This window comes from Protopterus annectens, chromosome 1.part2 (assembly GCF_019279795.1).
Source record: "Protopterus annectens isolate FY-2018-M chromosome 1.part2, PAN1.0, whole genome shotgun sequence".
NCBI classification, from domain to species: Eukaryota; Metazoa; Chordata; order Ceratodontiformes; family Protopteridae; genus Protopterus; species Protopterus annectens.
The window spans coordinates 381,410,703-381,482,791 of NC_056727.1; positions in this window are offsets into that span (position 1 = coordinate 381,410,703).

Below are 72,089 nucleotides of genomic sequence, written 5' to 3' on the forward strand. Positions count from 1 at the left end.
CCCGCTCAACAGGCTGTACATGGTGAAGGTCACAGTGATATGCCTGTGGGGCACTATGGTCCACCACAAAACACATGCATACAGGTCAGTCAGAGGCATGGACACATATGACTCAATCATTTACCATGCCACTATGGATGACCTGAGACATACCTCCCTGGACTACATGATAGGGAACATAGAAGGGATCTCTCAGCATGTGGCACAGGCCAGTATGAGCCTGATCTTGGTTGCCATCATACCCTCACCAGGTATGCTACCACTATATGTAGGAAGGGTGTTCTATGTCTACATTATGCTCAATCTCCAATGTCATTCATAGGGTATCCACTGGCTGTCAACGTGTGCTTACATGCTAGGTAAGCCACAATGATTTGCGAGGGGCAGCTTGCACGTGACACCCATGGGCCATTGTATGTCGGCGAAGCCCCTTGATACACACATAGTGCCTTTTGCTGCAGGACACGGATTACATAGCCACCTCTGCGGGTATCACACAGGATAGGACACTAACAGTGATGCTACACAACACCAGCAGTGTACACCGCAAGATGCATGCAATGGACACTGTCCTCAACATGATGAACTGCAATGTCTGTGCAGTACCAGAGTCCTGATTCACTGCTCACAGGTGCAACCCATCACTGCCAGGTTATACCTCATACCATGCCTGTCGTCCCCTACACATGTAACACACATGGACAGGGGGTGGTATCCCAAGGCACCACAGATACACACACCTCCAGGTTGTTGGCACAGCACAAAGCATCAGGGCCTATTCATGAGCAGCTAACAGTGTGTTGGACTGCCTTCTGGTTCATAGCCTGGCACACACAACCCTCCCATACACAGAAAACCCACCTATCCTCCCTAACAACACTGGCAATATGACAGTCTCAAGAAATGTCTTTATTTGGCTGGACTGCATCCAGCCAAACATTGTACGTGAGCATTACTGTAGCTACAACACACTAGCTGAAAGGTTCCCAGCATGTGGTCACTGAATTGCAGTGGAATAACATGTTACCACTCCCACAACAGGTGGGAACATGCAGCACCTGTTCATCGACTACATGTAGACTATATGGCCCAGACCAGATGTGTATCCCCTGCTGTAGGTATTATACCATATACAACCCACACTGTATAGACACATACCGCGTGCGGCCCCTGCACAGTAAGACACAGTCATATTGTTATGCATTGCGAATACCATTTATCCACTCACGTGTCAGACATGGTAACTACTGCAGGTCACAGGTATTTATGTGTATGTGTCACACACATACATCATGTGTGCATTGCCATTGCTGGTTTAGGCAATGGCATGCATTGTTATGCACAAAAACCCACACAAGGTCATATTGTGTGACACAACCACACGTGGCAGTTGTGGGTTTCCAAAACATACCTATCTGTGCTCTGACAATGGTAATAGACCCAGTAGCGGAGCGCACTATTGGCATTAGTGGCCAAGTAACCCTGTTTGGCTGTACTGATAGTGTGGTGACATCCCCTGTGTTTACTGGGGGAATATGCAGCATTTGGTGTATTGTAGTATTTGCCAAAAGGATCTGTTCTCTCACACTTGCAATTACACACACCCTACTACCCCCCCCCCACACACTTGCCATTTGCAGGATTCATACTCCTACCTAACTATGTCACGACACGTGAGAGAGACGCATTAGCGAAGCGCACTATTCTGATTACTAGGAGGTTCCACTTCTCCGGCTGTACTTATAGGGTGCTGACATCATCAGTGTTTGGAAAGGGTAATGTGCATCATGTAGTGTGATCTCCTGATTGCCAAAAAGCACATGTTTTTCATACAGAATTGCACACACACAAACTCCCCACATCCAAACACACACACACACTTGCCATTTGCAGGTTTCAAACTCCTACCTAGCTATGTTATGACACTTGAGAGAGACACATTAGCAGAGTGCGCTATTCGGATTACTGGGAGGTGTTCCTTCTCCAGCTGTACATATAGGGTGCTGACATCATCAGTGCTTAGATAGGGGAATGTGCATCCTGTAGAGTGTTTTCCCAGTTGCCAAAAGGGACATCGCCCTCACACAGACTTGCACACACACTAACCCCCCTCTACACACACTCGGCAGTGGCAGGATTCAAACCCCTACCTAACTATGTTATGACACTCGTGACAGACGCATTAGCAGAGCACGCTATTCGTATTACTGGGAGGTTTCCCTTCTCCTGCTGTCCCTATAGGGTGCTGACATCATCAGTAGTTAGATAGGGGAATGTGCATCCTGTAGAGTGTTTTCCCAGTTGCCAAAAGGGACACTTCCCTCACACAGACTTGCACATACATCAACCCCGCTGACCCCCACACACACACACACACACACACACACACACACACACACACACACACACACACACACACACTGAGCATTTGCATGGTTCAAACTCCTACCTAGCTATATTATGACACTTGAGGGAGACGCATTAGCAGAGCACGCTATCTGAATTACTGGGCATTTGTTCTGCACCTGCAGTATTTATAGGGTGCTGACATCTTTATTTCTACAGAGGTATGTACATCTAGTACTACCTGTCAGATGGGGGATAGCATATATATGCATTTGCAGCCACCTACTTCAGGGTCAGATATGCACATCGCACTGGCAGGTTATGTTCTATACCATGCTTCGTGACCACAGGACCTGTAACACACAACACAACCAGTCCAGAACACCACTCCCACATCCAGGACACACACTTTGCTTCCCTGGGAACAGTGCCGGGATATGCAGGTGTTCACATACACCATTCCAGTTGTTAACATCAGGTGCAGGCATATTGTGTGTGGGAACTACTCAGGCCTCTACAACTTTACCCTACAGCCACTACAATTTGTGGGTCCATGTGCTATGGCAGAACCACTCACCACAGCCACATGGGGGAATACATATTGCACCTGTCCATCTGCAACATGGGTACTCATTGTTCCACACTAGAGGTAGACCACCATTGTTGATATCTGACCATACCCACCTTTCCCTGGACATCCATATCCCATCCCCACCCCCAGGCAAGGTTGTCACTGCAAACAAACTGTATTTAGCACAAGCAGACTCTACACTTGTGAAGACTGGGGTGGACGACTTCAAATGACCCATGCTGGGGGACTATACTGGCCACTCTGCATAATCCTTGACAATTGCATTCTATGAGCATGTGTAAGGTTTGCCTTGATCATGCTATCCCACATAAACCCATGACTGCCCCACAACAAGACACCTGTCAGGTGTACACAAGCCATATATGAGCCATCCAACAGACAGAGTGAGCTAATACATTGCAGAGCTGTAGCCCACAGAGGGAGGACATCTGTGAACAGTACCGGCACGACACTTCATTCCCACATAATCATCACAACACAGTGTTGACAGTGGAATTGTCCAGACAATGCAGATAGGGCTCCCCTCAGTCTGTTATTGACACCCACTTACTGTTAGAGGTCCTCAGCAACCCTCTTCCAGCACACACCAACAACATGGGTGTGGCTTAGCACATTCAAACCCTGGGATCTCCACTATGCCCCTGCTTGACAAAGGCACAGCTCACTAGCCTCACACATTGCCTTATGTGACCTACTTTACAGTGGCACAGTAGCCTACTGTACTGGGGATGCAGATGCCAAGTACACTCTGGCTAAGCTGTCATTCCCAAGGGCAACAAGCCTAGTATTGACCTCTACACCCATATGTTTAATTGTCAGATGCACAATATTTGTTGCTGTTAGACTGTTTGCAGGTCTTTATTGCCATAGCATTTCCTGTTCCTATGAACAACTTGTGTATCTGTGGAAGATGTTTGAATATGAGGGCGATCCACTATATCACTTATGTCTCTGTAGTCATTTACTGTGTGCACTGGGCAGATTGCTGTATTGTGGTTGGTTCCTGGAATGACACGTACAAATACCAGATATGTGTGGCCAACTGCTAAACGGAGATATGGCCTAAGTGTGTGAGCATGCCCAGTTCAGCCTTTCCATGGCATGTTGTCTGACATATGCCTCATTTATCTAAGTGTGCGAGCATGCCCAGTGTGAGCTTTCCATATGTTGAACTCTGCAGTCCACCACATATTTGGGTGTGTGTGAACTTCAACAATATCTCACGTTTATGGTTGTGTGTTGGGTGCCATGTTGTGTACTAAATGGCCAACTGCTTTGTGTCTGCCACAACAGGGATTATACTGTGCCTGCAGGGATTGCATGGGATACTTTGCATACAGTTGTCAACATCCTTTCATAATGACCTAACACTGTAGTACTGTATAGTGTACTGGTTCAGTACTTTCACTGTGGTGGACAGTATCCTGGGCTTTAGTCCTATCACTGCTTCAAATCTTCATAGTGAGCACAACAGACTGTGTAGGAGCCAGTTGTGCACATATGACCATGTTGCATTATGTTCAGATATGGACTACCTACACCAGGCTTGTCCAACATTGGTAGTGTATTCCACAGCACAGGTGGACATTGGCAAACACTAGTGATGTTCCCTAGGTCATTTCTGATGCTAATCACAGAGTGTGTTTGTCCTCTGACACACATTGTAACTGGAGTTTGCCATGACATATGTCATGGTTAGTATACTGTGCCTCCGTCTACCTCTGACATAACAGTGATACCCAGGGTTAACCTACCATCTCCCATCCACTCATCAGGATTCCTCTTGAGGGGTGTCAATAGGTGACTCTCTGGCTAACCTGCACTGGGAGTTTACTCAAGAGTGGGAGTGGCTTCTGTGTTATGGATCATTCTGTACAGCTTGTCCTATGTATGTCAGTGCTGGGGTTCAGGTCTCTCATGTGCATAGCTCACTGCCATATAGATTGTACAAGGTGCAGCATGTTCATTGATTCCAGCTTGGACATGGCTTCACACATCAGGCACAGCTTGCCTCTGGGTGGGCAGTATGGCAGTGTGTGGAGCTGCAGTTTGTTTAATCAGGCAACACATGGCATCTGTTCATGCACTTCGCTACTCCTGGTGGGGTACTGTTGTGGACTTTACAGTTGATGGAGGTGTCTGCTGAGGTATATCCCACAGGAGCTATTGTAGTCAATTTTGATGCTGATGAAGGATGACTGCAGAGCCACAGTGACCTCCCCTTATCTACATCTGAGAACCTTCATGATTGGGTGGGTATATGGTATGTTTCTGCAAACACTACAGCCACATGTTTGTCCAATGCAGGATGTCTATCACCTTGTGTCCCCAGGTCTCTCATTACATGTTAGGTACGTAATGGGTTAACACCTGTGTGGTAATTGGTGGGCACTTACTGTATATCCACGGTGGTTGTCTATACACAGTTCTGCAATTAGCTTGCTGACATGGCTATGGCTCCAGTTGTCTGTTTCTATGTGGCCCTTTTGTGGGTTGCTTGTGTCAGCTGGGGGTCGGATATGGTGGGCAGTTTATACTCCTCTGCATACATGTTCAGTCACAGTCATTGCATGTTGGCCTGTACCTATGGGACATATATACGGAATGGGGGAGGTCCCAGGACCAAGCCTTGTGGGATGCCACTCATATCTGCTTTGTAGTCTGACATGGATGCAGCATGTCTGACCATGTCAGTTCTGTCCTTGGTCTGGTTTGCAACCCCTCTACTGACATAGGGGTTTATATTTAAGCTGGTGAACATATCCATACTGAACTCGTAGGGTATTGTCTGGAAGCATATGCACAGTCCAGCTATGCTGTGTGGACCACATTGCCCTCATCAATGACCTTGATGACTGTTTCAAATGGGTCAAACATGTTTAGGGGCAGGATCTGCACTTACAACAGCCACACTGGGTAGGGTCCGGTGTCAGTAGGTCCACGATAGCTTTATGTCTGCGGTACATACTGATCCTTTCCATAGCTGTGCAGACCAAGCTTGGCAGGATCCTGGGGTGGTAGTTTGCAGTATCCATTCAGGCAACACCTTTGTTGTGAAGGACCACTGTTGTTGTACACTGCTCTTTGGCTACATATCCTGTGGTAAGGCTGACATTGGGCAGTAGTGTGATTTGGCATTCCATTATTCTTGGAGTCCATGTTGGCCTCAGCCCAGGACACCATCAGATACCTTTACTGCTGTGTGTTTTGCTTTGTAGATGATGACTGTTACCTCAGCATCTGCAATGTCAGGGGACCAGCAGTCTGCTGGGATAGATATTTTGCATTCTGGGTGGGGGGGGGGGGTTGCACTGAACCTGTCAGGTTGTACGTTGGCAATATGTGTGTGTGTTTGGTATGTTGTTTGTAATATCTGTGTGATTCGGAGCATATCTGTGAATTCCCAACATGGTTCCTACCATCAGTTGAGTAAGCCTTGTGATTATCCTTAGTGTCCTGTACAATTTGTATCTTCATAGGTTCATAGGTTCATACTAGGCGATCCACCCTAGGGCATTAGTAAGCCTAGCCAGAGTGTGTGTGTCTTTCACGCCCTTGCTATGTGACTATTATGGCCATTTATGATTTTCTTTACTGTGCCTCTGTCTGGATGTGACACAGTGAAGACCCCCAGTGTACATGTACGATCATCCATCCACTTGGCAATATTCCTGTTGAGGGGTGTCAGTGAGGGGCTCTGCCTAACATGGATTGGGATCCTGTTTCTGGGTGTGGGGAGCCTCTGGGTTATGTATCTGTCCCTCCAGCACATCCTATTTTATTATGTGTTGAGGCTGACATCTGTCACTCTCACAGCTCCAATGGCTTTGATTTCCTGGGGTGGAGCATGTCCATTACTCCTGTGTTGGACATGGCCTTGTACAACAGACATACAATGCCTCTGTGTAGGCAGTCTGTGACTGCATTCAGCTGGGGTGCCTACAGCCAGGCAGCATATGACATATATTTGACACCCTTTATCCTCTTGGTGAGGTACCTTTGAGGTCTTCCTAACCACTGCAGGTGTCAGGTATGGTACATCTCATATGAGTCATTGTACTAGATTATTGGTCTGATAAGGGAACAGTACAGGGGCACAGTGACCTCTGTTGATGTAGATGTGAATCCTTTCATGATACGGTGTCCAGTATAGACAGTCTTCCTAGCCACATTGGCATTGTGAGTGTCACATGACAGGTTACTGTCGACTTGTGTCCCTAGGTCCCTGATTACTCCTTGCATACATAATGGTTTACCACCTATGTGGTAATTTGTGAGTACCTTGTCTGGTATTTGGTGGGACATTCATACTGTCCAGTGTCTTCAGGATGTCTGTGTGGGGTTCCTGTGTGTGAGAGTGTGGCCTGTCGCATGCTACAGACTGTACAGCAGTTTTGACTACACTTAGGTGCACATGGGTGGTCTCCGCTGCTTCGTGCATTGTCAGTTACCTGGCCGTATGGGTGTCTGTGCTGCATATGGATACTCCCCCTCCTTTGATGTTTTGGTCCAGGTGTTGGGGCCATAACGCATGATATGTGGTATAACCTGGTAGTGCTGGTGTGCTGTCAGTAGGCTTGCAGCAGGCTTCTGTCACTGCACAGACATCGATGTTCTCCATACTGGGAAGTGCCTCAGGTGCATGCATATTGCAGTTTACACATCTGGCACTGGTCAGCATTATCCTTATGTTTCTTACCACTTATGTTTTCTAGGGTGGTGGGTTAGTCTTTTTGGCCTTGCCTACGTACGGCTCTATGGAGGTGGCAAAGGCCTTATCCAGTATCCAGACGCCCAGGGGTAACAGGTGCAAGCCATCCCTGGAACAGCAGCATGGCTTGTCATGCATGACATCTCAAGCAGACAGACATTAGACCCTCTTGGACTGACAGCTGTAACTGTGCCACCTGTTAAAGCTGATCATTCTATGTTTGTACTGTGGCATCATTCTTGGTGAGGGTTGGATGCTGCAAACGGCCAGTGTCATACCAGCCTGAAGTACATACTCAGAGAGCTCATCCATGTCTCTTTTCATGTAGTCCAGGGAGGTACATCTCAGGTCATTCACACCAGCATGGACAATGAGTGCATCATATTTCTGCTTGCTTTGGGGTGACCTGCGTACTTGTGTTTTGTGGCATATTGTGGCAGCCTACAGGCAGCTTACTGTACCCTTTCCCTTGCTCAGTCTGGTGAGTGGGACAGCAGTGTGTCTGCCTATACAGACACCTATTACAACTGTATCAGGCATGTTGTTTCTCCTTCTGGCCTGTAACTGTTTGGCACACCAGCTTTGTGTACTATGTGTTGCATGTGCTATGTTTGGAGGTTGTGGTTGCTTGGGGTCTGCTTTGAAGGCCTCTGTTGGTGTGGTGTGTTTGTAATTAGGGCCTCCGGGAATGTTTTTCTGTGTTTATGTGTTTGGTTTACAGTTGTGATAGGTCTATGTGGGACTGGGTTTGTGGTGTATGTGGTTACCTTCTCCTCCTGACTAGTTTTGACAGTACTGAGTTGGGGGAGCTCAGCCTCTGGTTTGGATAAATGGTTGCATCTCTCACATATATTTGTATTTATTGGGGGGAGTTGTGGGTTGTCTGTGTACTTGGGGCAGGTGTCACATTGCCTCTGGATTCACAGATTCTACTTGTTGTGGCTGGCCTTAGTGGATTGTATGTGTGGACATATTTTATTGCCATACTACTGATCAGTGATTACTTCCTTTTTATGTTTGCTCTATCATGTAGTAGCTTCCTCATTCTCTTGCATGGTTTGGTAATGGCTGGAGTCCAGCATGCCAGATGCCTGCGTGTATGGCATTGTGTCTTGTTGTTATTTGTGATTGCATAATCCAAGCATTCCTGGCTGTGTTCATGGAATGCCTGTATAACATGTTCTGCGGTGTGTCCCATATTCTGCACCTGCACAGGGCCTTTCGTGGATTCCACATCGGTTTGGAGGGGTGCAACCTATGCTTTACACATGTTTTTCACTGTGGTTTTCTGGCCAGGGACTGTAGTCAGGATGTGTTTATCCGGTGTGATTACTCTATGGTCTGGTCTTACCAGTGAGGGATACACTTCTCATCTTGCCATCCAGTACGCATGTTGCTGATTATCACATCCAGTATGCTTACCCCTCTTGTGGGAGTGGTACATTGTTCCTGGGCATTTTGGTTTATGGATTCTGGGAACTTTTCTCCTACTGTTTTGGTGCTAGTATAATGCTCCCAGTGTATGTCTGGGTATTTTCAGTCAAGCAATATAATGTGGTTTGGGGGGCTTGATATATTCATGTATTCCAACATAGGCCAGGTGCAGTTCCTGGTATTAGGACAGTAGTCTGCAGCAGGCTATATACTGGGAGGCAGTTTTAGCCATTGGTATTTGACCATGGCTAATCCATGCTGCTTCTTGTTGTGGTACCAACATGGGGGTGTGGTTATCCTTGACATTTATTGCTAGTCACCCTCCTTTTGTAGCTTGTTCCATGTTTTGCGGCTGTACAGCACAGTACGAGGTGTAACCTGGTAGTGTTAGGGTGCTGATGTGAGCCTTGACCCAGTTTTCTATTACAGGACTGATATCAACATTCTCCATACTGTGTGCGTTTACACTGCATGCATCTTGCTGTTTAGACTTCTGGCATTGGGTAGCATTACATCTAGGTTCCTATCCCTTGTGGTACCTATGAAGGTGGGTTTGTGTTTTGAGACTTACCTATTCAGGGCATGCTGTGGGTACTGACAGCCTTTGCCAGTATCCATGGGGCCTGGACTGATAGGTGCACGCCACCCCTAGCAGGTGGTGCATCATGTCATGCTCAGCATGTCTTTCCAGGCTGAAACACATTGGCTCCCCTTTGACTAACTGCATTACTTCAGCCAGTTATTGCAATTGATCATCCCATCGTCATTTTGTGGCTTCATGCTTGGTGAGGGTGGATGTTAGTCAGGGTCCTCAAGTGTGCATATAGTACATGGTGTTACATTATTTAACACATGGCATTCATGCCTCAGGTGGTGCTGCAGGGCTGCCTCTGTCGGATGCACATATTACACTCCCTGTACATGTTTGTGAGCAGGTCATGTCATTTTAGGCATCCCTGTTATTATTTGAGTGAGTCAGAGGGGTATCATTCCCAGGGTTCCTACTGAGCCAGTGTATGTGCTATGCATTGCCTCTTTGCCAAGGCCAGGGCATACTGGGCACGCCTCCTTCTGCCTACTGGGGCAGGCTCAGGTTGTTCCTCCTCCGTGTCACGCTCTGCCTGTGATGGCCTTGGCAATGGTGGGGGGCTGTTTGGCCCAGCCCTATGCTGGTCCTGCTGCAGCTGTTTTCGCAAGATCATATTATGTAGCATAGCACATACCATGACAATTTGGGTACATGTAGTTGGTGAGTACTGCAAGGCTCCACCAGATGTGTCCAGACACCGGAACCGTGACTTGAGCAGCCCAAATACACGCTCTATTACATTACGTGTTTGTGCATGTGCCTCATTATGGCATTCCTCTTCAGGTGTGTGTGCGTTTCTGATGGGTGTCATCAGCCACGGCTCCAGTGCATAACCTGCATCCCCCACTAGGTGTCCGTGTGGGATGTCCCCATTGGCAAATGTCTGGTACAGCTGCATCAAATGCCAGATGTGGGAATCATGGTAGCTCCCAGGGCAGCCAGCACACACATTCATTATTATGCCCTGGGCATCACACATGACCTGCAGTTGATGGAGGGGAAGCCCTTGCGGTTAATGTAGGCCCTACCCCGCTCACCGGCTGGTGCTTTGATGCGTATGTGCGTGCAGTCTATTGCACCCACTACCTCAGGGTATTCCGCTATTTGCTGGAAGAGATGCATATTGCTGGCCAATACCTCACAGGCATTGGGGAAATATACATGATCACCAACATGTGCTGACATGGCATCCAGGAACTGGTACAGTACCCTGGAGGCTGATGCCTGCGATATCCCCATCATATCACCAGTTGGTCTCTGGAAGGTACCTGTTGCTAGTATTCTTAGGCCACCACATACCTTGGTTTCCACTGGGATGGGTTCCCCTCTGTTGGTTCTGTGTGTGAGGCGTGGCCTGCACAGCTCGACTATTTGCTGCAGGAGCTCTCTGTCCACTCTATAGCGCTCTACTATCTCCAGCTCATGTAACCCGTGGTAGGTGACCCTGGGCCTGTACACTCTTCTCCGTCTCCTCACTGTGGGTTGTCTGGCACCATCTGCATTGTCACCACCCTCAGCAAGTCGCCTATGTCTCATTATGACAGCTATGGCAGCCCCTAGCATTTCTGCTCTGAGTTCAGCTTTTTCAGTTTTCACTTCTAATAGCTTACTCCTGTCTTGCAGTGACTCTTGAGAGAAACATCCTGCACTGCTGTTTGCAGAGTTTTAAGTGCTGGGCTGGGCTACTATTCTGCCTGTGTAATTGCCTGCTTCTAATTGTTTTCACCTGCTAGCTCCAGCAGTATTCCCTGCTAGCTTCCTACTAATTCTGTTGCTTCCTTTTCCCTTTCTGTTTCCTCAGGGGGGAGCAGCGTGCATACCAGCAGAATCGCACTCACAGTGGCTTACACGCGCACACACATGCTTACACGGTTCAGGATCTGCCTATTCAGGTTAAAACGCGTGCACACTAGCACAAACAGTGTTACAAATCTACCAACACACTCCCACATGCTCAGTCTGCCTTACACGCGCGCACACTGCCCTACTCGCGCTTCATGGTGTGCACAAGTGCGCATGCACGCCCAGCAAGAAATTTTAGTGTAAGTAACAGTGTACACCTTCCATTTCTTGACTTTCCCATGCTTATCTTGTGGCACTCCTCTTTCCCTGATCTGTGTCTGTCATCTGTCATGTTACACTGACCTCCAATGAACTGCATTTCTTTCTACCATTCCCCCCTGTGATGTCACCTATCTCCTACTCAATTCCTCCCCCTTATGTATCTCTTACACTACTCAGACTGTGCTCATTTGCTATGTGACTGTGGGATTCAGTATCCTAACCCTCATTTACATGAGATTGCCTACTAATGCTTAGTTACATGTCTTAGACTCAGCTTCCCCCCTTAGCAACCACTACACGGTGGCCATGTTGTTTTGGTCTGCTGGTCCCTGCATTGTCATTCCATGTATTGCATAAAACCCACATTTGTGGGTTTATAACCTTCATTTTTATGTTTTATACAGCGCACCCCGTTTGCGCGGGGCTGCGCTACGTTTTAAACAATTATATTTTTTTTTATATTTGCATCAGGTTACCTTGCCAATGGCCACATATTTGGCCATTGGCATGCTGCCTGACACATATGCACCCTTTATTTGGAGCTGACATGGCTCCATTGTGATTTTTGCAGAAACGTACTCAGTTGTCAACTGAGTACATTTCTGCAGCTAAAACGTCTCTTACACAGGCTGGTTTCTGCTTCGTGGATCACTAATATACCTCATTTGCATACCTTTCAGCTGCAAGTGAGGTATTTAGCATATCCACGCCCAGTCCGTGTAAGAGATGTTTTAGCTGGTCTCTTACACGGAGTTTTGGGCTGTTCCTGGATCGTGAGGCTTGCATGGAGTGTTACACGTCTCTTACACTCTGTGCAAGCCTTCGTGAATCCTGCCCTATATCTCCCTTTGTAATATTTGGATGAATAACTATCAGAAAAGAAACTGAAATTTAAATACATGTTGAGTCCCATTTTGAGAAATATGCTTAACAAGAGAAATATTAATGCTGTCTTTGGTTTTGTCATGCCTATGTTGTGCTATTAATTTTTTAAGTCTTCTGATAGTTTTGCCTGTATAAAATGGCAGAATTTTGTACATAGCATAGTAAAGACTCTTCATGGTATTATAGTTGGCAAGTAGGTTTAAATAGCATACTTCTTTAGTGATTGGCTGCTCTGTACAAATCATAGTGCAGATGACTTTACAGAAATTCCATTCCAAACATAGGTATGTATCTTGCTTTTTATAATAATAATAAGCATAACATAAATGATGTTTAAGAATTAATTAATTCTTAAAAACAAACTTAGTAAACATATAAGATATAAATGTTCCCTGGGATTCAATAAAGCTTACATGGAGAGTAAAAATAGTGCAGCCTTTCCTGCACGGAATATGGTCGGTGAGCGATCCAGTAAACAAGCCTGAAGAAGTGCATGAGCTTGGTAGCACTATTCCTGCACTGACACCACTGAATAATGATAATTACCTCATTTGCTGATGAAAACCATGCAAATGAGGTGAATTAGGCATTCAGTAAGCAGGTAGGCATCCATGCAGGAATAGTGTTACCTGCAGAAATGTATTTGGCTGCTAGCCGAATACATTTCTGCAAAAAATCAAAACGGAAGCACAACAGTTCAAATAAAAGCATGTGTTATAATCTTTAGGCATGCCAATGGCCAAGTATATGACCATTGGCATGGAATATAACAATAAAAGGGTTTTTCTTTGGCCAATCTCAGTCGTTTAAGCATAGGGCAGTGGCACGCAAATGGGATTGTGCCGAAAATAAAAAAAAAAGTTGAAAAGGAAATTTTAAGTGAAATCTGCATTTTGCCATTATAGTCTATGGCATGCAGAATCAAAACAATACCAGGGAACAGTGGTTGCTAAGGGGAAAGGCTCTGGTGTAGTGCAGTAACTAGGGATTAAGGCAGTGGGGTATGCTAATGAGGGAAATTTACTGAATCACAAAAAGATTCTAAGTGCCAAACTGCACCTAACCATGTAGGTGCTATAAGGCAGTGGTGTAAGCAGGAGGAGCAGCAGACATGAAAAAGGGGTGTATCATGCTTGGTGTAAGCACATTGGAGCTCCACGGCTCCCAGATAAGCTTAGCTAAGCACAACTAAGCAAGGCGATGTGTCTGAGGCTGTTTTGACTTATTCCATGAAATAAGAGTGTTCACATCCAGGAAGAACCATTTCTCAGTGTTTACAATAGCTAAATGGGTTTGCGCAGCATGCACCGAGTCTAAACCCCCCCCCAAAAAAATGGAAATAGCAGGACTGTTTACATTTGGGTACCGGGTTTGCGTGGCACTCCTCGGTGTTTAAAAGGGGCAGAAATGGGAAGGTTGAAAAAGAAATAAAAAGGAAAACAGCAGAAAAAATGCAATCAAGTAAAAATAACATAGATGGCAGGTGGAATGTATCATACATAGTCAGCCAATCATACAGGCAGCAGCTGCAGCACAACAGTTTACAGGAGCAGCCTTAGGTCAACTGGTGCCCTAGGCAAAAGGGCTCCACGGCACCCTCCACCACACCACCTGGTGCCCCCATCCTGGTCTACCTACACCAAATAAATACTGGAAAAGTGCCCCTACTAGAGCTGTGCCCTAGGTGGCTGCCTAGTTGGCCTATGCCTAAGGCCGGCTATGACAATATAAACTATGGAAACACCTTAGAGTCTGTTTTTTCCCACACACTCTGCACCATTGGTGTACACATGCGGGGGAATTTTAACCGAAAAAAAGATTGCTTTGATCCATCAGTATGTGCTAGAGGCTGAGGGCAGTGAGGAGGACAATGCTGACAACTGCCACAGACCGAGGAGGAGGAGAAGTGTTCAGACCCAGAGTAACTTACCAGTGGCTACATGATCTGAAAATAGTAGAGTTCTACAGGGTGGACAGAGACATACTTCAGCAAATCATCGAGCTGAGCCGGACTCAACAAAGACCCAGAGCCAACACAGGGGAACCCATCTCAGTGGATACTAAGGTATGTGTAGCCTTAAGGATGCTACCTACAGGTACTTTCCAAAGACCTACTGGGGACATTATGGGGGTCTCACAGGCATCCGCATCCAGGGTACTCCAGCAGTTCCTGGATGTCATCCTACCACATGATGGTGAGCACATTTACTTCCCCAACAACCGTGAGGAGAGGACCAGCAATATGCATCATTTCCACCATGTAGCAGAATACCCGGAGGTACTGAGTGAGATAGACTGCACGCATATCCACATCAAAGCACCACCTGGTGAACAGGGTAGGGTTTACATACACCGCAAGGGCTTCCCCTTCATCAGCTGCCAGGTCATGTGCAATACCCAGGGCATTATCATGAATGTGTGTGCTGGCAGCTGGAAACTACCATATCTCCCACATCTGGCATTCTTCACAACTGTAACAGGCCTTTGCCAGTGGGGACATCCTGTATGGACATCTGATGGGGGATGCTGGCTTTGCAATGGAGCCATGGATGATGACACCCATCAGAAATGTACACACACGCAGTCAAAAACACCATAATGAGGCACACGCACAAACCAGGATTATTGGAGAGATGTGTTTGGGATGATCAAGTAATGGTTCCGCTGCCTTGACATATCTGGTGGAGCCTTCCAGTACTCTCCAGCCACATGTGCACATATGTTCATAGTATGTGCCATGCTACACAATATGATCCTGTGGAAACAGTTGCAGCAGGAACAGCACGAAGAAGGGACACACAGCTCCCCACCATTGCCAAGGTCCCCACAAGCACAGAGGGACTCAGAGGAGGAGGACATCCTTGAGCCTGCTACCGTAGGCAGACAGAGGCATGTCCAATATGCCCAGGCCTTGGCAAAGAGACAATGCATAGCACACACACTGACACTGTAGGGACCCAGGGACTGACACCTCTCTCTGATTTGCACACACAGTAAAATGGATAACACACGCATCACATTACCTGTAACTTACCATGTATAGGCAGTGTACTGTGTGCATCCAGCATAGGCGGCCCTCAAGCACCATCCTCACAACTGCTGCAGGCACAAGGTAAGTCAGTCTTCTTAATAAATTAATGGATTAGTATGTTTTGATAGCATATCTATGGTAATGCTGCATGCATGCAAGGGAATGGGGTGGCCTACTGGGATAGCAGCAGACAACTGACAGCTACGTGGGACACCAGGAAATGTCTACACAATACTGGCTTCCCCACTTATGCAGAATAATTTACGGTGAAAAATCCCATTGCAGTGTATGTGAGGGCCAACTAAGGGGAAGGTCATAGGTCACATGCACGGATGTTACTGTGGAGACCCCATACTCACTCCCAGACTCACACAGCAAGTCAGCCATAGAAAACCATAAAAGAATGTCTGGCAAAGGCACACAAATGGTGACAATGATGGAATACCCCCTACAGACGTACAGAGTGATATCACAGCAGCCCTTGCAGTTGCAGTAAGACTCTCGGAAGGGTAAGAAGTCTGAAACTCAATTGTATGGCATTACAATCTAACCTGTGGTCTCTAGTGATATGTCTCTATTCTCCAAAACAGGGTACAATTCTATGCTAAATGGAACCAAAAGGTAAAGCCAAATATCAGCACAGTCCATGCAAATGTGTACTGTTGACAGTTGTGCCCTCCTACACCCATATCCCTATAGAAATGCAGTAACATGTAAGTTTGAAAGGTAATAGCAGCAGAGCACACATTGCCAGGAGCTTCCCAATCAACATGATAACTTGTTGCATGTCCACAATATGCAGGGGTCAATGAGCTATGCATATCTGTGAGGAATACTTGTCAGGATGTGGCCAGCAACTTATCATGGCTGTTGTGTCCTACTGGCCTAGGTACAGTACTATGGTAGGCAAGGCCATGTTCCATGAAAGGCAGTGCCAACTATTTTGCATGTCAGCTACACATACGGTGGAAGTTGTACACACTGTCCAGATGTCAATATCCCTTACTACCAGGAGGCTGGATAGTTCATGTACAGGGGGCCAGAAATATGAACAGTACACAGGTTGGAGTAACCTACATAGTGCCTACCATACATCACAGCTGTACAGATCTTTTGTGGAATGTACACAAGTTTGCATCATATATGTGGTATCTTTATTCTGAAATAGTGGTTGTCTGGCAAATCATTGGCAAACCACAAAAGTCTAAAGTCAGAAAATATTTATGTTTTGCAGTGTCTTCGATTTGATACCCTGTAGAAAAATGCATGCTAATGTAAAATCTATTATTGTGTCTCCCTTCAAGGTTTGTAAGGCCAATAGTTACAATGGTCTGTATATTTAGGCCATTGTCACCCAATGACTCATGGCTTTGTCCAGATGTCTGGCTCACATATGTAGAGAGGTATGGTGCCTAGTAGCACAGCAGTGCATTCTGTCACTTACCATTGTCAACCCAGGGGGGTGCACTGCCTGGCAGACTGGGAACATATGAGTGACAGAACGCACTGCCTTACCACAGATGGCCTGCAGCAGTCTCATATGGCCTAAAGGCCTCTGGCAAAGGCCCATGCCTCACCTATAATGCCTTTGTAGGGAATGTCATGGGGTCCATACTACCAATATAACACAGTCAACAAAAAGTAAATGTAAGGCCATGCTCCCGAGGTCTATGTCATATAATTGAACTTCCAAAAATTTGAACACCATATGTTCGAACCTGGAAGTTTGAAATATGACAACATCGAAACCTCAGAACAGCAAATTTTTTTCCCAGGGAAAAAAATTGCTGTTCCGAAAAACACACACACAACACAGGCACACCAAAAACCTAATAAACCTACACTACACCTTACATACACAACTATCTATGCACTTACCTTAACCCAAGCCCTAAGTCTAAGGTCCGTCACTATTACACACTTATCTTGCCCGCACCCTAACCCTGAAGTCCATCACTATCGCACACTTACCTTATCTGCACCCTACCCCTAAAGTCTGTCACTATCGCACACTTAGCTTACCTGTGCCCTAACCCTAAAGTCCGTCACTATCGCACATTTACCTTACCCGCGCTCTAACCCTAATTTCCGTCACTATCGCACACTTACCTTACCTGCACCCTAACTCTAAAGTCCGTCACTATCACACACTTACCGTACCTGCGCCCTAACCCTAAAGTCCGTCACTATCACACACTTACCTTACTCACACCCTAACCCTACAGTCCGTCACTTTCAAACACTTACCTTACCCGCACCCTAACCCCAACGTCAATCATACTCACACACTTATCTTAACCCGGTCTGTACCTTTCGCACCACACTACAGAAAATGTCGAAGCTGGGGAAACAGCCAACTGAATTCTTTCCCTGGGAAAGAATTTGAATTTCTGCGGCTTTAACATTTCTATTTTTTAGAACTTCCCCGTTTGAACTTCCAGCATTCGATATTTAAGACGGTTGATTAAATAACAGGTACCTATGCTGCTGAATACTAGTAGCATACCACTCAACCTCATAGAGGAAGAAATCTGGACAAAGTCATACATAATGGTGGGATAAAGGCCCAACTACAGGGACAGATTTGAAATATTGCTCTCATAATGTTAGACAGTTGATAGAATAACAAAGAGGGTGTGTAGTAGCATGGATGTCATCAAGGGTGGAAAACCACAATGTTAAGAGAAACCAGCCAGATGTATGAGGCATGCATCTGGATAATCTGTGAAAATCTGTACGGTTGACAGGTATGGCCACACCAGGATATGATCTGTCAGGTAAGAAGAATACCGCACTACTAGGAGATCCCCAGCCAGCATATCTCCAAGGTGCTGGACCTTTTACACAGCTTCATCAGTCAATTGGCTGCAGCAACACCTCCTAACTAGTCGGATTGTGCAAGAATGTCTAGTCTATACCTCATAATATAGGTCTGTGCATCATCCATCTAGTATTTCTCTGGTAAATAACTGTGATGATTCGATTATATCTGTCAGTAGGTAATGACATAATACAGTACAGTGTCAGACATTACATATGTCAGACAATTTCTGCTAAAACAAATCCTGTCACTCAAGCAAGTCATACATTGATAACAGCAACAGTTACAGTACTACCCCCCCCATGTTTGTCCCATTGTTTCCCTATACTGACAGCCTATCTCCAGATATCTTACACAAACAAGTTGCAAGGTATGGCAGTAGCACACAACACCCCAGACTGGAGAAAACTAACCCTGGAATGGATTCCCACACTTACTATAGGTGGTCATACTGAGCATGCTCCTACACTTAGTGAAGTGAAGCCCATGTCTGAAACCACATTGGACTATATATCTCTGTATTGTGCAAATGTCTTTGCATACACACAGCTATGTAAACCTGTCTCCACACACACATCAGACAGGATCACCCACAGCCAGCTGTAGGTAGCACATATGTGGCATATTTGCATCTGTTGTGTGTGATAAACACACATATATATGGACAACATATTACAATAAGTCAAGCATACACACACATAGACATGGGGAAGAGAGAGACAGACAGTGATAGGGTGAGACATACAGGGAGACACACAGACAGTGAGTCATACACAGGGATACCCTGAATGGTATAGAGTGATGTCCTGCTGCAGACAGTTCCATACCAGTTTTAAACACTGGCATTTACCAGCATGAAGATGAGATTCTTTGATGGTACTGAGGTGGGGGTTGGAATATCACATCACCTGCCTTTGTGTGTGTGTGTGTGTGTGTGTGTGTGTGTGTGTGTGTGTGTGTGTGTGTGTGTGTGTGTGTGTGTGTGTGTGCATGTGTGCGTGCATGTGTGTGTGTCTGTAGGTCCAAGGATTATGATGCATTACCCACCCAGTACACTTCCCATTGCCCTACTTTACAACATCTGCCAGTGTCATTCACCTTAGAAGTATGTAAGCTCCCTAGCATGTGTTAACTGCATAACACTGTAATGCAAATAACTAGCTAGGTAGGGGTTCTAATTACAGTCCTGGCATATGTAACACGGTGTGTGTGTGTGTGTGTGTGTGTGTGTGTGTGTGTGTGTGTGTGTGTGTGTGTGTGTGTGTGTAGGAATAAGTGTTTTAGTCCATTCCCACCCAGTACACCTCCCAATGCCCTACTTCACAAGACCTGTCATTCACTGTAGAAGTACTGTTGTACTGGCCTCTGCCCTATAAGCTCTGTGGTGTGTGCAATACTTGTATAACACTGTAGTACAAATGACTGGTAAGCTATGATTTTGATCTCAGTTATAGCAGATGTAAATGTGTGTGTGTTTGTAGGTTAAAGATTTTGAGCCTGTTCACACCTAGTACACTTTGCATTGTCCTACTTTAGCAGTCCTGCTGATGTCAGTCACCTTAGAAGTACCTTTGGGCAGCCCTCAGCTCTATAAGCTCTGTGGCTCATGTGATAATTGCATAACACTCTAGTGCAAATAACTAGTTAGATAGGGGTTCTAATCTCAGTTCTGGCAAATGTAAAGGTGTGTGTTTGTAGGTTAAAGATTTTGAGCCTGTTCACACCCAGTACACTTCCCATTCCCCTTCTTTAGCAGTCCTATTGATGTCAGTCACCTTAGATGTACCGATGGGCAGCCCTCAGCCCTATTGACTCTGTGGTGTGTGTGATAATTGTGTAATACTATAGTACAAATAACTAATTAGGTAGGGGTTCTAATCTCAGTTCTGGCAAATGTAAAGGTGTGTGTGTGTGTGTGTGTGTGTGTGTGTGTGTGTGTGTGTGTGTGTGTGTGTGTGTGTGTGTGTGTGTGTGTGTGTGTGTGTGTGTGTTTGTAGGTTCAAAATTTTGAACCCGTTCGCACCCAGTACACTTCCTATTGCCCTACTTTAGCAGTCCTGCTGATGTCAGTCACCTTAGAAGTACCTTTGGGCAGCCTTCAGCCCTCTAAGCTCTGTGGCGTGTGCCATAAGTGTGATAATTGTGTAACACTATAGTATAAATAACTAGTTAAGCATGTGTTCTAATCTCAGTTCTGGCAAATGTGTGTGTATACATGTAAGTTAAAGTATTTTGTGGCCTATCTCACCCATTACATCACCCATTGCCATACCTTACAAGGGCCTGTATTGTTCCTCACCTTAGAAGTACCTTGGGACAGCCTTCACCCTATAAGCTCTGTGGTGCGTGCAATCAATGCATAACACTGTAGGTGCAATAACTAGATAGTTAGGGGTTGTAATTTCAATCCTAGCAAGTGTGTGTGTGTGTGTGTGTGTGTGTGTGTGTGTGTGTGTGTGTGTGTGTGTGTGTGTGTGTGTGTGTGTGTGTGTGTGTGTGTGTGTCTGTGAACCATATCCATTGGGGGGTGGGTTTTGCAATTTTTTTGCTGTCGCCCACACAATACATGTCCAAATGTCCACATTACAAGGTCCACTGTTGTCATCCACTGTAAAGGTAGCTGTAGACACTCTGCAACCCTATAAGCTCTGTGCCATGTGCAATAAGTATGTAAAAGTATAGAATAAATAACAAGATAGGCAGCACTTCTAATCCTTGGATACAATTCCCCACTCAGGAATCATGGACAAACACACTCAGCTAGGCATCAACTCCTATATGACTAGGTGGCTTGCAAACTGACTCACAGATAGAACCCACAGTGTGAAAGCAGCGGACTCCATGTCAGACTGCCGAACAGACACAAGTGAAGTCTCACAGGGTTTGGTCCTGGGTCCCCTCGCATTCGGAATCTACACCTCTGAAGTCCAGCCCAACATGAAGGGAGTCTGTCTGATAATGTTCGCAGTCAACTGCAAGGTGGGTGCTATTATTACCTCCCCATGTGATGTTGACATCCTGCACAAAGGCCTCACTGAGACCTATGACTGGTGTCAGAACCCTGGACTTTAGATCAATGCCAGAAAATGTGCCACCATCCCCTTTGAGAACAACATGGCTCCCATGAATTACTACACTGATGGTAGTCTACTGAACACTGATGTTGTTATAAGAGAACTGGGAACACAGATTGACAGTGAACTCTCTGTTGACCACCACAGTGCCACTGTGTTCAGAAAGTCCTATGTGTCACATCTCCTGACTAAGGGTGTTACATCCAGGAAGTAAGAGGTCATTGTCTCCCTGTTCTCTCCCCTCTTTAGGCCAGTCAATGAGTACAATGGCCCATTTTCATGTACCCCACTGGACATGTGCAACAATTGCAGAGGCTGCAAATGTACCTCACAAGGAGGATCCTAGGCCTTAAACACTTGCCTTATATCGGCAGAATCCAATAACTCCAACTATTCTCTGTCTCATATTGACTACTTAGAGGTGATCTCTGCCTGACTTACACAGCCATGTCTGACCCAGCTCTGTCAAGAATGCTACATGTGAAGAAACTAATCTGTCCACACCAAATACTCCAGAGACCTCAACCCCATTCCCACAATCAAAAGAACATGCTGGACAGACAGGCTCACAAGCCAGAGACTGCCCACATTATGGAATAGACTTCACATACATGTCAAGCAGATCACCTCACTGGCACTCTTCAAGGGAAATCTGAATGAGTGGATGGGGAATAGAAATCCCACCCTGAGGATCACTCCAGTGGCTATACTCATTAGACACACTGGGGACTATCATCAGGTGGTACGATGCCAGGGTATTCCCATGGGCTAGGATTGTAAAGGCTCCATGGCTATTCACTGGTACACACCTATGAAGCTATGAATCTATGGCTCTCACTACTGGCAAATGTGTGTGTGTGTGTGTGTGTGTGTGTGTGTGTGTGTGTGTGTGTGTGTGTGTGTGTGTGTGTGTGTGTGTGTGTGTGTATAAAAGTGTTTGTGAGTGCGTAAACATGTGGGTAAAAGTAGTTTGAGGCCCTTTATGCCCAGTACACCTACCATTTCCATACCTTACAAGGGCTGGTGATGTTATTCCCTATATAGGTACCTTGGGATACTATTCACTCTGTAAGCTCCGTGGTGTGTGCGGTAACCGCATAACACTATAGTACCAATGATTACATAGGTAGGGGTTCTAATCTGAGTCCTGGCAAATGTGTGTTTGTGTGAGTGTATTTATTTGTAGGATACAGCATTTTGAGGCCTCACTCTACTAGTACACTGCCCATTGTCATACTGTACAAGGGCTGGTAATGTTGTTCACCTTAGAAGAACTGTGGGACATTTTTCACACTATAAGCTCTGTGGCACGTATGATAAATGCATAACACTGCATTAGCAATAACTAGATAGGTAGAGATTCTAATCTCAGTCCTGGCAAATATGTGTGTGTATGTGTGTGTCTGTGTGTGTGTGTGTGTGTGTGTGTGTGTGTGTGTGTGTGTGTGTGTGTGTGTGTGCACGCACGCATGCACGCGCGCGCGCGCGTGTGTGTGTGTGTGTGTGTGTGTGAGAACTGTATCTTGTGTATGTGTTTGAGTGAGAACTATATCCATTGTGGGGGTGGGTTTAACATTTTTAGGCATACTCTCAGTACACGTCCCAAGGTCCACTTTACAAGGCCTGCTGTCTTCGTCAACCATAGTGGTATCTGTTGACACTCTTCAGCCCAATAAGCTCCATGCCATGTGCTGGAACTATATAACAGTATGGCCTGACTAACAAGATAGACAGGGCTGCTAATTTCAGTCCTGGCTAATGTGTGTATGAGTGTATTTGTGTGGGTGTGTATAAATGTAGGTTCAAGTATTTTGGGTCCATCCTCACCCAGTAAATCACCCATTGTCATACTTTGCAAGACCTGGTGATGTTGTTCACCTTGGAATTACCTTGGAACTCTATTCACCCTGTAAGCTTTGTGGTGCATGAGATAAATGCATAACACTATATTAGTAGTAAATAGATAGGTAGGGGATCTAATCTCAATCCTGCCAAAGGTGTGTGTGTGTGTGTGTGTGTGTGTGTGTGTGTGTGTGTGTGTGTGTGTGTGTGTGTGTGTGTGTAAGAACAGTATCCTATGTGTGTGTGTTTGAATGAGAACTATATCCATTGGGTGGCCGTGGTTTACAATTTTAGGCCATGGTACTCCCAGTACACATCCCAAAGTCCACTTTACAAAGGCTGGTGTTCACATCCACCATAGAGGTATTTGTGGATACTCTTCAGCCCTATAAGCCCCCTGCCGCATGCAACAGTTTTGTAACATTATGGAATGAATAACATGCTAGGCAGGGCTGCTAATGTCAGTACTGGCAATTGTGTGTGCATTGGTGTGTATAGCAGTGTTTGTGAGTGTGTATACACTCATAGGTGACAGTCTAATGAGTCCTCCACACCCAGTACATACCCAACTGCCATACCTCACAAGGATATATAATGTTATTCACTTTACAGGTACCTAGGAACAGTCATCACACTATTACTTCTGTGCCATGTGCGATAACCGCATAACACTGTAGTACCAATAACTAGATGGGTAGGCAACTGTGATTCTGTGCATGTGTGAGTGTGTGTGTGTGTGTCTGTGTGTGTGTGTGTGTGTGTGTGTGTGTGTGTGTGCGTGTGTGTGTGTGTGCGTGTGTGTGTGTGTGTGTGTGTGTGTGTGTGTGTGTGTGTGTGCGTCTGTGCGTGTGTGCATGTGTGTGTGTCTGTGCATGTATGTGCATATGTGTGTGTGTGTGCGTGTGTGCGTGTGTGTGTGTGTGTGTGTGTGTGTGTGTGTGTGTGTGTGTGTGTGTGTGTGTGTGTGTGTGTATGTGTGTAACTGTGTGTGTGTGTGTGTGTGTGTGTGTGTGGGAACAGTATTCTCTGTATGTTTGGTCAACACAATATCATTTGGGGGTGTGGGTTTTACCAATGTGAGGTGCGTTCCTCCCACTACACTTAACATTGTCCACTTCACAAGGCCTGCTGACTTCCACCATGGACTTACCTGTATACACCCCTTAGCCCCATAAGCTCTGTGGCACATGCAATAACTGTTACACAGACCTGGTAAATGTGTATGTATACAGTTGTAGCTTGGCTCTGACATGATCGATGTGTTACCACTCTGCCATACCCCTCATTGCCAATTTCTGCAGGGCCACCTCCTGCTGATGTACAGACCCCTAGAACACAAACAGAATACATCATGTGAGACTACATTCACTCAGAGTTATAAACACCAATAATGCATCATGGCTGAAAAGGCACATGCATTCTGTAGTGTACCCATTACAATTGCAAGCTGACAGCACCTTACACAGCATTGCATAACTAAGCTGTACTTAATTCACCCTGTGCATCAGAACCATATTAGCATGTCCCTGCATTGGTGGTATGGATGACAGGGATGTGGCACAGGTATCATCATATGCACAGGGTGTTGTGTAGGTTTGCCAGAGGCCTAGGCTGGGCCATACAGTTAACATCATGTTTGGAGGAGTGTTGTATGAATGGGCCATGCAGAAGTGGTGTGTGTGTGTGTGTGTGTGTGTGTGTGTGTGTGTGTGTGTGTGTGTGTGTGTGTGTGTGTGTGTGTGTCTAAAAGTGACCTGGCTAATGGTGATGTGTGTGTGTGTGTATGTATGCATACAGTCACACCATGTTGCTGCCCTACACAGGGGTATGTTGGACAGCTGTGGACCATACATGCCAGGGTGTACAGTTCACCGTATCTGGCCATGGACATGAGAAATGGTCCTGCCAGGGTTCTCACTGACACTACCAGGCCCAAGGCCAGATGCAGTACTGCTCCCAATGGTGACTGCTGTCTGCTGGATTTGTGTCCCTGATGGGACTGGCCAGGACCACGTACCCATGGTCTGTTCCATTGTGCTGTGGACAGCACCCCCCTTCAGTGGTGTTGGTGGTACTGGCACTATGGGAGTGTGAAGGTATATGGCTCTGTAGACTCTCAGCTGATGTTGGTGCTGACCCATGTCCAATGTGATTGATGCTCATCTCCCACCACATGCTCTAGCACAGACATGCTATGGTCAAGGATTGCCAAGGTCTGTCCCCACCGTCTATTCATGACATCAATATTTTGATGCGTGGCCTCAACAAGGACATGTATGTCGCCACATAAGCCAGGAACAGTTGCATCCAAGACCCTGAGTATTTGTCTGGTGTTGTGTTCACTACTTGCCTGTGCATCCATGACAGCCCAAAACATGCGTCTGGTGACATCTGCTGTGGCATTTGTGACAGTGGCTTGATGGGCAACAGTCCTCTTTTGAGCACCCCTGTCCATCTGCCTGAGAGGGACTTTGGCTGCAGTCTGGCTATGGCTAGTGGCTACACTCACACTTACCATAGTCACCACACTAGCCTGTTCCATGGTACCACCTGCCAACTGTCCATTATCTGTGGCTGCTGGGGATGGGGTATGTGTGGGTATTGTGACTGTGTGCGGGGACATTGTGGATGACTGATGGCACAGATTCAGCCCCTGACAACTCCACCTGTACCCCTCTATGACCACCATCATTGTCAGAGTCGGCAGAGACACTGACATCAGATTCTGTGCAGGATGGACCACAACCACCATGTCCACCTGTGAGGGGAAAACAACATATGTAAATTAATACCTGCCCTATATGGTTTGCTGGTACACACACACACACACACACACACACACACACACACACACACACACACACACACACACACACACACACGTGGAGACACACACAGACACACACAGGTGAGGTGCCACAAAGGCATTACACAGACCTCATAAAAGCCAACTGGTGACATTCACGACACAGTCAAACCACAGCATACACACTCTGGACAGGGCCTCAACATCATGCAGTGCAGCCCTTTCCACTTAATGTTACTGCTAATATACACCTCTGGGATATGTGAGTAGCGTTAGTAGGTGATGGGCCTTCACCTAGCACATACTGTAGCCATGTACACATTATTGATGTTCACCTGTATAGCATAGTGCCAACTCCTACAGAACATACCTCTCAACTGTACAGAGTTTCGCTGGATGTCTAGATGTGTGGCTCATATATTTGGTCTGTTCCTTATAAATCCTGTGTTTGTCTGACACATTACTGGGATGATCTGAGGACTGGTGTCACTAATTAATGACATTGTTTGAGTTTCACACTTCAACACCTGCAGTACATGTATGTTAAAACAAAACCGGTTACACTAATAACCTGCTAAGCTTACAGTGGATATAATAAGTGTACACACACCTGTTAACATGCCAAGTTTTTTTAGGTTCATAGGTTCATAGGTTGGTACTAGGCTATCAGCCCTAGGGCCTATACAAGCCTAGCCATAACAATTCCCTGGCTATTTCTTCCCACATTATTTACTTTCCTGGACCCCTGTCTAGCAGGGCGACTGACGTGATCCCTGGGGTGAATTTCCTTTCTCCCATCCAATCGTCAAGGTTCCTTTTGAAGAGGTCCAAAGAGGCACTCTGCTTGACATGTATGGGCAATCTATTCCAAAGTCTGGGGAGTCTCTGGGTCAGGAACCTATCCCTCCAGCATGTTTTGTTTATTGTGATGACAAGGTTTAGATCCCTGGAGCGTGTAGCTCTGAGGGATTGGGATTTCTTTAAGTGTAGCATGTCCAACAGCTCTGGGTTTGACATGGCCTTGTATGTTAAGCAGAGATCGCCTCTGAGTAGACGATATGCGACAGAGTATAGCTGGAGTTTTTTAAGGTGGTCAGCATAAGGCATCTGCTTTAGGCCTGTGATTCTTTTAGTGAGGTATTTCTGAGGCCTTTCCAGTTGTTGCAGATGTCTTGAGAGGTACATACCAAATGGGGCATTGTATTCTATAATGGGTCTAATGAGGGATGAGTACAGTGGGACAATGACCTCCTTTTTTCTGGATGAAAAGCCCTTCGTGATGAGGTGTGCCACATAGAAGGATTTCCTGACTGTTGTGGTGATGTGGTTATCGAAGGTGAGACCACTGTCCACCTGTGTCCCCAAGTCTCTTATCACACTTTCTGTGTTTAGTGTACTGCCACCTATATGGTAATTCATGGATACATGTTTTTCCCAAAGGGATAACAATACATTTCTTGGCATTGAGCTTGAGCCCATGGCTCTGGCACCAAGCATCTGTTTCTGTAAGGCCCTTTTGTAGAGTATCCACATCATTTGGGGATTCAATAATGGCTCCCAGTTTGCAGTCATCTGCAAACTTTGTTAGCCAGAGTCCCTTAGTGTTAACCTGTACTTCAGAGAAGTAGATGCCAAACAAGAGCGGCCCCAGGACTGAACCCTGAGGTACTCCACTTGTCACTTGTCTGGACCTGGATTTGGAGTCAGCTACTTTTATAGTGTGGGTTCTATCAGTAAGCCATTTAGCAACCCATTGGGTGACATAGGGATTAATGCCCAACTTAGTAAGTTTATCTATGATTCCAGAGTGGGGGATAGTGTCAAAGGCCTTGGCAAGGTCTAGATAGGCTGTGTGGACCACCTTACCCTTGTCCATGGCTCTGGAGACTGATTCAAAGAAGTCAATCAGGTTCAGGAGACAAGATCGGCCCTTCACAAACCCAAACTGGGTGGGTTCCAGTGTTTGAAGGTTGCCAATGTCTTTGTTTATAAGTTCCATGATAATACGCTCCATGGCCTTGCAGATAAGGCTTGTCAGACTGATGGGACGGTAGTTTCTGGGATCCAAGGTGGATCCCCCTTGTGGATTGGGATAACTGTAGCTCTGCGCCACTCAGTGGGCACAAAACCTGAGGTGAGGCTATGATTAAACATGACACTTAGGTGAGGTGCCAGTTCATAATGTAGTTCATGTAGTACACAGCCCGGGATGTCATCTGGTCCCATGGATGCTGTATTCTTGGCTTTAGAGAGTGCGTTTTGTACCTGTGTGGCCATTATTACTGGAATTTGGCAATCTTTCGGTATTGAGATGGGCCATTTAGGGGGTGAGAGGGGGGTGAAGTTGGCACTGAATCGATCTGCCAGGATATTGGCAATATCCTTTGGATCAGTATATTTAATGCCATTCTGTTTTAGCTCAGAGCAGATCTGAGCATTGCCATTTAGATTTCTGACATAGTTATAGAATGCTTTGTGGTTGTCTTTGGAATCTTTGGCAATTTTATTTTCGTAACTAGCTTTGGAGGATTTTATGAGGCATCTCAGTTTCTTACTGAGGCTAGTAAGGAGTTTTTGCATCCTGGGATTTTCCTCTTTTCTGCAAAAGTTTCTTCCTTTTGTTATAAAGTTTGTTTATGGCAGGGGACCACCAGATTGGCTTCCTTTTTTGGATGAGAGCATTTTGGTTCTATTTGGGATGGCACGATTCATGCATGAGTGGATGTGCTCGTACAGTGCCTTAGTGTAGGATTCAGCAGTTTCAGTTCCGTCTGCATGGGTGTCATGAAGTTTGTCACTTCTGACTTGAGTAGCATGAAGTTGGCTTTGGAGAAGTTTTTATGGTGGTTTCTTTACTGGGGGTGGGGTGGGATGTGGATGTTAAGGGTGATTAGCTTATGGTCAGACCTGACTAACGAGGGGTGACCATAGGTATGGAGCATTGATTTCTCATGTTGGTAATGACCAGGTCTAGGATATTGGAGCCCTGGTAGGACTATGGATTAGTTGATCCAGGCGTTGGAATTTATGAATTCCAAGAACCGCTATGCAAAGGTGTTGGGACATGAGTAGTTTTCCCAGTTAATGGCAGGGTAGTTAAAATCACCCAGTATTAGGGTGTTTGGTTCTATCTTAATATTTTCCAGTATGTTTAGAAAGGTGTAGTGAGAATCTTGGGGTATGGTGGGGGATCTGTAGCAAGCTACAATTTGGATTGCAGTCTTACCTAGTGTTAGTTGCACTTGGAGAATTTCAGACACATTGTGTTGGCCAACTAGCCTGGTGGTGTGAATATCCTTGGTGAATATTGACACTCCTCCACCTTTAGTGTTTCGGTCCTGGTTTGGTGGCAGAGTATAACATGAGATCACAGAAATCATGTCATGACATTTCCCACCTTTAATGTGACTTACAACCTGTACAATCCAATTGACGAACAAACACATTGGTTAGGAGTAACATATAGAAGGTGAAATACGTACAATAGGCCGGGTGCATGAGTGTGCACACCCTTAAACTAATATTTTGTTAAAGCACCTTTTGATTTAATAACAGCAGTCAATCCTCTTGGGAAGGTGTCTATCAGCATGGCACATCTCGACTTAATATTTCCACACTCCCCCTTGCAGAAGCCCTCCAACTCTGTCAGATTGTGAGGGCATCTCTTGTGCACAGTCCTCTTCAGGGCACCCCACAGATTTTCTGTTGGATGTAGGTGTGGACTATGGCTGGCCATTCCAAAACACTGATTGTCTTCTGGTGAAGCCATTTTTTTATGTGGATGTTTGGTTTGGGTCATTGTCATGTGGAAAGGTGTAATTCCTCTTCATCTACAGCTTTCTAGCAGACACATGAAGATTTTGGGGCAAAAGGGACTGGCATTTGGAACAGTTCATAATCCCCTCCACCTTGGCTAAAGGTCTACTTCCAGCTTATGAACAGCAACCCCAAAGCAGGACACTGCCATCACCATGTTTCACAATGGGTATGGTGCTCGTTTGGTGATGTACAGTGTTGTTGTTGTTGTTGTACCAAACAAACCTTCTGGAATTGTGGCCAAAAAGTGCAACCTTGGTCTCATTACACCCTAACACATTTTTCCATATGCCTTTGGGAGACCTGCTGTATTGTTCCTGAGAATTTCACCACACCCGGAAAAGGCTTCCATCTTCCATCCCTGCCCCATAGGCCAGACATGTGGAGAATACGGGAGATTGTTGCCACATGTAGTACACAACCAGTACTTGCCAGAGATTCCTGCAACTACTTTAGTATTGCTGTATGTCTCATGGCAGCCTCCTTGACCAGTTTGGGTCTTGTCTCTTCAACACATTTGGAGGGATGTCCTCTTCTTTGCAATGTTACTGTTACCCCATATTTTCACCACCTTTTGATGACTGTCTGCACTGTGTTCCATGGCATATGTGGAAAATGTTTTTGTACCATTCTCTGGGCTGAGACCTTTCAAAAATGAAATCCCTTTACTGTTTCTTAAGCTGTTTCTTAAGCTCTATGCAAACCATGGCTGTTGCTTTAGCAGGCAACTGAGTAAATGTCATTTGAATCCTGCTAGGACAGCTGACCATTATTTGCTGTTAATCAAAGAGTCTCTGTAACTGATGCCAGGTGTGTACCCAAGAGGACATAATGTAATAATTATATTGAATGCTGCTTCATCACAGTATTAGCTTCAGCCTGTGCACATTTATGCATCTAGCTTCTTGTACATTTTTCATTTGTCATAATTTTTCCCCTAACAGACTTGTTTCTTTTACGAGTGAATTGTACAGGTTATAGGTCACATGAACATTTGGAAGAGTTCAGAAATGTTTTATTGTGCTCTCATTTTTGTATATCACAAATACCTGTCATTTTAACAGGTGTGTGTACACCATGTATATGAACTGTATAACATTAATGTATAAAATATGTTCCTAGTTTGGGCCTTTGTCCCCCCATGTTGTCAGTCTTTGTCCAGATTTCTTGAAATGACAGGTTGTGAGGTATGTTACAGATATGTTACATCTCCTGCAAATAGGCCCCTGTGATGACCACTGTGATGCAATGCAGTTAACCCCACCACAAGTGAACATGCAGATATCGCAATATGGTTGAGAGTAACAGTTGTGTGCATGGTAAAATGCATGACCTTAACATGCCTGGGGTACTGGTGAGCCACAACTGAACAAGCCCATACTCACTGGCTTCAGGCTGCTGTCCCATATCCAGACCAGAGGTACCTATGTAGATGTGGAGGAGAGGTATTGTCAGCAGACTCACATTTGGCATTGGTACAAGATGAATTCTACTTTCCTGCACATGTACAGTACAAGCTCTGATAGTACACAATTTGCTGTCCTTCACCATAGATGTGCACTTGTGTGCATAACTAAACCTGACCCACAAATGCAGTTTGACCTCACATATGCATCTAGATACTCTACAGAATCTAGTATGACTGCTACATGATTCAATTGATGTGCACTGTGGCCTTAACTGGACGCTCATCACCTGTTGCCTGAGTGCCACCCACCTCCATGACTTGTGTTTCTTGTGTTGGCTGGTTTGTGGGGTCTACCCCAAGGTTGGCTAGGAGCTCATCTGTTGCCGTAAGTGGAGCCTGTGTGGTAGGACCCCCACCTGTAGTGTTATGGTGCCTGGCCACCGCAGCAGCCCTTTGCCAGGCATGACATATCAGGTCAGTCGCACAATGCCTGACCTGATCATATGTGTGGCCATGGTGAATAATGTTGTTCACCTTGTGGACCAGCTTGTCCCACAGGGCATTCCACTCCCACAGATCCTGTTGCCTATGGCCAAACATCACCCTATAGTGCTGGATGATCAGGTTGATAATAGTCTCATTTTCAGCTGCAGAGTACTGTGGCTGATGGACATGTGGCATGTCACCTGGAAGACATAAACAGGGAAACACATTACAGGACCTCATACATTGATCAACATTCTTTACAGAACCTAAACATCATTTTTTTTTATCATTAGGCACCACGTACGGCCACATGATACCCCTGTCATCTATCAGCACAGTATGAGCTTGCATTGCACTCCTGGTCCTGATGTGTCATGTTCCCCCCAATGAGAGCCAGTAAATTGCATAATCCAACATTCATCTTTCACCTTTGTGTAGAGGGATGACAGTGGCCATCTTCCTTGCACATGGGATGTCAATGGTGCTCAAGCTTTTCTTCAGTACAGTGTGTAATGGAGCTGGGAGCATATGCCTGAGTTCATGTAGGATGCAGACAGGGATGTTATCAGGTCCCATGGAGACTTATTTTGTTGCCTTTGAGTAGGCATTATATTCCTGCTTCCTGATGCTGAGAGGAGGGGTGTGGGTGCTGTGCATATCCACCTATACTGATGGTGGGACAGGAGGGGGTGTTTTTCCTTAACCTGTCTGCAGCAGGATGGCTATAGCTATGCTATGTGTGTATGTGGTGTGATTGACCACCAGTACAGGATGGGTTGGGTTGTTGCCTCTGAGATGGAAGACATATGTGAAGACAGCCTTGTGACTGACCTTGGTGGATGTGTCCAATTTGTACTCATAGTTAGATTTACAGTGACACACCTGTGACCTTATATGGTTGTACAGACAAAGGTTGACCTGCTTCGAAGTTGGTGCCTGCTCCTAATTGTCATTATACAGCCAATATAGCAACCGATTATGTGGTTCATGTATTATTGCTGTCCACAAAAGGGGATTACTCCACCTTGGTGGAGGCAGGTTTTACAAATCAGGTATTGCTGAGTCCATACAGCTATGTAGGTGCTTATATGGCTGTTTGTAGTAGGCATGGACACAAGGTCATGACACAGTTGGACACCTCTCCAATTTCAACTGGATAATCATGCTTATTCTATAGCCATATCTGTGTCAGGGCATTGCAACAACCAGTAGCTGTGAATCTATGTATGTTGGATGCACTGAAACTAAGATTACACACCTGCACAACATGTATAGCTTATTTACCTGACATTTTGCATCTCATGTCTGTTGTTTTGTGGCTTTTAGCTATACCTACTCATACATACATGTGTACAGGTAATACCTGATATACATTTTTGTTCTATGTCAGTATGGCACACTGTATTTACACTCTTCCTGCTCAGTCATACGTCTGAACCTGTTAGAGCAGGACATCTGGAGGATGGCACACATAAATGGGGGGCAATGGGCCAAAGTCATTGACACTTTGTTAATATTGCTGTAACACACTTAGGTCAGTTGATAGGACAGTAGGCTTTGCATACACAGAAATACCCAAGAGGATGTCTGACACTCATACGTATGCTATTATGATCTAATGTCAGTCTTCACATATTTGTCAATGATTTGTGGAACATAACCCAACTCTTATAAGTAAATGATTACAAATGTGAGGCTCACATATGGTCAGTATGCATAACACTGGACAGTTGAATAGTATGACCTCAGTATATCACATGCAGTTCAACACACATGTCTGCGACAGTAACTTACTATGCACATACCCTGTATAGGTCTCTAAGATTTGTCAGACAAACATGTTTATCATAGCTGTATTCAGAAGTAACATATGGATATTTATGTCATCCTAGTAGCTGGCCTAGCATTGTTACAGTCAGTATTGTCCAACAGATACTCCAGTAATAGTCATATGTGAGCCATCCTTTCCTGGGGTGACTCAGGGGCATAACCTGTGATCTATGTCACTCCAGACAGACCCAGATGTTATGACCATAAGTGCTGATTAGCAATATATCTGTACAAGTCTTGGTGAGACATATTAGTTAAACTTCATATTTCCCATTATTACATACCCCCTACTGCATTCCATTACATGCTTATTTGTTTGACATACTTTTTTTCCCCAAGTATAATTTCTGAGTCATTTGTGTTATTCATGGTTTGAGTGTGTGTGTGTGTGTGTGTGTGTGTGTGTGTGTGTGTGTGTGTGTGTGTGTGTGTCTCTCTCTCTCAGATGTAAGGTATACATCAGTTTTGCATAGGCATCAGCTTACCATTTGTATGTCATGCTCACAAGCAGCTAATGGCATGTGCTCCAATTGGTGTCCCTTATTTGCTAACTGCATGAAGAACAGCTGTGTTGTTATTCCTATAGCCAATGGCATGGCAACACACTCCTATAACTGAATACTTCATGTGGGCATTGCCCCTTTTCCTTGCCTGTGAGGAAGACTTCATGGAGGTGTGCAAACAACAGCATCATATAGGTTAGTTGGAAATACCCCTTACAACTTGAACTGTGGTGACAGCCCAACAAAATTGGGGAGAAAGTTCCAGATTTAGGGACAGAATGTAAGTATTGCTGTTATACATTTGGATTCATGCTAGTTTAACAGGGTTTGTGTGGACATGGATATTCTGCGTGGGTCTTAGTCTGACAGTGTTATGTGGTTGACATAACTCTCAACTATAGGGTTATCCACAGAATAGCCAGAGGTTGGAGTCTTATTTTTGGTCTGTTCCTTCGACAGTTGTTGTCCTTGGCAAATCAGTAGCATACCCTGGTTACTGCAGTCAGTAAATGCTAACTTCCATTTGTGTTTCTGACTTCATATCCCTCCGTTAAGATATGTTACACAAACTCTGTAACTCCAGCAACTTTCTCAGTTTATAACAGCAATATTTCAATTATTCCCCTTGTGTTTGGGCCTCTGTCTCCCAATTATGTCAGGCTTTGTGCAGATGTCATGCAGTAAGAGGTTGATAGGTATGGTATATCATTTGTTAGTGTCTTCCTTCCTGATATCATCCCAGTGATGTAGCAGAATGCCAGATATGTTATGAGGAAGGGGCCACATATATGAGAACAGAGCCTGGACATTATGTGGGAATCTGTACAGTTGAGGGTTATGTGTATGTGTAGCAATTGTTAACAGACTGTCAGGATTGCGTAGCAGTGTAGTGTGTACATATTTGCTGTGCTGTGTAGGGAGGGGGATACATTTAAGTAACATGGCTCCTTTTCTATCTGACTGTGCATGCTGCTCCAGTTTCTGGTGGTCTATCAGCTGTATATGTTTGCAGCGGCAGACCGAGACGTGTTCCATACCTATGCAGGAGTCAGACTACACTGTGTGACTTGGGGCAGTACATGTGGGGGTACTGTGTGAGTGTCAAACATGATATTTATGTTCATACAGTCATTATACTCTAGTGTTCATTTAGCTTACCAGTATGTCACTGTGACTGTGTTGAAATTGGTTGTGGGTATGCAGGCTCATGCTGGTGATTGTTCTTCACTACTGTTACATCCTTGTAGTGGCTGATATATTTGCAAGTGCATGTATAATTCCTCATAGCTGACTTGGGGTAGTGTTGTGTCAGTTTGACTGTAGTTTGGACGGAACTTGGTGACATGCTAAACAGCTCAGTGTACTTTCCCTACTGCCATGTTATGTCCAGATATTCGTAGGATGTCCAGTTGTCTTGCTCATATCTTTGGTATGGTCTCCATAACTGTTGTGTATGTCTGAGTGGGATGGTGTAAGATTTCAGGCATTAAATACTGAGAAGCAATTGAGTCTTGGAGTTGTGCTATTTCGGTCAATATATGTTAGAACAGACAGTGTTATTGTAGCAACTGTCTCAGCTTATCTAGTCAGGTATTTCAGATATGTCCGTATTGTCATAGCTTTCTCCCCCCATTTTGTAAGGCTTGGTCAGATTTGTTGCACTATGGGATTCTGAGCATACCTCTCAACTGGCCACATTGTTGCAGAACATCCAGGTTTATTGCTCATACTTTGTCTCTGTTCCATGATTTATTCTACTATCTCTGGTAAATCACTGAGATGATCTGAGGATGTCTGTCAGTAACTGATGACATAATTTCAGTTCCAGACCTCATATCCTTCAGAACATGTATGCTGTAACAAACCCTGTTACTCAAGCAACTTTCTATATTTCTAAGAGCAATATTTAAAATATGTTGCTAGTTGTGGTCTATTGTCCCCCCATTCTTATAGCCTTGGCCCAGATTTCTTGCACTTACAGGTATGGTACTGAGATATGAGTGCACTACATGTTATGAGCAAAATATATAAATATATATATATATATATATATATATATATATATATATATATATATATATTTTTTTTTTTTTTTTTTTTTTCATATATCTGTATCTCCATACATATGTATATGTATATATAAAAAACCTGAGTGATTCCACAGAACTTTTCCCTACTGGTGAACGACTCTACTGCATGATATGATTGAAAAACAATTAGAAATTCCTGCAGCTCAAATGGTGTAGCGATACATTGCTACTGAAGGTAGTGTACAGGGTCCTGGGTTTCAGCCTTGGTAGGCCTATTTAGCTTGTTGCTAGGCAGAACAATGGCTGGTGGAGCAGAGTAGTTTAAGCAATTTTAAGGGGGTTTGCATGGGTTTACGAGATGCTAAGTGATGCCAACATATGGTTAACCGTACAGATGCTTAATCCATTTTAGTGGTTTAAGCAGCTTTAAGCGGGTTTGCATGGGTTTACAAGATGCTAAGTGATGCCAATATATGGTTAACCATGCAGATGCTTAATCCATTTTGGTTTCACTTAGCATCATGCAAACTCACTTACTCCCTCTTACTCCAGCTTACACCCACACTAATTCCTTTAAAAGAAAAGAAAAAGGGTTTATAGGAAAATAATGAGAAAGTGGCATGCAGAGGGAAAAACAATATGCAACACAGCTAGGGATGTGCAGGATGGGTGTAGGGAATGTCCATAGCTGTCCATTTCTTATACAGCAACAGCTGTGCATTTGTATGGAATTTGGAGTTGAATTTGGTCAGTCAAATCATAGAGACAGGGGTGAGGACAACAGAAGTGTGTTGCTAAGCCAATTGGACTGGATTACATGTGTCCAGTGGACACCTGTGCAAAATGTACAGCTATGTATGGGGCAATAATAGTTTGGGGGACAGATGCCCTTTTTTTCTTTGTTAAGGTGAGAATGGGATGTTGGAGAAGGATTGTAGGTACAACTGGGGAGATAGGTTGGGTAGGGAGACAGACAAGACAGACAGGACAGCAGACAGGGGTGGTGTATGACACATGTGGGAGGTAAACACCTTGGACAGGGAGGGTGTTTGGGAATTACAGGCCCATGAGCCCCTTATGGATACAGTGGGACTGACATCCCCACCTGCAGGCAGTCATGACTGCACCTTCACAGCCCCAATGGGGCTACTGTCCTGTACCTCACATACATACAAATATATATATATATATATATATATGTACCTCAAACATTAGATGCCCCCAGACTGATCCTTGGGGTACGCTGTTGTGGATGAATCTACTATTAGAGCTCAGTTCTACTACTTTGACTGAGTGGCTACTATCATTGGGTCAGTTAGCTACCCATCTGGTAACCTACAGTTTGGTGCCTAGCTGTGTAGGCTTATGTGTCCTGTCCACCTGGGGATTAGTGTGAGAGTACTGGGCTAGGTGAAGGTAGGCATTGTTCACTATCTTCCCCTTGTCCTTGTGTTTGTTGACCACTGCAGAGAGGTCAATCAGGTTTCACATGCCTGATCTCCCTTTGACAATACCATGGTGTGTGGGCCCAGGAATTTTCATGTTGCCGATGTCCCTGTTCATAATGTCCTCAATATCCCCTCCCATGCCCTTGCAGAGCAGGCTAGTTAGGCTGAAGTGCATCATATTGGCTGGGTTGGTGGATTGCTCCACCTTTGTTTATAGGGATTACTGTGGCTGTCTTTTGTAGAGGTGGGATGACACCGGTGCTCAGGCTGTGGTTGACTACAGTGTGGAATGGATCTGACACCCCATGCTTGTGTTTGTGTGGGATAAAGCCAGGGATGATATCATGACTATGGAGACCTCTGTGTGTTGCCCTTGAGAGGGCATTATGGACCTGCTTCCTGATGATTGGGGGGCAGGGGCTGTACTTGCACATGTGTACCACTGGAGGCGACAGGAGGTGGTGTTTAAACTTCAGCTGTCTGCAGCTGGTTGCCTATATCTATGCCATATGTGCATGTGGTATTACTGACCACCACTACAGAGCAGATTTGTGTGTTTCCTCTGGAACTGCAGACACGTGTGGAAGGCCTAGTGATTTGCCTTGGTGGATTTGTTCAGTTTGCACTCAAAGGCAGGCTTAGGGTATATAACTTGTGCCATTATTTGCATGTATAGGCAAAGGTGACATTGCTTCTGATGAAACACCTGTTCCTTCTTGGTCCATCCAGTAATTATTTCCACCTATTATGGTATTTGTGTATTGTTGCTGTCCACCACAGGTGTTTACCCTACCTTGAGGGGGATGATGTTGTCCTGTCAGGCACTGCTGAGTCCATACAGCTATGTGGGTGCTCACATAGTATTGTGATGTGGGCCTGGAGACTGCTGCTAGTTCCAACAAATGGGATGTTGGCTGTAAAGCTACTTCTGCCTACTCTGGGGGATTTATAGTCATTTGTGCACAGTTCATTCAGTTTGACACTGTAAAGGGGGGGGGCAGGGGAGATGGTGACCTGAACTGTGATGGCTATGTGGCCAGATATTACTAGGGAGGATGGCACTGTATGAGTGCTACAGTGGCTACTCATGTTGGTTAGGTCCAGGTACAAGAGATTCCCATCAGCCATAGGAGTGTTGGCCTGCTGATAAACTGCATTGCCATTGACAAAGCCAAGGAATCTATGTGCGATAAAATTCTGGTGGCATAGGTCAGGCACAGTATGGTTGGGTATTTGAAGTCACCCAGGAGCAGGGTAGATGATTGAATCCTGACAGATTCCAGCAAGTCCCAACAAGTGTGGTGGGTGTCCATAGTCATGTTTGGAGGCCTGTAGCTAGCTATGAATTGAGTAAGTGTTTTGTCAACTATCTGCACTTGAGATATGTCATCCATGCGACATACTGTTGGTCCACCTTGGAGGTGTGCATGTGTATGCTGATGTTCAACACTCCACCTCCTGTGGCTTTCCAGGCCTCCATTTGGGGTCGACATGTATGATGAGATGATTGACCTGGCAAGGTTGATCTGCTCTCCACAGCTAGAAGGCAGTGACTGCACAAATGTCAGCATCCTACAGGACAAGGTATGTTTGCATTGACATGGGTGTCATGGTAAGACAACTAGCTCCTGTTAGAGCAAGACATCTGCAGAAAGGTACACATCAGTGGTGCGCAAAGGTCAGTAAATAGTGTCACTTTATGAATTTAGCTGAAACACACTTATTTACCAGCAAAGATGGTGTCACATTCACAGGTGTACTCTGCAGAATATGACATCTGACAATTAAATGTATGCTAATTTGTTATGACTTCAGTCTTTAATGGATTGCCAGTGATGTACCAGACAATACACAACTGTCTGAGGCACTGACTACAAATATGAGGCAGACATGTGATCAGTCTGCAAAACTCTGGACAGTTGTCAGATATGGGCTGAGTATATCACATACAGTTCAACACACACACATCTGCACCTCTCGTGTAGTATGGACATACCATATGTACATCTCTTACATTTGTAAGACAAGCATCTATCAGAGTAGCATTCACAGGAGACATATGAGTAATTACAACATCCCAGGTAGCTGGCCTACCAGTGACACACTCAGTATTGGACAACAGAGACTCCAGTAGTAGTCATACATGAGCTGGCCTTTCCTGTGATGACTCAGGGACCAGAGATGTGGTCCATGTCAATGTAGGCAGGGCAAGCAGTAATGGCCATAGGTGCTGGACAGCAGCATGTCAGTCCAGCAGGTCTTGTTGCGGCCTAATGTTTAATGTCCTATTTGACATCATTGCATCTCCCCTACTGCATTCCATTACATGGTTACATGATTGACATACCTGTTATAGTGCTCAGGAGTTCCCTCACAACAATGAAAATGGTTAGGTTTGTGTAGTTGCAGTCTATCTTTGTGTAGATGGGTTGAGACCTGTGTTGCATAGGCAGCAGCTTGCCTTTTGTAGGTCCTGCTTATGAGCAGGTGATGGAGTGTGCACCAATCAGTGTCCCCCGCTTGCTCCTTTCATCCAGAGAAGCTGTGGTGTCTTTCCATTTGCCAGTGCCATAGCAACACAGTGCTATAATGATGGCCTTCATGTGTGCCTTGCCCCTGAGTCAATTCCACCCAAAGGTGGTGCAGGACCAGCAGGCAAGGAAGGCCCAGGTTGGGTCCCAGACATGCTGTGGCCCGGTGCCATGGCCAGATGAAGTGGGACAGGCAGATCCACTGGGATCTGCCTTCCCAAATGTGCTATGGTGTTAAGGTTTCAAATAATATGTTGGTTAGTCATGAATAACACATTTCCATATTAGTTATAACAGCATGCATGAGTGTTCCAATTAACCTCATAAAACAGATTTGAAACAGTTGCATAGCAAAACAAACAAATGCATAAATGGAACAACAGTACGCATTGTAACAGGCATGCCAGAAACATTGATGGCAACAGGCCACTGGAAATGGTATTTGAACAAGGTATGTTAACATGCAAACAATCAAATATATGAACAATAATAGAACACAAGTCCCAACATTAGGTTTGGAGTAAAACATACACATAGTATATGAATTTTAGTATTGCTCCAGATGAGGGGTGGGGGGAGAGACAAAAAGTCCATTAACAACTGTTCATGCTTCTATTTACCACAACTGTACTGCTTAATACTCTATGGGTCTGCCCTCATTTTACATCTGTCTATGGGCTATAGCTTCTGTAGCACAGACATACCTATTAAACTGTCAGCCTGGAATGGTATGCAGAAAACTGTGACAACTCTGGGTATATGATTAGAGGGGACTTGTACATCTCAGCATTACATTTCTGGTAACCTGAACTGCTGTTATGTGACTGTGTTACTGGCATATTTCAACTGGTTTCCTATCTCTGTCCAGGGTTACTGGCAACAGTGACCACTAGCCATGACAGCATGACATATATTGGGAAGAGTGCATGTTGTATGTACTTATCCTTCTGTCATTTGCAGGCAACCCATGATTGGAGGAACTCCGTGGTCAGCCTCAGTAAGAAGCTGAGATCCCTCATAAAATCTTCCAAAGCTAGTTATGAAAACAAAATCACCACTGATTCTAAAGACAACCACAAAGCATTCTATAGCTATGCCAAGAATCTCAATGGCAACACTGAGAGCTGCTCTGAGTTGCAGCACAATGGCACTAAATATACAGAACCAACTGATATTGCCAACATCCTGGCAGATAGGTTCAGTACTAATTTTACCCCTCTCTCATCCCCTAAAGGGCCCATCTCTATACAGGAAGAATGCAAAGTACCTGTAATCACAGCTACACAGGTAAAAAACACACTCTCCAAAGCCAAGAACACAGCATTCATGCGACCTGACAACATCCCATGCTGCATTTTGCATGAACTACAGAATGAACTGGCACCCCACCTAAGTACCATGTTCAATCATAGCCTCACCTCAGGCTTTGTGCCCATTGAATGGCGCACAGCAATGGTTATCCCAGTCCACAAAGGGGGAGCCACCACGGACTCTGGGAACTACTGCCCCATTAGCCTGATGAGCCTGGTCTGCAAGGCTATGGAGCGTATTATCATGGAACTTATAAAGAATGACATTGGTAATCTCCAGACTCTGGACCCTACCCAGTTTGGGTATGTAAAAGGCAGATCATGTCTCCTAAACCTAATAGACATCTTTGAAGTGGTCACCAAAGTTGTAGATGAGGGTAAGGTGGTTCAAAAAGCCTATCAAGATCTCGCCAAGGCTTTCAACACCATCCCCCCACTCTGGAATTATAGACAAACTCACTAACCTAGGTATAAATCCCTATGTCACAAGATGGATTTCCAACTGGCTCACTAACAGAACCCACACTCTGAAAGTAGCAGACTCTAAATCCAACTTCAGACCAGTGACAAGTGGAGTACCACAGGGTTAAGTCCTAGCTCCTCTCCTGTTTGGTATCTACTTCTCTAAAGTACAGGCTAACACAGAAGGTCTTTGGCTAACAAAGTTTGCATATGACTGCAAACTAGGAGCCATAATCAAAACTCCTAACAATGTGGAAATCCTACATATGGGCCTCACTGAGACAGATGCCAGGTGTCAAAGCCATGGCCTCAAGCTCAATGCCAAAAAGTGCATTGTCATCTCTTTTGGTAAAAACTCTGTACCCATGAACTACCACATAGGCCATAGTCTACTTAACACTGAAAGTGTGATAAGAGACCTTGGGACACAGGTGGACAGTAGTCTCTCCTTTGATAATCACATCACCATTGTAGTCAGGAAATCCTTCTATGTGGCACACCTCATCACATAGGGTTTCTCATACAGGAAAAAAGAGGTCATTGATCCCCTCTACTCATCACTCATTAGACCCATTATAGAGCACAATGCCTCTTTTGGTATGTACCTCACAAGACATCCACAACAACTGGAAAGGCCACAGAAATACCTCACAAACAGGATTACCGGCATCAAACAGATGACCTATGCAGACAGTCTCAAAAAACTCCAGCTTTACTCTGTCGCATATCGCCTACTCAGAGGTGATCTCTGCCTAAGATACAAAGCTATGTCAAACCCAGAGCTGTTGTACATGCTCCACCTAAAGAAATCCCAATCCTTCTGAGCTACATGCTCTAGGGACCTAAACCTTATCACCACAATAAACAGAACATGCTGGAGGGATAGATTCCTGTCCCAGAGACTTTCCATACTCTGGAACAAACTACCTATCTATATCAAACAAAGCTCCTCATTAGCACTCTTCAAGAAAAATCTTGATGATTGGATGGGAGATAGGAAATTCACCCAGGGGATCACTTTTGTGGCTCTGCTTGACAGGGGCACAGGAAAATAATTTTCTTGGTTGTCAAAAGCCTGGATACCATTTGGCTATGCTTATATTGGCCCTAGGGCCAATAGCCTAGTACCTACCTATGAACCTATGTGGTGGGACAGTTGAACAGTTGTACACAGTTTATTAGTATACCCTTCATACAGTTACTACTAACGTTTCCTTACCTGTACAACCTGTGGAGAAAATATCTGTTATCACTACCTGACTGTTTTTACATTTATTCCTAATTCCTTGTGTGTAGATATGCACACATCTTAATACCACTCCCTGAATTCGAACCATGTCTGGGCATGCAAAATTAACTAATAAGCAATTTCTCATCACACTGAGCTACTAGGGAACTGCTATTTCCTGTTTCACTGGTTTCTGCCTAATAGTCTCTTGGTTAGACAACCTGAACTTGTATGCCTGTGATGCATGCATGACCGATAGTTATTGTACTGTGCATTAATCCTTTGGATTACTACAGTCTGGAAAGCAAAGGTTAACATAAGGCAATGTTGGATGGAATACAATTTGAAACTTTACACATTACTATTCAAGGTTCAGAGCTTATTTCACATTTCAGTTATATCTTGTTTTACAGCTCCACCATCTACAGTTTTCTTACAGCAGGTTCACAGAAGAAGCTCAGTTAATGTATGCTGCCACAGCCACATTTGCTGTGAAGAATCTGTATACATTCTAAATGTCTACGACAATATGCCAGAATAAACACAACAGTTTTTTTTTAGGTAGCTTTATTGCACATCAGTGTCAGTCTGTCAAACATTTTTATTTATTCAGTTCACACAGTAACAGTATACTTACTAGCAGTAAGCAATGTACTCCTTCACTATTTGGACAATATACTGCAAATTGGATTTGTACTCGCCAGCCTGTCGGTGCAGCCTCAGCAGTCTGTCACCATGGGCTTCAATGTTCATTGCCCTCTCTACTGCAGCTGTAGGGGAGAGAAACAAACATTATGCATATCTGTCTATTTATTAGGTCCATGATGATGCACTCCATAGCTTTGCATATCAGACTCATCAGGCTAATTGTGCGATAATTCCTGGGGTCTGTAGTCACTCTTCCTTTGTGGAGAGGGATGACGGTAGCAGTGCACCATTCAGTAGGGACAAAGCCTGAGATGAGGCTGTGACTGAAAAGGGCTCACAGGTGAGGTGCCAGTTCACTCTATAGTTCATGTAGAACACAGCCAGGGATATTGTCAGGTCCCATAGAAGCTGTATTCTTGGCCTTGGACAGTGCTGTTTTAACCTGTGCAGCAGTAATACTGGGTGCCTGACAATTTAATGGTATTGTGATTGGTCCTCTGGGGGGGGGGACTGCAAACTGGGAGCCATTATTGAATCCCCAAATGATGTAGATATTCTACAAAAGGGCTTTACAGAAACAGATGCCTGGTGCCAGAGCCATGGGCTCAAGCTTAATGCAAAAAAATGTATAGTTATCCCCTTTGGAAAAAAACATGTACCCATGAATTACCACATAGGTGGCTGTACACTAAACATCGAAAGTGTGATGAGATACTTAGGGACACAGGTGGACAGTGGTCTCACTTTTGATAACCACATCACAACAACAGTCAGGAAATCCTTCTATGTGGAACACCTCATCACTAAGGGCTTTGCATCCAGAAAAAGGAGGTCATTGTCCCACTGTATACATCCCTCATTAGACCCATTATAGAGTATAATGCCCCATTTGGTATGTACCTCACAAGACATTTGCAACAGCTGGAAAGACCACAGAAATACCTCACTAAAAGAATCACAGGCCTAAAGCAGATGCCATATGCTGACCGTCTAAAAAAATTCCAGCTATACTCTGTGGCATATCGTCTACTCAGAGGCGATCTCTGCTTAATATACAAGGCCATGTCAAACCCTGAGCTGTTGGACATGCTCCACTTAAAGAAGTCCCAATCCCTCAGAGCCACATAATCCAGGGATCTAAACCCTGCCATCACAATGAACAAAACATGCTGGAAGGATAGGTTCCTGACCCAGAGACTCCCCATACTCTGGAATAGACTGCCCATACATGTCAAGCAGAGCACCTCCTTGGCCCTCTTCAAAAGGAACCTTGATGATTGGATGCGAGATAGGAAATTCACCCTGGGGATTATGTCAGTCACCCTGCTAGACAGGGGTCCATAAAAGTAAATATTGTGGGAAGAAATATCCAGGGAATTGTTATGGCTAGACTTGTATAGGCCTTAGAGCTGATAGCCTAGTACCAACCTATGAACCTATGAACCTATGAATCTGTTGGCCAGTATATTGGCAATATCTGTTGGTTCGGTATAGGAGGTACCATTGTGCAGTACCTCTGAGCAAATCTGGGTATTGCTGTGGAGATTCTTTACATAACTATAGAAGGCCTTGGTCTTTACTATCTGCTGTAAGTCTGTTTTCATAGCTAGCTTTAGAGTATTTGATGAGGGATCTCAACTTTTTGTTGAGGCTGATAAGGGAGATTTTCCAGTTTTGGGACTTCAGCTTGTTGAGCATCAGTTTCCTCCTACTGTTGTAGAGTTTGTTTATGGCAGGGGACCACCAGATTGATTTCCTTTTTTTGAAGAGAGAGTCTTAGTTCTATTGGGTATGTTGAGATCCATGCATTTGTGTACGTGTTCATTCAGTGCATTGGTGTATGATTCGGCAGTCATGCAACTATTCTCCATTTGCATGGGTGCTGTGAAGTTAGCCACCTGTGTTTTTAGGAGTCCAAAGTTAGCTTTGGAGAAGTTTTTCATGGTGGTTACCTTTGGTGGGGGGGGGGTTAGGAGGGATGTGGATTTCCAAGGTGATTAGTTTGTGGTCGGATCTAACCAGGGAGGAGTTGACTATTGGTGTAGAGCAATGGTCACCCATGTTAGTAATGACCAGGTCAAGGATGTTGCTAACTCTAGTGGGGTTAAGAACGAGCTGGTCTAGAGCATTGGAATTAATGAATTCCAGAAAGCACTGGGCAAGTGTATTGGTACATGAGTAGTTTTCCCATTTAATTGAGGGGTAGTTGAAATCACCCAGTATGAGAGTGTTAGGTTGGACCCTAATATTCTCCAGGGTGCTTAGGAACATGGAGTGTGAGTCTTGGGACATGGTTGGGGACCTATAGCTTGCTAAGTCCAGAATCGCTGTCTTACCCAGAGTTAATCTGTCACATTCTCAAGCTAGTATTTGCTACAAACTACTTGATAGTAATACTTAATCACTACTGAAGCATTCTGTGCCTGTGCATCTTGGAACCAATGGGCCAAGAGCGGCCCCTTCCTCAGGTTTAGGTCAGCATAGTGGTGCTGTACCTGCTCAACAGTCCGGAGGACATCAGTAGCACTGATGAAATCACATGTTAGATGGCCCGAGGCCTCCCTTTTGTATTGTGAGCCCTGGTACTGGCCTTGCAGCAGTCTCTCGTCATTGTTTTAGACAAGGAGTCCAGCCATTTCCCTGGACTGTTGAATGCTCTAGCACTGCACCTGAAAGCGAGCTCCCTATCCAATGCCAGACATGTTCCTGCAGAGATCAAACTAAATAGGTTATGGCTGTATTCCTACTTGCACAGCTTAAATAAGGCCATATTCCTGCCCTTTGCCATCATTGGACCATTTTGAAAATGCTGAGCACAGCTTAGCAATGCGCAAACTTTCTAAGCTGGGTTGAACAGTTCTTAAAGGGGTCATTGCTGAGCACTGCTTAACAGTGGCAAATCCACTTAGCTGAGCTACCTGCTGCTTAGCAATTACATGTAAGTGATGCTTAAACCTGGTAAGCATAGCTGGGCATGGCTGACCATTGCTTACTTTTCATTAAAAAAAAATATCAGGATAATGGCTTCATTTATTTCATTAATTTTAATACTGCTTTCCCATATAAAGATAACTTGCCTGCCTTGGTACTTGAAGCGTTAAAGCCTGCATGGAAAGGCAGGACTCTAAGCACTACACTATCTTGATTTAAGAATTTCACCCATATATTTCTATTTGTCTCCTATGGGATGTTTAAGCAATGCTAAGTGGAGGGCCATAATGGGCACACTCGCTTAGCTACACTTAAAACATTCCTTAGAATGTGAAAAAAAGATTTATTATATTATTATTATTATATTATTATCTTATATAGTGAGTATTGAGGTTTTCTGACAAGTCATTGAGGACTGCAGTTAGGAAATAATGGCATACATTTGACTTTCAGACGTCTATCCTCCAGAAATTCATGCTAAGGCATATCCTGTTTTCTATCAACTTTCTAAGTCTGTGAGGGTTATAGTTAAATAGTGCCCCAGTTTTAGTGCTTTGTCTCCCCATTATTTGTGCCTTTGTCCACATGATCTGCTGTCAGGGAATAATGGCATACATTTGACTTTCAGACTTCTACCTTTCAGACATTTATACTAAAGCATGACCTATTTTCTATCAACTTTCTAAGTGTGTGAGGGCAATATTTAAGCAGTGTCCTTTTTTAGGACTTTTTCCCCAAATTATTTGTGCCTTTATCCACATTTCCTGCTTTAACAGGTTGCGAGGTCCCATATGGCACCTTTACAATGTAGGGGGTATGTCACAGAACCTGTCACAAACTCCCTGCATTGCTTGCCTTCTCCTGTATGTATTTCAGTGTCCGAGGATACTGAAATGATCATTTATTTCATTTCAGTGTCAGCGGATACTGAAATACTGGCATAATATTAGAGAAATTCTCTAATATTATGCCAGATCGTGTTTAGAAAGTTTTGTACGGCACTTTCTGAGTGCAGGGGGTGTGTTCGTAGTCCATGCACTACTTAAACATGCCCCCTGCACTCATTCATGGTTCATGTCCATTTAGCCTAAACAGTAGCATGCCTTCATGAATATGCAAGGTGTGCTGCTGTGGCTACATGGACATGAACCACTCCATGCAGGAATAGCACTATTCCTGCACGGAGTTTAATGAATCCCAGGGGTTATGTCTGGAATAGTAGTAAGGATACTCTAATTTCTTTAATATACCTTACATATGTATTGAAAGTCACTAGTATAATTAGTAATAACAGTGCATTACGGATATCAAATACATTTAATGAGTTATCAGTTTCATTTATTTGATTATCTATATTGTTTTGTAGTAGTTTCTTTCAAGGATGAAATATCGATAGAGCAGTTTGTATTTCATTTTCTACTTTATATCCCCATTGTTCAAATTATTTAAATAATAATGACAGTTCTTTTTATAAAATGAATTTTCTGTTGCGGGTCTGGATAATTTGCATACCTGACCTTTTAGGACATTCTTAAAAATAAACTGCGAATGAATTTGTTCCCTATGCTAGCTTGTGAAATATGTTTTTATTATTTTATATTAGCATTCATTTGCCTCAGATGCAGACAACGGGAATGGAAGTAGCTGAATTGAATTACTCACCCTCACCTTTTAGTAGACAGTATACACACAATAATTTCTTGTATATTCTTAACATGGATGGCAACCCACTGATGGATTTATTGTACTTCTACTGAGATGACTCCAAACCTATCTGGCACCAGTAATCCAGAATCTTTGGACATACCAGCACTGATTAGTATACTAAAAATTCCTACTTAAGGCAGTTGTTATACTGATCTGCTTAAAGAATGGCAGAAACTGAATCTTGACTTGAGTCTTAAATATATGACATTGATGAACAGGTATTTTAGCACTGTTGAGTCTGGACTTTTAACTAGTATCAATGACATGCACACTAAAGTCAAGAGTGCACCCAACTTTCTGCTAGATGAAAGTGTTTACAATGAAACATTGGAGTGTCTATTGTTTCTGAATGGTCTATATCACATTGTTGAACCATTAAAAGTTTAAATGTCATATGGTCAACACCATATGATCGAACTTTTTAAAGTTCGAATGTTTCAACAGAGATCTCCGTACAGTGCAGAATAAGAAGATTTCCCTTTTCTGCACTGTAGTGAGATCTCAGAGTTGGTATATTTAAAGATCGGGAGTGTGGGGGGTGCAGTGGGGCTTGGCCCCTGTTTAATCCATTCAGCTAGGCTTTTTCTTTGGTTTATTTATTTTTTATTACATTTTCGAACTTTTGAAAGTTCAATCATATGGTGTCGACCATATGACGTTTGAACTTTTAAAAGTTTGATTATGTAATACAGATGCATTTCTGAATATTGTTTGATCACTGCAAAAAGAAAAAAGCTATTATGTGAGAGGAATGATTTTTAAAGAGGGGACATCTTCAATTGACCAAAAGATGTTTCAGCAACCAATGGGGCATCCGATTCTGCACTGGCAGACTAGAATAAAGTAAATACACAAACTGCTGCTGAATCAACTACATTCATTGTTCACATTTCTCTTTTTGACCATTAACAATAAAGCCATTCCAAAACTCCAGAATGAGGCAGAAAGGCAAGATGGTGAACAGGAACACCAGAAGAGGGGGATGAAAGGGTTATCATCACATGCAGACATACAGTGTAACATGCAGTGTATGTTAAATGGTGCTTTTAAGGAATATTCCTACAAACTGACAGTACATGAATCAAATCTTTTAAACAAATAGTTAAATTATATAGTATCACAGGTTAGTAACTTGGGGGATGCAGGTATGAACCTGAGAATCTTCTTAGGAATTTAAGTCTTAAAATATTTTTTTAAATCTATTAGCAGTAACACTAATGATAAAAAATAAGCTTTTGTATCTGTTAATTAACCTATAGTAACTGCCATTTTAAATAAATATGAGCATGAGATTTATGATTATTTTGATAAAGATATGTCTAGAAAGAATATTTTTTTTGCAATACAATGAAATAAGAGCACTTAAGTCTGAAACAGTTATGGAAGACCAGTAATGTCACTAAGAAACTAGCAGATAAAGGTGGGCATTGTGGTTTTAGACCATCATATATACATAATGCAAGTGGAAAAGATGTTAGGTAAATGTTTTATTATATAAACAAGTTGCATCTAAGAAGCACAGAAGATGATTTCTAAGGTTAAGGTTTAATTCTATGTTTTAAATTTAAATGGCTCTGTTACGCCAGATATTCTTGAATTCTTTAGTATTTCTCCTCCTATTATACCTATAATACGCATGACCTACTGAAAATTCATAAAAATTTCATTAATCCATCCTTACATCCAATGGTATCTAGAAGCGGTTGGTTACTGTGACTTCATCCATCTGCTTAGAAGAGAAAGAAATCCAGTACTGAAGATGATAAATAATTTTATTAGAGACAACAGGATTTTCTATTTAAATTAAAGAGTTGGTATAACACTAGTTGTTTGTCTTTCGGCTTTTCCCGGTTAGGGTTCGCCACAGCGGAACTCCAGTCTGCTAATGATTGGCAGTTGTTTTTTATGGTGTTGAGTTGCCAGCCCGACGCCCAACCTTCAACGAAGGCACGCCCATTCAACGTATGTCCTTCGAGCGCCCACTTGACCGCGGGGAGGACATGCAGACTCCACATAGAAGGCACTCCCAACCCAAGCCGAGAATCGAACGGGAGAACCTCTTGCTGTGAGGCAACAACCCTACCGCTGCACCACCAGTAAATTTTCTAATTATATTTTTATAACCATGTATGTAAAATCATTGTTTCCTGTTATACTTAGAGAAGGAATCAAAGCAATAAGAAACTAAGTAGATAGACAAATATGACTAATAAAGAAATAAATGTAATATGTATTTTATTAGAAATTGTGTTAGAACATAATGTATTTTGCTTTAATGATAAGATCTGTCATCAAATATCAGGTTTGCCATGGGAACACTTGTGAAGAATGCATATGTAAAATATGTAAATCCTGTAATGTATGAATGGCAGTCACAATATCTATATCTACATCTATATATATATATATATATATATATATATATATATATATATATATATATATAAAAAGATATAGCTAGATACAGATATATATATATATATATATATATATGTGTGTGTGTGTGTGTGTGTGTGTGTGTATACTTAAACCACATATATTTAGTCTACAAATTATTTGTGGATAATGTATTTACTATTTTTTATCTTTTATTATTTGCTGCAAACAATTCTTGTGCTTGCTTGGCTTAGTTTGGCTATCATTTCCACAGCTCTCTGTCCCTCTACCTTCACTCTTATTTAATTAGTAATGCCCATCTACTTTTTCTTTCTATTTTTCTTTTTATTTCCTTTATGCTGCATTCCTTCTGTAACCCATGAAGCCACCTGATGTCAGAACCACTGTATTTCCTTTCTTTGCTTCTATCACACTTCTGGAGAGTTCTTGTTGCTTTTCAATATCACCATTATGCCATTTTGTAGAGTATTTCAAAGGCACCTTTCTTTTTATAAATATAAACTCCCCCCTTAAATTACTAACTCTCATTCTTAATTATGGAAACCTGAATCATTAGCCTGAATCAAACAATGCAATATGAAATGGCAGCAATGTAGGCAAAAGGATGCTACTGATCAAAGCCAGAAAAAGCTAAAGCACCAAGTGGAAGGAAAATACCAATTTCCTTCCACTGGAATTACTATGATTGATTGCATCTCACATACTGTAGTTAAGGCATGAATAATCAGAATCAAAATTCCCAGCAAGTCATATAATCATACTATTAGTACATTGTGATGAAGATATTATCTTACAATTTAAAATCACTTTGGCAGCACAGCAAGCCTCTCTGTACAGCCAGTGTTTAGATATGTCAACACACACTCCAATCTTCGAAGGTCATAAAAACTTGGAGGAAATGAAAAGGTGTAAAAGAAATAAAAGTCACTTTTTGCCTCTTTGTGTCTCCCATAATAGAAAACACAACACACAGCATCTGCCGCAAAACATGCTGCAAAGATGTACAACACTGACATCATCAAAAAGCAGTCTTACTTCCACAATGTTCTGTGCTGATATGAAAATCCATACATCCCATGAAGTGTTCTACTGCTTAGTGACCTAACATTGCATTCAGAGTACTATCTCCATAGGGGGTCTGCACTCAGATAACTGAGAGCTACTTAATATGAAAGATGAATACAGAAACACTCACAGCACTAGGCATACACACCTGGACAGAGACAGGATGGAGCTGTTAATGTAGAATGAGGACACAGCATTGCCAGGGTCAATTGAAAGAAAAGAGAAACAAAACTGGGCAGAAGAAGAGGAAAGCATGGGCAGTGGCTGAACTAGCACTATATAGGGCTGAATATTATTAATTGTAACAGGGCACTGCACTGCATTGTCAAAAAAAGAAAGAAAAAACTGTGAAAACATAATCAAGAGGAAACCTTTGAGGGTGTCTGTTCTGAAGGGGGAGTGGACAAATGAAGTAATGAAAAAGATGTAAAATGACAGCATGCAACACATGAGCAAACATAGTGGATTTTTCTCCCTTCATCAACGTCTTTGTACAAAATTCAAAGTGGAACGCTTTATATATCTGGAGTAGTTCTGAAGTCATTTTCTTTGACTCCAATATGGCATTAGGCACTATTCTGCATAAAAGTCAAAAGTCAAATATATGAAGATATAAGTTCAGGAGACAAGTAAACTAGGCTGAAAAATATCTGCTGGTCACAGCAAATGTGCTAGCATCTGGTAGCTATAACAAGAAAAATAAGGAGGCAAGAGGAATTTGAACATGTCAAATCACTGGGCCACTATATGTATAATAGATTTCATATCTGTGTAATCTGACCCTAACCATACAAGACCTAAAGAAGGATGCACTGCAGATTTTATTGCAGTTTATGCATTCCAGCAAATGTAAGCATAATTGCCTCTTTTCATGTTAGCAGAGAGATGTTATTGCACTTGAACACTGATCTGAAGAACCATGGTCAAAAAAATAAAAATCCAAGAACTGTAGATCAGTATTAATTTATAGCGGTAAAAGGATTATACATTTTGAATGTAATACTCTGAGCACTATCTAGAGGTGGTAAAGCAAATCAGTCTTCTGTCAGGGTGAGAAGTATCAATTCAAATGTCATTGTTTTCATGGCATAAAAGTCAAACAACTGTACATTTTTGATCACTAAACAATGTCTAGAAGTGGTTAAATAATCCAATCTCAGGATGAAATGACAATTTACATGCAAAAAGCTGCAATTCATTGTAGGGTCCCTAGTTAAGGAACGGCATTTTCTTCAAACTGGATTCCACAGAATAATAAGTAAAGAGTGTGGAAACAAAAAGGCTCTGTACATACAGTCATGCTTCTTAAAGTTGCATTGTTCCTTGTTGTTGATGTAGCCAGTAGAAATTACATAATAGATTCATAGTAGGGTAGCCACCTCTTGCGATGCAGAAAACTGGACTGAAGCCACGGCCCCTGCACTACCAGTAACTCCTGCCAGGACCAACACACTTCCACTCACACCCATGCCCATTTTAGGATGTAAACATGTATGTCATTAGTACAGAACGTCCTTATTAGTGCATTTTTACACATCTAATCTATGTGCGTAACTCATTTTTTGTTGCTGTTGTAGAGTATCTCGAACTCCACCACATTGCTTTAGTGATGCTTTTTGTTAAAAAAAAAAAAGACAGAGTTTGATTTTTAACAAACTCTGGCATTCTGTCCACCCTGCTAAATGGATTACCAGAGTTGGTATAGTGTTTTCCGAACTACCAGAGAATCATTCTAATTTATGGATAGTCCCGAAAAAAACCAGGTAAGTGGCAAGCCTAGTTCATAGGTAAGTGCTAGGCTACATGTCCCTGTGGAGAATTTTAAAAGTGACTTACCTGTAAGTTATGTTGTCTGCAAGCTGCAATCCTGGGGGGCATGACTTTAGCTTACTCATTTTACGTGAGTGTCACGCCTCCACTCAGCAGGTTCATCAGCGGCCCTGCAGAAGACATTTGCGATGGAACCAGTTGACAACAACCAATCTGGTAAGTATTGCTCACCATGTGGGGCTTTCTTTGTGTCCCAGGGTGCTTTATCTTTAAAAGAAAAAATAAAAGAAAGAAATATGCAGGGAATATTGCTCGCTGTAGGGGAAATTATTGGGTCTTGGCGAACCATTAGTCGCCCTATGGATGGCCAGGGGTTTTAATTAGTTAAAAAAAAAAATAGTAATTATAATAATAATAAAACTAATATATCATCAGGATTTTTGCAGAGTGTCAGGAGTTATGCTTAATATTTTTGACCAGTTCTAGGAAGCTGAGGTTCCCTATCAAGTCACTGGCAGAACATTAGGATTAAGTGAAGTTGGCAGCTCTTTGAGTTTGGACTTTGTGTCCTTCAGAGAACCCATGCTAATGCAGGACCAGTTAGTTTAGAAACATGCTTAAGATCAGTGTTTGTAAGGTGTCTCCAGTGTTTGGGCTCTTTCCCCTCCCAATTATTTGTGGCTTTGTACAGATTCTTTGCTTTTGGGGGATAGAGGTATGTATATAATTTTATAAATAAATAAAAAAGATAATAACAGAGTTAATTAATTATGCAGCTTGCAAAGTGATGTATCCGGAATATTACTAAGTTATAAGGGTAGGGGGCAGTTGTGGCATTATCATTATGTTTTTTTTTTTTTTTTTTCAATATTTTGTCAGCACAACTCTTGGCTGTCTAGAGCTTGGAGAAGGTGCAGAGGGGCTCCCATCCTTTTATATATTATTTAAGAAACACTACCCTCATTTTGTGGAACAAACGGTAAAACTTGTAGCCTTGTGTTGATATTTGCCACTTAATTTGTTCTGTGCCTCTTACATTTGTGTTTTTCTGTCATTTACCTGAAGATTGATATGATTGAATTATGATTTATAATTGGGTTTTAGGCTTTTTGGGTTCTAACAAGGTGCACAATCATATGGTTGTTTTATCAGCTGTTAGAATCTAAGATCAGTATTTAATTGTATCTTGTTTGACTGTTTGGTTTATTTAGTAGCTTGGTGCTGTCTTTTATGTTTTGGCTCCTTGGAAAATGACTGGTTAGACACTTTTTGGTAGGGATGTTTTAGAGTTTTTTACCATTGTGTTTGCTAGACAGGTATTCCGTATTAAGCATTTTACTTGCAGCTTTGAGCAATGTTAATAATGGCACTGGTGTGGGGTCCAGCCCCCTTGTTATGGTATTATGTATGTTTTTGTTTATTGGTTATTTTACTGGGGTATGCATACCTTTGTTTGGGGCCGGTGGTAGTACTGGCTTTCTGTAATTATATGCAGCTTGATGCTTTCAGGAGCAGGGTGGAAATGTGACAGCTTATTATTATGGTGTATGGTTGTAATTGTGCACTTCTTATATATGTCTTCATTCTGGATTAGCAACAAGGTAAGTTTATTTTATTCACAGCATCTGTGGGTAGTCTTTTTGCTTAGTGTGGTTCTTAGTTATTACCTATCTGCTGGGCTAGTTTTATAGATCGTTTTTTCCTGTGCTAGTCAGGGCAGGGACAGTTACATCCAAGGGATCTTGTGGGTGTGGGTAGGTTGGTGGCAGAAAGGCCTGGCATTTTGGAACCCCACCAGCAGCATATCATTTTTCTGTCAGTGAAGCATTTTAGTTAGGTCAAGCATGAATCTTTCTAAGGTCAAACATGTCAAGTGGGGTTACATTCTAGAACTCCATAGCAGCAAAGCATCCAGGATCCAGACTGTTGGCATTTTAATCCTGGAGTCTAGATTTCCTATGGCTGTCATATTCTTCCTTTTTTTTTTCCTCTGTTAATCCTCTTTGTTTTCAGGTTCCATATGTCCAGTCCTTTAAGGACAAGTGGCTTCCTCTGTTTACTTTCTGACCTAGAGGCACTGGAGGCAGATGAGCAAGGTCAGAACTTGAAGAAGAGAACAACGGTGATTGCTGAGGAGGAGTCAGCTCAAGGACCAGCACTAGGCAAGACAGCTGGAAGGAAAAACAAGAGACAATCCTCCTGTCCAAGGTCACCCCTTCACTCCTGCCTGAAGCACCATTGGAATCTCAAGGTACTGTCTCTGGGGGGACAGCACGGATAAGTTTTAATGATAGAGGGCAGTCACCTAGGGAATGTTTGAATGAGTTGACAAATTCTTTGCCAGAAGAGGGGAGAGGTAAGCTGTCTGACCTGTGTTTGGAAAGGAATTTTGGTACTTTAACAACTGTTGTTCACTCTGATGGAGGAGGTACTGATCTGCTCAGGTTGCACTCTCAACATTAACCAACTTGCATAGGGGGTCTGACAAGGTCAGTGGTTGGAAGAGTAATGCTCTGCCCCATCTGAATGGTTGTGTTTCTCAATTTTTGCCCCCTATGGCTACTTTGAACCTTTTGGTTTACAATTCCCTGGGTTCAGACAGTATGGTGCATGTTCCCGCCAAGGTCAGAGAAAAAATACTTAAAGGGAAATTTGTAGAGATATTTGACCTAGTGGATACCAAAAGTATTAAGCACAATTTGGATGATGACAACTCTTATAACAAGGACTTGATGGCAGCCTTGGCCACTGTCAGAAAAAAGGTATCAGCCAGAGCAGCAGTTAGGAACTGGGATACTTGATATAGTGTTCATGGGAGTAATTATAGAGAAGGACCCCAGCCAGGCCCTGCCTTTACTAGCTTTTTTGTGACTATAAGGGAGGTGAACCATGTCAAAGGGGGTTTTGGATGGCTGAATTATGATTCATGTTTTAGGAAACTGAAAGCAATAGATAAGTCTCTCAGGTGGTAGTTAAGGGATGCTGACCTTTGGTGGAGTACCATGTTAGATAAGCCAGCCACCTCTGTGATTGATTGGGGGGGTGGTATCAGTAGGGAAACAGAGTTTTGCTGGGCATTTAATTATGGCAAATGCCTGTGGCCAGTCTGCAAATTCATTCAGAATGTGGGAAAGGTCACTTTCCTTCCAGGTGCTGGGGGAGAGTTGGCAGGGACAGGTCTGGTTTTCCCTCAACCCTGTCAGAGGTGGGGATTGGGTGGGGCATAACACCTCTCCTTGAATTAAGCAGCCTTTTCATTGCCACTTGGGAGGCCTTAACATGGGTTATGTGCATTCCACAGCAGTCTCACTCCCCAATCCATTTAGATAAATTGCTCCGGCTATTGCCTGATTACCCGAATCAAAAGGTAGCAGCTGCTCTTGTTGTAGGTTTTTCCAATGGGTTTTTGATTGAGTTCTCAACTCCAATAGATTCCAAGTTAGTTAAAAATCTTTTGTCCATTAATGGCATGAAGAAATTATGGTTAGTTTGGTAGAGAAAGAGGAAGCAGCTGGTAGGCTAATGGGCCCTTTTTCCACACACACCCCTTGGCCTGCTTTTAAAGTTTCACCCATTCGTCTTGTTCCTAAGAAACAGGATGAGAATTCAGGCTGACATCATATATCACACCTCATAGGTGCCTCAGTCAATGACTTTATTAACAGGGAGCTGCTTAAGGTACATTTTTCTTCCCCGGAGCAGGTGGCGGAGGTCATTTTGGGCTATTCTGTCTCCTGGCTCTGCAAGCTGTATATTCAATTTACTTTCTGTCTTCTTCCCATGAGACAGGAAAATTGGCCTTATTTAAGTTTTCATCTTCTGTAGTCACACAATGGAAAAACAGTCTCAAACCACACTGCAATAAGGCCATTGAATCCAATGTAGTCACAAAAATTTCACGCTTTTAATAAAAACTTCAGAATAGCTCCACACAGTAAAAAACAGGTCAAAACCTCTAGCACCTTGGATTCCACAGCCTTTTTAGAGTACATTCCAATTGCACTTACAGAACTCCTTTTATACAATGACACTCCTACACACATACTTGTTCAATTAAACAATAAAACATTTAAAAACACATCATAAAAAATATTTCCAATTACACTCTTTGCTCAAGCTTCTAGGGCACTATGTATTATATTTTAAAATAAAAAACCAACTCTTTTCTTCTCAAATTATACTTTACCCCCTATTTAATTTTTCAGTTTGAGGGGAAATTCTTTTTTGACACTTAAATGCCCATGGAGTGCTCTGTGGCTTGTGCTACTTTGGAGCTGTTCAGCACAGCCTTGCATCAGTGTTGGCAATGGTGAGCACCTATTCAATCGGTGGTCCACTGCTTAGATGATTTCCTGATAAGAGAGGAGGGTCAGGCAGGGGCTTTACAGGGCATGTCTGTCTTAAAGAGCTTTGCTCTAATTTGGGGGCACCTTTGGCCAATGACAAGTCAGAAGGACTGGGCCAAGCTGAGCCTTGACCTTTCTGTGTCAGGAAGTTGATACCATTGATAACTCATTCAAGCTTCCATTGAACAAGCTGCATCATCTGGAAGTTACTTTGATGACTTTTGGGGGCTAGCAAAGCTTGCCCTGGGGAAATCATGCAGCTTCATGATTTGATGAACTTTGCCTGCAGGGCAGTCTCTCCAGGCAGGACCTTTCTTTGAGCAGTTTCCAACTTGTTGAAAGAGAACAACTCCAAATATTACTTTGTGTGGCTGACCAGCAGGATCAAGGATGACCTTCAGCTGCTGTTCATGTTTCATAGGTTCATAGGTTCATAGGTAGGTACTAGGCTATTGGCCCTAGGGCCTATACAAGCCTAGCCAAAAAGGCACCCTGGCTTTCGCCACCCAAGAAAATTATTTTCATGTGCCCCTGTTGAGCAGAGCCACAGAACTGATCCCCGGAGTGAATTTCCAATTTCCCATCCAATCATCAAGACTTTTCTCGAAGAGTGCTAATGAGGAGCTTTGTTTGATATAGATAGGTAGTTTGTTTCAGAGTATGGGAAGTCTCTGGGATAGGAATCTAACCCTCCAGCATATTCTGTTTATTGTCGTGACAAGGTTTAGGTCCCTACAGCGTGTAGCTCAGAGGGATTTGGATTTCTTTAAGTGGAGCATGTCCAACAGCTCTGGGTTTGACATAGCTTTGTATATTTGGCAGAGATCACCTCTGAGTAGGTGATATGTGACAGAGTAAAGCTGGAGTTTTTTGAGACGGTCTGCATAGGGCATCTGTTTGAGGCTGGTAATCCTCTTTGGGAGGTATTTCTGCGGCCTTTCCAGTTGTTGTAGATGTCTTGTGAGGTACATACCAAAAGGGGCGTTGTACTCTATAATTGGACTAATGAGTGACGAGTAGAGGGGAACAATGACCTCTTTTTTCCTGGATGAGAAAACTTTTGTGATGAGGTGTGCCACGTAGAAGGATTTCCTGACTACTGTGGTGATGTGATTATCAAAGGAGAGACTACTGTCCACCTGTGTCCCAAGGTCTCTTATCACACTTTTGGTGTTAAGTAGACTACCACCTATGTGGTAGCTCATGGGTACAGAGTTTTTACCAAAGGGAATGACAATGCACTTTTTGGCATTGAGCTTAAGGCATGGCTTTGACACCAGGCATCTGTCTCAGTGAGGCCCTTTGGTAGGATGTCCACATCATTAGGAGTTTCAATTATGGCTCCTAGTTTGCAGTCATCTGCAAACGTCATTAGCCAAAGACCTTCTGTGCTAGCCTGTACTTCTGAAAAGTAAATACCAAACAGGAGAAGACCCAGGACTGAACCCTGTGGTACTCCACTTGTCACTGGTCTGAAGTCGGATTTGGAGTCTGCTACTTTCACAGTGTGGATTCTGTCAGTGAGGCAGTTGGCAACCCATCTTGTGACATAGGGATTTGTACCTAGTTTAGTGAGTTTATCTATAATTCCAGAGTGGGGGATGTTATCAAAAGCCTTGGTGAGATCTAGATAGGCTGTGTGAACCAACTTACCCTCGTCTACGGCTTTGGTGACTCCTTCAAAGAAGTCAATCAGGTTTAGAAGATGTGCTCTGCCTTTTACAAAGCTGGACTGGGTGGGGTCCAGAGTTTGGAGATTACCAGTGTCTTTGTTTATAAGTTCCATGATGATGCGTTCCATGGCCTTGCAGACCAGGTTCGTTAGGCTAATGGGGCAGTAATTCCTGGGGTCCGTGGTGGCTCCCCCTTTGTTGAGTGAGATAACTGTCACTGTGTGCCATTCAGTGGGCACAAAGCCTAAGGTGAGGCTATGATTGAACATGGTGCTTAGGTGGGGTGCCAGTTCATTCTGTAGTTCATGTAGAATGCAGCATTGAACCAAGTCAATGGGTTGTCATTTTGTCAGTCCCCTTGAGTTTCTTCCAGTTACCTTGATCTTTTAACAGATGCAGCAGGGAGATATGGTATGGGAAGTTACTTCCAAGGCAGCTGTTCACCAAAAATGGCCAGAGAAGTGGTCCAAGGAGAGGAGGAGGGACATCAGTTTTCTAGAAATATTCTCCATCTGGGTGGTGGTCTTGATGTGGAAGGACAAGTTACACAACAGGAGGGTGTTTTTTCACTAGGAAAGTACCTCAGTTGTTCATGCCTCAGTAAATGGTCCTCCAGGTCCAAGTGGGTTCACTTTGTTATCAGACTTTTTGTTTGGTTGAGTTTAAAGATTAATTTGTCTTTCCCTAGTACGCATGTGCTTGGTCGTCACTGTCTTTCACATTTTCAGTTTACCAGGTTTCACCAGTCAGCTAAACATGCAGATCCAAGGGGCACAGCAGTTCCTGTGGAAGTTTGCTTAATTGGAGAAGAATAGCACTATCACTTCTGGTCAGGCCTTGGGCCAGCAATACTAGGAAGACATATTCTTCATCTCTTCAGGTTTTCAAGGTTTTCAATAGATCTTTGCCCTCTTGTCTCAGGTCCTGGGGCTTGCAGTTGATCCTTCACTTCCTAGTGGCCAGATCATCAGCAGGCAATTCCCACAAAACTCTTTGGGTGCACTTAGCACCTTTTTAATGGTTGGAGCATTTTTTGGGCCTTCAGGAAATGTCTGGCCACTGGCTGACTGGTAAGTTGCTTAGGGGTCTGGAGAATATTTGTGAGCCTTCCCATGATTCCAGAAAGCCTATTGTGAGACAACTCCTTTCCATCATTGTTTTGGATTTGTTTAAGACTCTGTCTGACTTTCATACCTTTGTTACATTAGCTGGTTTATTCACATTATTATATGCTTGTGCCTTCTCTCCTAGCAAATTATTCATCTACTTTTTTTTAGGAAGACCTTGTTATCCACAATGATTTTATACTGATATCGGTAAAAAAATCTAAGATGGATCAATCTGGTAAAGGGCATCAGGTCTGACTAGACAAAGTGAAAGAGTTGGCAATTTGCCCAATTCACTGGTTCAGATTGCGGCAGATGCTTAGGGACACATATAGATAGTAATCTAGCCTTTGATCATCACGTGTCTACTGTGGTGAGGAAGCCATTCTATGTTACGCAACTTATAAATAAAAGCATGGCATCTAATTCCAAGGAAGTCATTGTTCCACTGTATTCAACATTCATCAGACCTATCATTGAGTACAATGCCCCCTTTGGTATGTACCTAGCCAAGCATATCCAACAGTTGGAATGTCCACAGAGGTTCCTGACTAAAAGAATACAGGGCATGAATAATATGTCGTATGCAGACCGTCTCACGGCTCTATCCCTGTATACTGTCTCCTACAGGCTTTTGAGGGGAGATCAATGCCTGGTATACAGGGCCTTGTCAGACCTCTGTCTGATGGACTTCCTGCATATCCACAAAACAAACAGTACAAGAATTACCCATTTTAAAGACTTAAACCTTGCCTGTGATATACATAGAACCTGCTGGAGAGATAGGTATGTACCCCAGAGACTACCCTATCTATGGAACAGGCCACCATCCATGTGAAGCAGAGTTCCTCCCAAACCCAATTCAAGAGCAACTTGGACAATTGGATGGAAAACCAGAAATTCAGCCCTGGTTTGGCACCTACATCTCTAATGCAAACAGGTAGCCAGTAAATGGTTCATCTCCCAAGCCCATTCTTATACTTTCCAAGGGTGTCAGAACTTCTCAGATATTTGGGATGCATGGCTATCTTAAAAAGTCCCTTGTAGTCATTAGCCTAGTAAACACCTATGAGCCTATGAACCTATAGGTTCATAGGTTCATAGGTAGGTACTAGGCTATTGGCCCTAGGGCCTATATAAGCCTAGCCAAAGGTACCCTGGCTTTCGCCACCCAAGAAAATTATTTTCCTGTGCCACTGTTGAGCAGAGCCACAGAAGTGATCCCTGGGGTGAATTTCCTATCTCCCATCCAATCATCAAGATTTTTCTTGAACAGTGCTAATGAGGTGCTTTGTTTGATATAGATAGGTAGTTTGTTCCAGAGTATGGGAAGTCTCTGGGACAGGAATCTATCCCTCCAGCATGTTCTGTTTATTGTGGTGATGAGGTTTAGGTCCCTAGAGCGTGTAGCTCATAGGGATTGGGATTTCTTTAAGTGGAGCATGTCTAAAAGCTCTGGGTTTGACATAGCTTTGTGTGTCAGGCAGAGATCGCCTCTGAGTAGGCGATATGCAACGGAGTAAAGCTGCAGTTTTTTGAGACGGCCTGCATAGGGCATCTCTTTGAGGCTGGTAATCCTCTTTGGGAGGTATTTCTGTGGCCTTTCCAGTTGTTGTAGATGCCTTGTGAGGTACATACCAAAAGGGGCATTGTACTCTATAATGGGTCTAATGAATAACGAGTAGAGGGGAACAATGACCTCTTTTTTTCTGGATGAGAAACCTTTTGTGATGAGGTGTGCCACATAGAAGGATTTCCTGACTACTGTGGCGATGTGATTATCAAAGGAGAGACTACTGTCCACCTGTGTCCCAAGGTCTCTTATCACACTTTCAGTGTTAAGTAGACTACCACCTATGTGGTAGTTCATGGGTACTGAGTTTTTACCAAAGGAAATGACAATGCACTTTTTGGCATTGAGCTTGAGGCCATGGCTTTGACACCAGGCATCTGTCTCAGCAAGGCCTTTTTGTAGGATGTCCACATCTTTTGGAGTTTTTATTATGGCTCCTAGTTTGCAGTCATCTGTGAACTTGGTTAGCCAAAGACCTTCTGTGTTGGCCTGTACTTCAGAGAAGTAGATACCAAACAGGAGAGGACCCAGGACTGAACCCTGTGGTACTCCACTTTTCACTGGTCTGAAGCTGGATTTGGAGTCTGCTACTTTCACAGTGTGGGTTCTGTCAGTGAGCCAGTTGGCAACCCATCTTGTGACATAGGGATTTATACCTAGTTTAGTGAGTTTATCTATAATTCCAGAGTGGGGGATGGTGTCAAAAGCTTTGGCGAGAACTAGATAGGCTGTGTGAACCACCTTACCCTCGTCTACGGCTTTGGTGACTGCTTCAAAGAAGTCTATCAGGTTTAGAAGACATGATCTGCCTTTTACAAGCCCAAACTGGGTGGGGTCCTGAGTTTGGAGATTACCAATGTCATTGTTTATAAGTTCCATGATGATACGCTCCATAGCCTTGCAGACCAGGCTTGTTAGGCTAATTGGGTGGTAGTTTCCGGGGTCTGTGGTGGCTCCCCCTTTGTGGAGTGGGATAACTGTCACTCTGCGCCATTCAGTGGGCATATAGCCTGAGGTGAGGCTATGATTGAACATGGTACTTAGGTGGGGTGCCAGTTTGTTCTATAGTTCATGTAGAACACAGCCTGAGATGTTGTTAGGTCCCATGGATGCTGTGTTCTTGGCTTTGGATAGTGTGTTTTTTACCTGTGCAGCCGTGATTACAGGAGCTTTGCATTCTTCTGGTATAGAGATGGGCCCTTTAGGGGATGACAGAGGGGTAAAGTTAGCACTGAACCTATCTGCCAGGATATTGGCAATATCCGTTGGTTCTGTATATTTAGTGCCATTGTGCTGTAACTCAGAGCAGATCTGAGTGTTGCCATTGAGATTCTTGACATAGCTATAGAATGCTTTGTGGTTGTTTTTAGAGTCAGTGGCGATTTTGTTATCATAACTAGCTTTGGAGGATTTTATGAGGGATCTCAGCTTCTTACTGAAGCTGACCAGGGAGTTTCTGCAATCATGGGATTTTACGCTTTTTTGCAACAGTTTCTTTCTTCTGTTGTAGAGTTTGTTTATGGCAGGGGACCACCAGATTGGTTTCCTTTTTTTTGGAGGATAGCATCTTGGTTCTGTTAGGGATTGCACGATCCATGCACTCATGTAAGTGCTTATAAAGTGCATTTGTGCAGGATTCAGCAGTCATACCTCTATTGTCCGTCAGCATGGGTGTTGTGAAGTTTGCCACTTCTGTCTTAAGAAGCGTGAAGTTGGCTTTGGAGAAATTTTTTACTGTGGTTTCCCTAATGGGGGGTGGGGGAGGGATGTGGATGTCTAGGGTGATTAGCTTATGGTCGGATCTGATCAACGAGGAACTGACCTCTGGTGTGGAGCACCGGTTGCTCATGTTGGTAATAACCAGGTCTAGGATATTACTGCCCCTGGTGGGGGTGTGGATAAGTTGATCCATGGCATTGGAATTTATGAATTCCAGAAAACGTTGAGCACAAGAGTTGATACACGAGTAATTTTCACAGTTAATGGTAGGGTAGTTGAAATTGCCCATTATTAGGGTGTTAGGTTGTACCCTAATATTTTCCAGTGTATTAAGAAACGAGGAATGGGAATCCTGGGGCATGGTGGGGGATCTGTAGCAAGCTACAATTTGGATTGCAGTCTTGCCCAGAGTTAGTTGCACTTGGATAATCTCGGATGCATTATGCTGAGAAACTAGCCTGGAGGTGTGGATATCCTTAATGAATATGGACACATCTCCACCTTTAGTGTTTCGGTCCAGGTTAGGTGGCCGAAAGGTGTGGTATGAATTATAGCCTGGTAATGCAGGGGTACTCTCTGGAGCCTTGAACCAGGTCTCTGTCACTGCAAAGACGTCGATGTTCTCCATTTTAAGGGGTGCCTCGAGAGAGTGCATTTTGAGGTTTAGACTTCTGGCATTGAGTAGCAATACCCTCAGATTCTTCTTGCCTGTACCTGTTAGGGTGGTAAATTTGTCATTTGAACCTTGCCTAAAAAAGGCACTATAGGGGTGGCTAGAGCCTTAGCCAGTATCCGGAATCCCAGGGGTGACAGGTGCAGGCCATCTCTGGCAAAGCATCGTGGCTTGTCGATCATGTCATCCCAGGCAGACAGATATTGGATCCCCTTAGAATGACACCAGAAGCTTAGCCAATTGTTGAAGTCAATCATTTTGTCCTTGTACTGTGGTATCATTCTGGGTGATGGCAGGATGCTACTCAGGGCTAGGGTCATACCTGCCTGGGCTACAAGATCTGACAGCTCCTCCATGTCCCTTTTCATGTAGTGCAAGGAGGTACGTCTCAGGTCATTCACACCAACATGGACAATGACAGAGTCATATTTGTACTTGTTGTGGAGTGACCTGAGTGCATGTTATGTGGCGGATCCTGGCACCCGACAGGCAGCTGACAGTAACTTTCTCCTTGTTCAGCCTGGTGAGTGGAACATCAGTGTGCCTGACTATAGAGTCACCTATGACTAGAGTGTTGGGTACGTTGTTATGCCTTATGGGCTGTGGTTGAGTGGCACACTGAGTTTGTGGGCTATGTGTCATTTGGGTTGTGTTGGGGGGTGGAGGTTGCTTGTGTTTCTGCTTTGGAGATCCCTGTTGCTTGGGCAGGTTTTTACTGAGAGCCTCCGTGAATGTAGGTGTGTGTTTTGTGTTTCTATGTGTGTGTTTTGGTGGTGTAGGTTTTGAGAGACTATGTGCTGAGTGTGGTGTCGTGCAAGTGTTTACCTTCTCCTCTTGACTGTCTAGTCCAGTCTTGGGTGAAGAGAGCTTTGCTTCCAATTTGGCTATATAAGTGCATCTCTCACAGGTTGTAGTGTTGGGTGGTAGGAGGTGAGGGTTGTCTGTGTACATAAGGCAATTACTGTATTGCCCCAAGATGCCCATATTCAACAGCTAGACAGGAGAAAACACCGGGGGCTGACCCTTAGACATGCCTGGATAGGTGCTTATTTGTTAAGTACTAGAAACTGTTTTCCTCTAGACAGTGAGGAAAGTTGAGTGCTGTAGTAATTTGTAGCTTATTTAGTGCTTACAATAAGTTCTGAACAAGTGCTGAAACAAAAAACTGTCTAGTTCTAAGAAACAAAATTAAGCTAGAAGGCTTCCTTTCAACACAGAAAGGCTTGGACCCTAAAAGCCTACAAATAGTCTTGGACATAGCAAATCTATATCCAGGCTAGACTACCCACAGGAAAGGCAGGAAACAAGCTTAGAAAAAGTTTTTTTTGTTAGTGGAAAGAGAGAAAGGAGTAGCAGAAACTAAGCTGATTGGCCTTCTCAAATGTTCTCCCTGTACCAGGTAGAATGAGGTAATGACACTAGACTGGGAGGAGTGTCCCAGATCAAATTTACACTACGGGTGGGCAACTGCAAAGCCACCAACTATAAAAACACTATACCAACAGGGAGGGAGAGTGGGAAACAAACTGCAGAAATGTTTCTCACAGCTGAAAATCAGCAGTGAGCCTTTAAATGAAAGTCTTAAACAGCTAAAGGAGCCTCTAGAAAACATAGTTTAACTGCAACAAGTTATCGGAAACAAACAACCCAACAGATGCTTAATAAAAGTGGACAATTTCCAGTTAATACCTCACACACAGTGAAACTAGCTAGAAAAATACACAGTACACAAAGTGCTATAAATAACAAAGAAATAAAGAACAAAATAAGCAAAAAAACAGGATACTTAATGTTATATATTATAGCTTCAAGTTTGCTGAGTGTCCTTCCTTCGATTAGCTCAGTGTAAAATGGCAGAACACTCACAACTGAGCTTCTTAGGTAACAGAAAGTTGAAACCTGAAACAGCTTTTAAGAAAGAAATCTCAAAAGAACCAATGAGGTGCTTAGTCTAAGTTGTAGTCCAGGTGACCTCAGTCAGCCAATGACCTCAAACAATTCTCTCTCACTGAAATGCCTGTTGGCTTTGGCTAAACCAAGATGTCCCTGAATATGTGCTCAGACACACAGCCTCCACAAACACTAGGCCCAAATACAAGCCTGAATATGGAAATGCTACAAATATCCCCACTACCTAGAAACAAACTGCAGAAATGTTTCTCACAGCTGAAAAGCAACAGTGAGCCTTTAAATGAAAGTTTTAAACAGCTAAAGGAGCCTCTAGAAAAAAGAGTTTAACTGCAACAAGTTATCAGAAACAAACAACCCAACAGATGCTTAATAAAAGTGACCTATGGTACATGGTTCTGAGGCTGGCTTCTGGGGGAATGGCATGAGTCATGCCAGGTTGATAGTGGCCTTACAGCTTCACTCCCCCCTTGTTTTCCCCCTGTTGCTATTCATGGGCCTCAGCTCTCCTTATGTTAGCTCCAGTTTGACTGGTGGCCACATCAAGAGGTATGTGGTTTGGAAAGGAAGAATTAATGGGGTTTGCCACCAAGTCCAATATAGCTTGTGTTACATATCCAGTCCTGTAGAGGTCAGATGGAACAAACTTGGTCACACCAACTGCCATTTGAGTTAATGGTTAATGGTTGTGGTTGATATGTTACATATGAATTACTGTGGCATCGTTAGTGGTTGTCAGTAGCATTATTCAATTAAAGGTCGCAAAGACAATGTGTTATGAGTATTGCCTCAGCTCAGTGGAAAAGCCCAGCTAAAGGTGAAAATCAAACTCCATAGGCAGTATCTGTGAGGTAAACACCGTAACCATTAAAACAACCACTGATATTATAGATAGTCACCTTCATGTTTAAGCACAGTACTAGGCATCTATATCAGGGAGAATGTCACCTACCTATAACAATTAGCAATGAAAGACAGAGGGCAGACTGACCTTACTGCATGGTATCCTCTTATTAAAAACTATTCTGTGGAGTTATATAGTGCTTTAAAGAAAAGATGAGACTAATGGGGGATAAATCCAATGAACACTTCTTAAAAGTCCATCTGATTACACAAGATTTACAAGATACACAGCTGCTCATGTTTCCTTTTTTAAAATTCCAAATGCTGAGTTAGTTCTTTTCCTCATAGTTCAATATTTATTACAACCACTATTAAATTACTTTTTTTTCTTCTGTATACCAATAAGCCAAAATAACATATGTTTCTTTTGTATACTTATTTTTCTAAAGGCCATACTTTGCTACTTTCTTATGTCAAGGTGGTTATTACTACTAACCTGTTTTTGAACTTCCATTCCAAGGCTGTATTAAAACTTAGCAGTATTTGCTATTTCTTGATTCTGCAGCAAACAGCAATTAGATACCTAGTTCAGCTGGCTAAACAAATAATTATTTTTCTCAAGATCACAAACTCCAGTTACAGATCAATACATACGCAGTGAAATAGAACATATATATTGATTCATCTTATCATGTAATCATTTAGTTATGAAGGAAATGAATGTCTAGTGGAAAATGTGTCAGGTGCAAAACAAAGACACTGAAGGAAAAAGAAAGGTAAGTCTTTGCTGCTTGACAAAATAAACTAACAAAGTGCATTTGAACCAGATTTGATTAGTTCAATTTTGCCCCAAGAGATAGTGTGACCCAATCAGGTTATAACCAGTGCATTTGTTTTAAGACACACCAAATCATTTTTCTTTTGAAGATATAAATAAATAAAACATTGCTGAGGTTAGTTGAAAAGAGTTAGTGTTGTTTCTTAAAATATGCACATTTGCTTCAAGTCATTCATAGCACTTGCAAAGTCTAAGAAAGGAATTATAGTTGTAAATTGCAAGTTTAATGCGTTTTATGAATAGCTGCTTAGAAGTCTGTTGCCATATGTACCCAGATGTTTACATCCACAGGTTGAAAGTTTGCTTTCCATTAGAAAGGTTCAAACATTCAGCAGAAAACAGTTGTCATGACTAGATGTACAAAAGGTGACATGCCACAACACTTGTATTTTATCTTGATTAACTTTAGCACAGTTTAAAATACTTTTGAAAATGTTTCATTTATTTTGATTTCTGAATTGTGACAGCTAAGAAGTTTTCAGCAAAAAAAAAATGGCAGCATCTGTAATCCATTTGTAGTCCGTCCCCAGTACAATTCTTAAAAGAGAAAAACCTTATTTGGAGTGTGATACATTTAAAAACAAGAGGAGAGGAGTAATAGTACATCTGTTTATATAAGAAATCAGGGACTATGGAACTTTATTCACTGCGGTATTTCGCTACACATGGCTTTAATCCTACATCTGGTCCTGTTGTTTTATGAAATATTTCCCACAGATGATGTCAATTATGATTTTTGTCCTGGTTGTTGGTTTATGGAGTTTTGGAATAAGACAAAATGAAACAACCAGAAAAAGAACAACTTATGTGGTCTGCACTCTGACAAAATTATAGTTTAGTGATACACATCTTACATGAATAACTCTGCTAATGATTAGCAGGAAACATTGCTGAGTTTATGAGCAGAGATGTGGGCTACTCCACACAGATGTTTGGCTCTAATTTACATTCTTGTTTGTTGTGTATTTACATGCAGATGTTCCACAGTTTATTTTATGCCCTGTGTACTTGCCAGTAGTAACTCTATGCCTGTGCTAAGATTATAAAACATCTGCCAGTGATACAGGTGGAATGCTTTCATGTAATGCATATGTGCCACTTAGTTCAAAAGCTGAAAATACGAGGTTTGTAAGTTACTATGCATTGAACTTCCACCCAGAATTAATACATCAGTTAAAGAATGACAAATTCTCAGAAAAGGAATGAGTTTTTCCATTTTCACCCTACAAAGGCACCCTGCTGTATATGAGCTGAAAGACTAATGAAATGTTCGTTTAGAGAATCAGAATATTTAAATGCTCTCTTCCTGGTGTTTAACTCAATATTGTTTTGATGTCACTATCAATACTTTGCACATTTATTTCTTAACTGAAAAAGTATAGCTGTCCTTCCATCTTGGGATGAAAAAGGAAGCATTTGTCTTTGTTTTAAATAAACAAAGCAACATGGTTTCCATTCATAATTTGAAACTACAGGTATAAAGATTCTGACAACAACAAAAATATGTTCAATCTTGTTATCAATTTTAAGGTCATAATATGTAGGTGGATATGGTGGCATGCACACTTTATAAGGACAGCAATGAAAAATGAACTAGTATATAGCAAATATTTATGAACTGATATCAAATTGGCAAATATTCTTAATTCATTCATTCATTCATTTATACCATTCTTTGGTGCATCTTATACAGGACTGTGACTAAACTCAGCACATGAAGTCAGGCCATCATCCAAGAGTTGCTTTGCAAGTAATGATCTGAAACATGAAACCAAATGTCTTCAAGTAAAACCCAGCTAAAATGTCTCCTCTTGATGAGACGTAAAAGGTACATCTGTTTACGGACATCACAGGTGTGTGCAGACTCATACCCACACACACAAACACACACATGTGTATGCATACACAACCCTACACATATAGATGCACAGACACACACACACACACACGCACACACATACATGAAAACACACACACACGCACACACAAACGCACACACACACACACACACACACACACACTACCTGAATCTATGTTCAGCATGCAAATTTTGAAGCACACAGCAAATTTAGTATACTTTACTATACTGTACTATTAAATGTACTAATTATTGTTGCCCTGAGATTCACTGCTCTTTTGAGTGTCTGTTATTCTTCTGTCCAGTTCTTTTAGCTTTTGGCCTGGGTTGTGACTGAAAAGGGTGGATGGATCAGTTTTCTAGCCCTGTTCTCACAAATAAGTACATAGGTTTATAGGTGTGTACTAGGCTAATGGCTCTGGAGCCTTTATAAGCCTAGCCCATAGGATTACCCTGGCATCGTAGCACCCGACTTTAGTTCCCAGTGCCTCTGTCAAGTAGAACCACTGGAGTTATCCCCAGGGTGACTTTTCTATTTTCCATCCACTCTTCAAGATTTCTCTTGAAGAGGGCCAGTGAGGTGCTCTGTTTGACATGTATGGGAAGTCTATTTCATAGAATGGGCAGTCTCTGGGTTATGAACCTGTCCCACAAGCACATTCTGTTGATTGTGGTAATGATGTTGAGGTCTCTGGAGCATGTGATGCGGAGGGACTGGGATTTCTTTAGATGTAGCATTTCCTAACAGAGCTGGGTCAGACATGGCTTTGTAAGTCAAGCAGAGATCGCCTCTAAGTAGGTGATATGAGACAGAGAATAGTTGGAGTTTTTGAGTCTGTCCATATAGAACAAGTGTTTAAGGCCTAGAATCCTCTTTGTGAGGTACTTTTGTGACTTTCCAGTTGTTGTAGGTGTCTAGTGAGGTACATGCCAAATGGGGCATTGTACTCGATGACTGGCCTAATGAGGGAAGAGTAGAGAGAGATAATTACCTCTTTCTTCCTGGATGCAAAACCCTTAGTAACGAGATGTGCCACATAAAAGGACTTTCTGATCACAGTGGCAATGTGGTGGTCAAAAGAGAGATTGCTGTTAACCTGTGTTTCTAGATCTCTTATAACACCTTCTGTGTTCAGTGGACTACCATCGATGTGGTAATTTGTGGGAACCGGGTTTTTCCTAAAGGGGATGATGAGGCTAAGGCCATTGTTCTGACACCAGTCGGTCTCAGTGAGGCCTTTCTGTAGGATGTCAACATCACTTGGAGAGTTAATAATAGCTCCCAACTTGCAATTGTCTGTGAACTTTGTCAGCCAAAGTCTCTTCGTGTTGGCCTGGATTTCAGAGAAGTAGATACCAAACCAGAGAGGACCCAGGACAGAACCCTGTGGGATTCCACTCATGACTGGTCGGAAGTCTGATGTGGAGTCAGCTACTTTCACACTGTGGGTTCTATCTGTGAGCCAGTTTGCAAGCCACCCAGTGATATAGGGGTTGATGCCAAGCTTAGTGAGATTTTCTATGATTCCTGAGTGAGGAATGGTATCAAAGTCTTTGGCCAGATCAAGGTAGGCTGTATGAACCACCTTGCCTTCATCCACAGCTCTGGTGACTGACTCAAAGAAGACGACCAAGTTGAGCAGGCATGATCTACCCTTCACAAAACCAAATTGTGGGGGATCCAGAGTTTGGAGATCCACTATATCCTTATTTATTAGGTCCATGATGATGCATTCCACAGCTTTGCATATCAGTCTCATCAGGCTAATGGGGTGATAGTTCCCAGG